A 72,089-nucleotide genomic window follows, 5' to 3' on the forward strand; every position below is an offset into this window, starting at 1 on the left:
TTGGGTAAGTTTTTTTATTAGAGATTATGAGTATGATTGCATTATTTTCTTTGAAATTGGTAAATTTATTTTAATATTGTGTGCCATGGTGAGTTTTTCTTTTCCATATCGTCTTATATCTTGGACATCCACACACAAAAACCCACATCATAACTCCTAAATGGAGGGGATCACAAATATTTTTTCTCATATTCGCACTCCCACTATTTTATTATTTGCAGCATACTTTTTATACATACACCAACAGTATTTTAAGAACCTGGGTCCATTATATTGGGCCAAATGTTTGCTATTTGCTACTCGCGTTTCGTATTAAAATCTCGGTTCATTCGGCTCGATACTTTTAATTATTTCAAACTCCCTCCTTTTAGATTTCCACCATGAGTTTTTTTAAAATCTGGGACAACATGTGCGCCAAGTGTTTCTGCTATTTGTCACCTGTTTTTTACTAATACAGTTACCAACGGTTTCTTAAAGTAAAATAATAAATAAATAAAATATAATTTTTGAACTATACTCAAATAAATTTTAGATATATGTATGACCACATGCGTCATCTGATATTTAATACGAGTCTTCGAAAATAATAATTGATCATATGCACCACCTAATACTCTTTTCAATAAAAAAATAAAAAAAATTAAAAAAATATGTTTTTCTCTTAAATAAAATTCACACAAATAATGTACAGTATTGATATAGTTTGTCCCTTTTTCGCTTACTATATGATCCGTAAAATAGTGTTAAGTTTAGTCGCTCGCACAGTATTATAAATTATACAAAACATAAAATCCTAAAAGATATAAAAAATTAAAGTATATCAACAAAAATAAATAGCTTTGAAGTATTAAAACTATGCAATCTCCTATGTTCTATTATAAATTAAGTATTAAAACTATGCAATCTCCTATGTTAACACATTTGTTTTCTTCATTTTAATTAAAAGTATCGTCTTAAGACGAGTATTGTACGGTGCTAACACCTTCTCTATTTTCTAATTCTTACTAGGGTTCAAACCCAGATCTAGGGTTCTTAGAAAAATAACTTCTTCTTCAACTAGCTTTTGTGAGGAGCACTTTCTTGGTTAGCACCGTGAAGACTCCTTTTCCAACCATTTATACTTTTGTTGCCTTCCATTCTTCATTTCAAATGGTGTAACACCTTCAATCATGGATCAACATCCATCAATAACTCTTCCCTCCCTATTTTTTTAACACTAGAAATCAACCTTCGAGGACTAGTTTTTCCAGAAAACGACTTAGAAACCTCTACCCTACTTAATGTTGTTCACGAGAATCCACCGTTTGCATGGCATTAACATCTACATTTTTTCAAGCATAGAGAATGGAAGATAATGGAACTCCTCCAACTCGGCAAAGATGCAAATCGTTGAGAAGCTAAAGATTGCTCTAAGTGGGCTTCCAAAGTATGTTCATGTATTTCCTCTCACATTGAGTACCAAAAAGCGCAATAATGTCCAGTGGGAATTTTCCTTAGGCTTCTCATCTATATGTGTTCAAAAATCTAAATCTAAGTAAAGTGTCACTAATCAAATGAACAATCCTAAAATAAACTCACATCACCTTAGGAATGGTAGCCCCAATTTTACAACCCTGAATATGTGTTGGTTGAGGAACCTTTATGGATTGTTCCACAATTCGTATTACTTATAAGATCAACTTCATCAATCCTTGAGACGACTGAAAGTGGGAAATTAAGAAGAACTTGCCACAATCCATGGGGGATCTCCAATGAGCAACATACTCCACCTATGGTGGTTCACTTTGACATTGATTACAACATGTCCATTGTGAATCTCGTTCAACCAATTGTGGTAGCTGATGATAATTTCATTTAGGCATAAAGGGTTTTACCCTTCGTCCAGACAATGATGTAGCTGGTGATAATGTTGAGCAAGCTACTTATTCCTCATACTCCTATCAATTGAACTCATCTTTGCCTCCTTGTGTACCAAGATTCAGATTGTTGGAATCCTTCCTACAATCTGATCATGGTGCACACTCCATTTTCCTGAAAGGCTTTCATAATGAATGCCAATATATGAGAATTGGACACATTCCATTTGGTGCTCTAGATAGTCTGACAAAGATTATTGTGGTAGCCCAGAAGGCTGACTTACTTCTCCCATGAATTCATGAGTTCATACATATTGGCATTTCCCTTATAAACCTCCCGTCTACCTAGAAGAAAACAACGACTTTAAAGAATGGAAGGATCATGTAGATATATTTGAGATTTAGATGAAGCTTAACATGTTGTTGTAAAAGTGCCACAAATGCTACAATGCTATTAAGTTGTATCAACAACGTGCCTAGAGCACCTTTTTTGCTTTTAGGTCAGTCTATTCAAGCATCACTAAGAATGCAAAGCTCCTCATTGCCTTTGACCATCCCCAAACATTTTTGCCTTATTTTTGTTGTTGCTTAAAAAAAGGAGAGTATATGAGAATTTGGGAATATTTTCTAAAGGAACAAAAAGGGAGACTACAAGTTAAAGGAGAGCTTCCAACAAAGAGAGATGCATAAGCTTAGTGGGGAGAGGTTTTCAAGCTAAGAGTTGGAAATTTTTACATTTTACATTAACAAACTATTTTATGAAATCTAATTTTATGATCCCAAATCATTTTCATCTTATTGTAATTTGTATTCATTTGTTTAATGATTATATCTTACTGATATGATCTGAATAATCAAAATTCAATAATTTAAGAAGTTTGACAACCTATAAAACTTATAAGTAAGTTGAAGTTAAAAAATATTTGTGAAAACTTGATCTTGTTGTCTCTTAATGAAAACCTCATGTTTGAACTTTTATATTTTAAGCACCATCAAAATGAGGCAGATTGTTAGATCAAAGTCCAACAACTCCATAGTTTTGATTAACTGCTTCTCATAACAAAGTACAAAGCTTGAAGATGCATTGTCTATAAGATGGTACATTACAAAAAACAATAGATCTTGCAAGACGCAAGTGCTTTGCATAACATATGATACAACACCTTGTACTTTCCACTTCATATGATAAGTTAAAACTTTAACAAATGATAAGCACATACAGTCTTCAAGATTATGTTGTATGTAACAAAAATAAAAGCCTATTACTATTTTTCAAGGAATGTATTCTTCTTTTGTCTGCCCTAATGATTCTCAAGTCATAAGTCTACATCAAGATCACTTGAGATACGAGCTAAAGTTGTTTTATTTTAAAAACCATTATGATATAAGTTTACATAAACTATTGTCCAAGTATATGCCTTAAATTTGCAGCATGGATAGCTACATAGAAAGGTAAATTCAAACTTGGACTCTCGTCCTAATCAATATGAGTTTATTCCAGCACTTGCAAATCTTTGTGCCTATCATACGAGCAAGATATTAAAAATGTGCATGCATGAAAATCCTGTGAGATGTTCTTTGATATTCTTAACATATACAAAATGCATAACCAGATGTTGAATTCATTATATCTTTAATAATATGTTAGAAGTTTTGAATATTAGTTGGTCATCTTTGTTGAACCAAGTGGTGTTCAAGCTTTGAAGAATCCAAACCCTTTGAAGGATGTTGAAGCCTTGGTTGTGCTTGCTGTTGTTGTGCTGCTTTAGTTAGGATATGGGGTAGATTGTGTATGTAATCCACCTCTTGATTGAATCCAAAGCATAGGCATTCTCAATCTTTTTTGAAAGAATTTTTTTTTAAACTAAGTTAAAAACAACCGATTGTTTTGTCGAAACAACCGATTGTTTATACTTTAGATGTTTTTAGAAAAGATTGAAAACTGTTTTTCAAATGGTTGAGCTGTTAAAACCAAAACAACTGATTGATTCGAGGAAACAACCGATTGTTTGTTTTGGTACCATAACAGAAAAACTGTTTTATCTTTGACTGAGCTTTAAATGATTTAACTGCTTACGCTCCAGTCTTTAAATGCTTTAACCAATCTTTAAATGCAATTAAAGAGTTTGTTAAGATTTGATAACAAATAACATCTTTGAAGAAATTCAGAAAAACAGATTTGAGTAAGAAGATTTTGAACAGAGTTTTTGAGTTTTTCAAAGAGCTGAGATTGCTTAGAGTTTGTGATTGATCAAAGTATGTGGAATAGGATTCTGCTTGTATTGATTTCAGATTATCTTCTGTAACAAGTGTAATCCTTGCACTCTATTGCACAAGTTTCGTTTGTGTGTTTGCTGAGATTTTTTGTGTGTTCTTGAGGGGATCAAGATCAGCAATCTTAGTGTTGGTGTGTTGCCAAGAGAAGTGTGTGTCTTGTGGGGATCAAGGTCACTTTCTTGGTGGTGGTGTAAGTGATCAAGGTGTGGTTGCTTAGTGGATTTCCTCAGTGGTTTCTGAGAAGACTGGATGTAGCTCTGGGTTTAGAGTGAACTAGTATAAACATCTGTGTGCAATCTCTGTATCCTTAATCTCTTTAAATTCAGTTTTGATATTTGTTTGCTGGTACAAACAACCGATTGTTTCTACGAAACAACCGATTGTTTTTCTAGTACTGCTGTTTTTGCTTGTTTTTTTGGCAAACTGGATTCCTTATCAACTGTTTCTTGAGAGAATTTCATTCTTGACTTAAAAGTTTGCGAAAACCCACCCCCTCTATTTTAAAGCCATCCATTCTAACAATTGGCATCAAGAGCTTGGTTCTTGAAAGTTATTAAAGTTGATCCTAAAACTGTTTTTAAAATGGCTGATAGACTACCTTTTGGGGAAGGTGCTTCAATTAACAGACCATCTCTGTTTTGTGGTTTGAACTACCAATTTTGGAAAGTAAGAATGAAAATCTTTATGGCATCACTTGACAAAGGAATTTGGGATGCAATTGAAAATGGTCCTTTTGTCCCAAAGTTTGAAAAAGATGGATCTGTCATTGAAAATCCATGGTCTCCATGGACTGATTCAGAAAGCAAAAAGGCCAAATTCGATTGGATTGCCAAAAATATAATAACCTCTGCTTTAAATTCTGATGAGCTTTTTAGGGTCTCTCAATGCAAATCATTAAAAGAAATGTGGGACACCTTGGAAGTCACTCATGAAGGGACAAATGAGGTAAAGAGAGCTAGGAAGCATACTCTAATCCAAGAGTATGAGATGTTCAGAATGCTTAAAGGTGAAACAATTGCTGAGGTGCAGAAAAGATTCACTCACATCATCAATCATCTCATGAGCCTTTACAAGACCTTTGAAAAGGAAGAGCTGAACATAAAGATCTTGAAATGTCTTGATAGAGCATGGCAACCAAAGGTAACTGCTATTTCCGAATCTAAAGATCTAACATCATTAAGTATGACTTCTTTGTTTGGTAAGCTTAGGGAACATGAGTTAGAGATGAATAGACTCAATGTTCAAGAAAGCGAAGACAAGCACACAAGGAGCATAGCCTTAAAAGCTTCCAAGCACTAAGGAAAACAAGAATCCAGTGATGATAGTGATGAGGAAAACCTTAGCTTGTTGTCAAGAAAGTTCAGCAAATTCTTGAAGAGAAACCACAACAAGGACAACAACAAAGATAGGTATGGAAACAAGAAATCCAATGATTTTAATTCCAATAACTATACTTGTTTTGGTTGTGGTGAGCAAGGTCATATAAAGGCAGATTGTCCAAACAAGAGCAAGGAGAAAAAGCCTAGCTACAAAGAAAAGAAAGGCAAGACAAAGAGAGCCTCCAGAGCTTGGGATGAAAATGAGGTATCATCATCAAACTCTTCTTTAAGTGAAGATGAGAAGGCAAACACCTGCTTGATTGCTGAAGATGATGATGAATCTTGCAGCTCAAGTGAGGTTAGTTCATGTGCTTCTTTAAATGAACAAAATTACAGTGAATTTCTTGAAGCTTTTCAAGAAACTCATGATGAAGCTAATCGATTGGTTATTTTAAACAACCGATTGGAAGAACTTAACAGCTGGTTGGAAAAGAGAGTGAAATCACTTGAAGATGAGATTGAAAAATCTAAAAATGATTTCAAAAATCTGGAAAATCATTTCAAAAATTCTTCTTGCAAGTGTGACACTCTCATTTGCGAAAATTGTGAAAATCTTGAGAAAAAGGTTCATTATCTTGTTGAAACTGTGGACAAGCTTTCAAAGGGGAAATCTAACTTTGAGAATGTCTTGGCATCTCAAAGCTGTGTTTTTGGAAAGGCTGGTTTAGGTTTCAATCCACAGAACCAACAAGATAAGTTTTCAAAAAAAATTTCAAGAAAGCCAGTAAAACAACCGATTGTTAAATCGAAACAACCGGTTGTTACATGCTTTTATTGCATGAAAAAGGGCCATTCGGTTAGATTCTACAAAATAAGAAAATTCTTTGTTCCTAGATGCTACATGAAATGGATTCCTAAAGGGTGTGAGGTTCCAAATGAGAAAAAGAAATCTATTGGACCCACATTTGTGAAGGTACCAAATCTTGTTGCTTGAACTCATGCTTGTGCAGAAATTCTAAAGAATTGTGAAGGACTAAGTCATGGGATCAAGTTCTTAAAAGAAAAAGACCATCACTGAAGCTGAATCAATGCTCTGCATCTGTCCAAAGGCCCTTAACAATGAAAAGAGGTTTCTTGATCAGAAAGCACATGGCTCATTGAAGAAATAACATAAGGATAAGACTTTCCTTTCTCTGTTCTTAATTTCTGTTTTAAAGTTCTTTCTCATGATTAAAAATCTTCTTTAAAATGCTTAATGTCATTTGCTTTGAACTCTTTCTGCTCATGGTTAAAATTCAAAATCAATTTTAACTGTTGTAGAAAAACAACCGATTGTTTCTTCGAAACAACCGATTGTTTTGAGTCTGACAACACTGTGAAGAAATCAATTTAATTTCAATTTTGAATTTCTATTCGTTGCAGATCTTTTTAAAGAGAGAATCCTTGGTCAAAGAACCTGTGTTGAAAGCTAATCACGTTCAGAGAGAAGTTACAACAGTCATAAAGGAATATATTCCAAAATCTTGGAAATTCAAGAGCCTTAATGACTAGTCAAAGATCACATGTGAAGACCATGTGATTTTTAGCTTTTTCTGACGTTTTCTGTGCAGGGCAGGGTCAAGTCCTCTCTCTCTGAAAATCTGGTACCCACTCATATCATTGAATGCTATTTGATTCTTTTACTGCTATAAAATCTGTTGCAGTTGATCTCTTCCTCAAGAACAACCAATTGCAACATCTCTTGCAAAATATGTGAAGTGAGCTTTTCTCTGTTTTCTTCTCTGCCATCATGGAATCAACTCCTCCCACCTCAAAGAGAGTCAAAACCAGAGGTGTAAGGTCTGGAGGAAGGCTAGAAGGCTGGTTTTCTGGAGACAATGATCTTATTGAGAGGTATAGGTATGAAACAAGTATCAAAAAGATAAACAACCCCAAGGTTGTGTGCTTTGATTGGCTGAAAAGTCAAAAGCTTGATAATGTAAGGAGGCTGCTCAAAGATCAATCTCTCAGAAAGTTCCTGGAGATGAAAGGAAACATCTACCCAGATTTGATAAGGGTGTTCTACACAAATCTCAAGTTTGAGGCAAACAATCTAGTTTCTCATGTAAAAGGTGTAGAAATGGAGATAACTCATGAAGTATGGACTGTTGTTGCTGGTCTCAAGTTCTCTGGTCTTAGAATCAACAAGGGAAACCTTGGAGTAGTGGAGGATTTCAACAAAATCCAATACTACAAGAGTTACTCGGAGAATCAACATGCTCAAGTTAGAACATGCTCGGTTGGAGGTCTAAAGCTTGATGAAAGGTTGCTAGCCCTCATTGTGACTTGGATTCTAACTCCAAGGGGGAGTAATCATTCAGTGCTTACTGAGGAAGATCTTGTGTATATCTTCTGCATCATGAAGAAGATCAAAATCAATTGGATCCACATCATCAAAGAGCACATGCAAAAGGCTATGAGGTTAAGTGACTATCACTATCCATATGCTGTTTTGGTATCTAAATTTCTAATCTTTTTTGAAGTGAACCTTGAAGATGAAACATCTGAGTTGGTCAAGTCAACTCAAGAGTTGAACAATGGATCACTTAGCAAAATGGGTTTTACCAAAGTAGGTGGCAAATGGATTAGCAAAGATGATGACCTTGGTGCCTCATCTAGTGTTGTTGCTGATCTTGAACAAGATGAACCTGCTGATATGGATGTTCAATATGAAGATCCACCTGAAGATTATCAAGATGTTGGACCTAGTGCTGGTGCTGGAAATCCAGAAGAAAGGATGCAAACCATGTCTCCTTTTGAGAGACTCATGGTAAATAGGCTTGATAGCTTTGCGGAGAATCAAAGAAATCTCCATGATCTCTGTGTCAGTAATTTTCAGAGGATTGACAACGAATTTGACAGCATGGATGCACGCTTCATGACTCTAGATGAACAGATCAAAGTTGTCCGGAACCAAATCTTTGATCTTCAGTTTGCTGATGATGATGAATGAAGAAAAACAACTGGTTGATGTATCGAAACAACCGATTGTTTTTTGTGGTTATATCCGGTTTTCAATTTTCTTTCTTTCTGTTGTTGCTGCTTTAATTCTAATGTAATCAAAACAATTATCTTGTTTTATCTCTTCTTTTTGTCTATTTGTGAAGACAAATAGGGGGAGATTTATGCTGTTTGTGGTTGATTTCAGTTTTTATGTTTTTCTGCAAAACAGTTTGCTATATTTTGAATGTTGTTTACTCTGATATTATGCTCTAAATTTCTGTATTTGTTTCTGTGCTAACCAAATATCATAAGTTTTATGCTTTGCTTAAAATTGTATCTTGCAGGAATTGCTTCAGATTCAATCAGGTACAACACAAGCATCAGGGATTTGTCTTCATCAAATAGGGGGAGATTGTTGAACCAAGTGGTGTTCAAACTTTGAAGAATCCAAACCCTTTGAAGGATGTTGAAGCCTTGGTTGTGCTTGCTGTTGCTGTGCTGCTTTAGTTAGGATCTGAGGTAGATTGTGTATGTAATCCACCTCTTGATTGAATCAAAAGCATAGGCATTCTCAATCTTTTTTGAAAGAAAAATGATTTTCAAACTAAGTTAAAAACAACCGATTGTTTTGTCGAAACAACCGTTTGTTTATACTTAGATGTTTTTGGAAAAGATTGAAAACTGTTTTTCAAATGGTTGAGTTGTTAAAACCAAAACAACTGATTGATTCGAGGAAACAACCGATTGTTTGTTTTGGTACCATAACAGAAAAACTGTTTTATCTTTGACTGAGCTTTAAATGATTTAACTGCTTACGCTCCAGTCTTTAAATGCTTTGACCAATCTTTAAATGCAATTAAAGAGTTTGTTAAGATTTGATAACAAACAACATCTTTGAAGAAATTCAGAAAAACAGATTTGAGTAAGAAGATTTTGAACAGAGTTTTTGAGTTTTTCAAAGAGCTGAGATTGCTTAGAGTTTGTGATTGATCAAAGTGTGTGGAATAGGATTCTGCTTGTATTGATTTCAGATTATCTTCTGTAACAAGTGTAATCCTTGTACTCTGTTGAACAAGTTTCGTTTGTGTGTTTGCTGAGATTTGCTGTGTGTTCTTGAGGGGATCAAGATCAGCAATCTTAGTGTTGGAGTGTTGGCCAAGAGAAGTGTGTGTCTTGAGGGGATCAAGGTCACTTTCTTGGTTGTGGTGTAAGTGATCAAGGTGTGGTTGCTTAGTGGATTTCCTCAGTGGTTTCTGAGAAGACTGGATGTAGCTCTGGGTTTAGAGTGAACCAGTATAAACATCTGTGTGGAATCTCTCTATCCTTAATCTCTTTAAATTCAGTTTTGATATTTGTTTGCTAGTATAAACAACCGATTGTTTCTGCGAAACAATCGATTATTTTTCTCGTACTGCTGTTTTTGCTTGTTGTTTTGGCAAACTGGATTCCTTATCAATTGTTTCTTGAGAGAATTTCATTCTTGACTTAAAATTTTGCGAAAACCCTCTTTAAACAATTCACCTCCCTCTAGTTTAAAGCCATCCATTCTAACAATCTTGAATGATATTTGATGATAATTTCGATATTAAATAATTTGTTCTTTTGATGTATACTTGATTATATTAATCTAAATTTTGTTATGTTTCAGTGTTTTAATCAATTTTATATAATTATAATTGATTATTAGATTCTTCATTATTGTTGGAATCTTTATTATTGTTTTAATAAATTATATAGAAAAATAATCGATTATTTGGGACTAGTTGTAGGTTGTATGCATTTGATTTTGTTTTGATGGAAGGTCCTTAGCCAAAGGACCAACAACTAGAGTCATGGCTAGAAGAATGAAAGAAAAATGAGACTCAATTGATCTCTATGAGACTCCACTTAGCCTATGTGTTTCGATTGTTGCTCTTTATTTGAAAGTGTTTCTCACTTGTTGAGAGGTCTTGGTCTTAGGAGGAGATTAAGACTGTTTTCGTGGAGAGGTGTTGAATACTTATGTTGATAAAGGCTCTTTAGTGGTTTGCTTAAGGGGACTTGACGAAGCCCTCTGATTGGTTGAACTAGTATAAAAATATGTGCATATTTCTCTTTATCCCTTACTTATTATAATATGTGATTGTTTGTGATTGAGATAAGCGAATTGAGTTTTGGCTCCATTCAATCCCCCTTTTTATAGCCAGATTTACCTACATTTATTGATTGATTGTCATCTTCATTTGATATTTTCATTAATGCACTATTGAATTCTTTTTATATTTGTGGTTGTATAAACATTGAAGATATATCTAGAGAAAAATTTAATCACATCCTCTACTTCGTCATCATTTACTTGTTCTTTAAAATAGTTTCCTTAACCAATTCAATAAGAACGTTTTACTTTATTTGTTTGAATTTGAATCTTCATTGTATTAGACGCTGGATTAGGAATGCCCTGATACGAGCTCTGTATACTTCTTTGCCATATGATTACTCTTGAATTTAATCCATTGCTTGTGCTTCCTTTAAGCAATGACTGGATGATACTTTAATGCTTGATTTGCACAATTCTTGTTCATCAGTCTTTATGATATCCTTACTCAAACACTGAGTATGGAAACTCTGGATACTGACTTATGTGTGTCTCGATATTCCTAAAACACAATTACAAACCTTTATTGAATCTCAACGATCAATACAATCTTTATATTAAAGCATGGATATTGCTGAAAACAATATCTTTGAATGTCTCTGAATTATCAAGTCTTTTCATTCCCATATATTAATTCATAAATACATTATCGAGACACTCCCAATTAACTTAATTAAAAATTTAAGCATAAGTAAATTTAATTTGGTTTGTATACAATTCGAAAAACTCTTTTAATATATAATCAATCATATACTCAATTTCTCAAAATCTTTCTTATAAAGATTTAATCTTGATTAATAATGCACAACTGTATTTGAAAATATTATATAAACATTTAAGAAAATATTTTCATTCATGAAGAATTTTAAAGTACATGATATTTCTCAATTATTTAAACCTTATTATTTGAGAATTTATACTGTAAATTCATTTTCAAAAAATTTCTAAGTTTGTATAAGTTTTAATCAGACTTAAATAACATTAAATATACTAAGGAATATTTTTGAAATTCATTGAGTATTAAAATCAATTATCATTTAACACATGAAAATCACTTAAACAATATCTTTTATATTTTTGAATTATCTAGTTCTTCTATTTCAGAATTTTAATAGTAAATACACTTTATAATAGTTTCCATATTAACAAAGATTTAAACGTTGAAGTATAATCATATTTTAAATGGATTTAATTCCATAAAATTTTTTTCGAAAACATTTTAATGCAGTGAATATGTGTGCTATGTTTTTCATAAACTTTATAGTCAAAATATTGTTTATTCAAAAACTTTCTATATCAAATGAATAAATTCGTTTGATTAAATATTTGATTTATATGAACTAATCATATAAAAAAAAAGTTTAGAAAACATTCAAGAATAATTATAAAATGTAAAATATTGAGTTTGGAAATTTTCTTGTTATTTGATCGTCCAACGCATTTCAGAAGTGTGATTGTCTGTCATGTTCAAACTGCATCATCATCTGATGCGTTCCATATTAATCATCGTTTGATGTATTGAATGTTGGACTATGTATAACACTTTTCCCAGCTTGTTCTTATGATGATGGTATTTGTCAAAGGCTTCTCTATTGAAGTGTGAGCTTTTTAGTGTTTGGCATCATCTAACACTTTTTTCTATTGACAACTTCTTTCACTTCATTGAACAACGTCTTAGCACTTTTGACATAGTCTACCACTTTCATTTTTCACTTTGGATCTTCTGCTACATTCACTATGAAAGTTATCGTCTAATATGTTGTAATGACAATGTCTGACATGTTTTGTGAATGCCTATTCAACCATATCATTTCTTTAGCTTACATGATCGTGTAATAGGTTCAATCACCCAAAATGTCTAATGAATCTGCACACTTAGTAGCTTTGTTAGATATCTTAACACATATTATAGTTTTTGTTATCATCAAAATATATAGACTCCCATATCATGAGATTGTCTAAAGGGTGCAAGATCATCTACCATTGACTATTAAACCATCTATTAACTTCATAGTGCCCTTACCATCGTCATAAACTTGAGTTTAGATCTACTTGTTGATGAAGGACCATCCAGAAGGACACATATTAGGTCTTTAACTAAAGCCATGGATAGAAGAATGGAAGAACAAGAAGAAGGAGTTCAAAACACACTATTTTTATGGAGAATTAATTTTTAACTTTTTCTTCCAAATTTCCTAGTCTTATAAATTTGTACAAAGTAGTATAGGATTTATTTTTGGCTTGTATTTCGGCCATTATCTTGGGTCATATTTTAGGCCAATTTTGCCAATTAGAGTAGGCTGTAAATAGAAAAAGAAAGAGTCTAACTAGAGTTACAGTTGGACCTCCTTGGACCCAATGCAACTCTAGACCATCTAAAAAGTTTTTTTAGGGTTAAAGTTTGCACCTTGGCTGGCCATAGCACTATAAATACAAGTGTTAGCCCCCTTGTAAATGAGATTTGAATTGATAAAGAAATGATACCCAAGTTGCTAGCTCCTTTGTCTTCAAAATCTCACTCTCAAGTTTGCACTTCTATTAGTGTTTTGCTTGAATCTTCTTAGGAGTTGGTCTAACCTCTTTCAAGCTTCATTATCATTCTCCATATACCAATACTTTACAGTTTCTTTCCCCCATTTGAGTCTTCTTTCATTTTCTTTTGGTAAAAACAGTTTATGTTGGTTTCATTTTTATTTTATAATCCATTTCTAGTTGTCTAAAGTCATGTTGTTTTCATATATGTTATAAAATCTTGTAGTCCTTTGTTTGATTTTTTGTTTCTTGTTTTTACAATGAATATCCATGTGGTTTTAGTTTTTTTGTCACTACAAGAAAATAACACTTTAGTCACCGAATTCAGCGACCGAAAATAAGTGGTCGCAATTTGCGACCGAAATAGCCACCGAATACCTGTAGTGTCTAATCTGCGACCGAAATAGCGACCAACTGAATTATTAATGATGTTAGTTAGTTTTGCGACCGAATCAGCGACCGAACATGAGAGTGACAAAATCAGCAGTCGCTAAAGTGGTGGTTGTTTTTAATAAATTAGGAAAAATATATCTGCGACCGAATTAGCCACCGATTATGTTTCTTTTTTAGCCACCGATTTTAGTTCGGTTGCTAATTATTATTGTTTATTTTCTGCCACCGAATTAGTCACCGAATATGTTTATTATTTAGCCACCGATTTTTCTTTGGTCACTAAATATAATTGTTTATTTTTGCCACCGAATCAGCCACCAAATTTGTTTACTTTTTAGCCACCGATTTGTTTGTGGTCGCTAAATATAAGTGTTTATTTTTTTTTACCAAATACATTTATTTTTTAGCCACTGAATTTGTTTTGGTCGCTAAATATAATTGTTTATTTTACTAATAATAATAATAATAATAATAATAATTTATTTTTATTTTAAAAAACTATACAAGGATCACAATTTCTTAAATTTAAATAGAATTAATTAAATATTATTTTTAAAATATCAGTTCAAATAAAAATTATAAATAAAATTACATAACAAAAATTTATTATTAATAAAATTAATTCTTTTAAAAAAAATAAATTACGCCACATAATTAAATTTAAATAAAACTATCTCTTCAAAAATAACTTTAATTTTATAAAAATAAATAAATTTTCAGAATTAAATTATAAATAATTTTTTAATTATTAATATTTTTTTATTAATAACACTTTTATCACTTGTTTCAATAAAAAAGTTGTTTATATAAAAATTATTAATAGAGATAGTTGTTTATTATAAATTCTTGAATATTATTATTATTATTTTAAGAAAATTTTTTTGCTATTTTTTTCTTCAAGCTTTAGAGAGTGGTGTTGACTTTAGGGTATTGAAAGTGGGTAACTTTTCATAAAACAAAGAACCATTGGAGAAGCAGGAGGAAGCTACAGGTGGTTGTGGTGCGAACGAAGGTGAAAGAGGAGGAGGAGGAAGCTGCAGGTGGAGGACGTCGCCGGAAACGGAGACGAACAGAGGTGCGAGCGGAGGTGAACGGAGGCGAACAGAGGCGCGAGCGGAGGTGCGAACGGAGGCGCGACCGGAGGCGCGAACGGAGGCGACCGGAGGCGCGACCGGAGTTGCGAGCAGAGACGTGAACAGAGACGCGAACGGAGGTCTGCTATATATGATTCATATTAACTTGTTGGATTTAATTGGTCAACTTGGTAATCGTGTAAACTGTGTCTGAGTTTAAAGCTAAGAGGAAGAACTCTTTAGTTTCGTGTCTCTGATTCCTTTCCAGTATGGATAGTACAGCATGAGGACAAAACACATTTATATAAAATTTTCAGAAAACAGTTTGATGCACTGGGTGAATTGAATTTTAGAAGGTATTCTTTTCACCAATTGTGGATATAGGGAGTTTGGTGTCAGGTATGTAAATGAAGTAAGGAGTGGAACGTGGTCAAAGGAATTTTGTAGGTGGACATGGAAGGCGTAGACGTCTAAGGTCGTTGCTAGTCCAGAGAAGATGAACAATGTCTAGACATTGCTTATTAGCAAACTATAATGTGGAAGGGAGACCCTGTGCTAGAATTGAGTTGTTAATATGGCTAAATAAGAGGTGGTGGTGGATGGGTGTGCGTAGCAGGGTAACTAAAAGGAAGTTAGCACAGGTGGAGGAGCTGCTAGAAAGCTTAAGGGGCATATTAATTGGGGTTAGAACCGGTGAATGAAGGAGCAGGGGGAGTACATGCTAATATATACTAAGGCAGCTGCGTTACTTCTTGGATAGCAACATAATATGCAGCTTTAGAGAGTCAGCCCGCAAGGTAAGCAGAGCAGTGAAGAGTGGAACTTGGATAAGCTTGTTCGGTTAGTGTGGGTAAAGAATTCGGTGGAGGGGGGAAATGAAGGCATGAAGCGGTTTGCAGATCGACATGTGGCATTCTCTATGCCTATATAAGCTGATGTTGTGTTGGAACATCTAAGAAAATGCACGTGGTCTCTGAATCATTATGTCTGAATGCGTATTGGTGTATATAATGCTATGTGCCCACAATCACTTAGTGTGCACTTAGTTTTGAATAGGCACCGAAGAATGAGAATGTGTAGACGTTATCTTTGTTCCATTGGTATAGTTGGGTCTGAGATTGCTGTGTAGGTGTAGGTGTTGGAGTTGGCCATTATGCAGGTTCTTTGATCTCACATTTTTTTGAGAATTTTTTATCATTGTTTCACTTTGTACTTAGATTGATGTTATCTTTTATATATATACTATCATATTATGTAATGTAGTGTCAACAATATGTAAGTTATTCTAAGAAATTAGCAGTAGTTTAGAGACTGCTATTAGGTGATAGTGTGTTATCTTTTGCTGAATGGTTTATTTTTTTGAATTATAAAGGAATCATAATCTGTAGTGTGTCTGATTCAGATTACATATCTGCTATTAAAGCTATAATCTCTGCAGACTCAGAGCTACAACAATTAAAATAGAATTTCTATGCACCTAGCATTATAATGGATAATAACATTATTTCCAATTTAATGTCGTTGCATTAGGTGTCATTTGCAGATTCTACTATTTTTATGGTTTCATCTGAGCTTGGATGCATCTCAGTATAATAAAGATGGTACATGAATGATGACACACATTTGAGTGATCTTTTGTTTTCAATACATTCTCAAATTTTATTTCAATATCGTTGGTGGTCCAGTCCAATATCGTTGGATGTATCCATTTGAGAGGTATAAAATTACTAATCACTATTATAATATTTGTTGTTTATTTATTTAATATTTAAAATTATGTACATCCATATTCTTTTTTAGGTTCTTACACTCCCTAAAAAAAAGTAAAAAATAAAGCGAGGGTGGAAGGCTCTATTTGTGAAGCTTACTTGGTGGAGGAAACATCTACATTTGCCTCATTTTATTATCCTGATCATGTTGAAACAAGAAGGACTAGGATCCCTCGTAATCTTGAAGTAGGCAAGGGTTCTTCACGTGCTCCTCCTATTTCAATTTTCAATTATCCAGGAAGAGAAATCAGAAAATGCATGACATATTATCTAAATCAGAAAGACTTTGATGTTGCCCAATTGTATGTTCTTCAAAACTGTGAAGAGGTTCAACCATACTTTGAGTAAGACAATGTTCACTCATTTGAAAAGAAAGTTAATTATGTTGCATGAGGTTTGAATAATCAATTTCTTTGTTGCAGTATTTATGTTGAATATTTAAGAGAGATTAGTCCTACTGCTTCAGAAGCTCAAATTGGCCAATACATTTCATCCTATTTTGCTACATGGTTCAAACAATATGTATGTTTTTAATTTGCCTTTTATACAAATTTTACTTTTAGATAGACATTGTGTAATTTATAATCTTTTGTTTAGGTTCTAAATCCAGAAAATAATATTGAAGATCCATTATTGGTTAACTTAGCATGGGGTCCTAAGAGAAAAGTTCAATCATGGTCTATCTATGTTATCAATGGATACAAATTTCACACTGTTCTTTGGAGTGAAGGCATGAATTCCACTAACTATGGTGTTTATGTACGAGGAACCAATGGTCAATCAGAGTCAGATTTTTATGGAATATTGTCTAATATTATTCAATTGGAGTATACTGGCTTTCCAATAATGAATGTAGTTCTCTTCCAGTGTGAATGGTTTGATAATACTCCTAATATAGGAACCAAAGTAGATAAGAACTATGGGATCGTTCAAGTAAAAGAATCACGGAGATATAATAAAGCATATGATCCATTCATATTTGCCCAACAGGCAGAGCAAGTTTATTACACCAAATATCCAGAGGGACACCAAGGTTGGTTGGGAGTAATTAAAACAAAAGCTCGTATTAGAATCATTGATAACACAGTAAGTGAAGTTGAGCATGACACTCCATACCAAGATGATGAGCTTCTACAACTTGAAGTAGTGCTACATGTTGATCCAGAATTCATTCATGATTCTCTTGCTGATGTTGATGGGGGGGGGAGGGGGGGGGGAGGGGGGGGGGAGAGAAGAAATAGATATACAATTACTAAATGAAACAAACATAGATGAACAATACGAGGAGGAATACATTTCAAGTGAGGATAACATTGAGAGTGATTTCAGTGACACAGATACCTCTTCGGTAATTCATGCATTAAAATTGATTGTATACCTTGTCCAAATTATGTTTAACATTAATTTTATTGTGGTTTCCCATAATTGTAGTGAATAACAGGGAAGATAACTGACATATTTGGTTGACATATTTGGTTGTAGAAAACACAATCAGGTTTGAGTCTTTTGATCATGATTACTTTATTTGTTTATTCAAAATTGATTGATCCACTTTGATTATTGTATTAATTACATCTCACATATGTAATATTCTTTACTTGCAGATGACACCAAGGGGTAGAGGTGGTGGTCGTAGACCACCTAATCGTGGTGGTCGAGGTGTTCGTGTTGATGATATATCTTTACCCAATACCAACATTCCCCCTTCGTTTGTTCTTCCAACAACTATGGAGTCTACACATCCTATTTATGAAGGAGCCGCCCCACTTCCTACACTTCACGGACAAGATATTGAACATCATGTAGGAGAATCAAATCCTACTACCTTTTCTACAGAGCCAACTATGAATCAACCTTCACCAATACAAGACTCTCTTACACCTGACAATGAGTCTGGCAATGTAGTTGATCAAAGACCCTGGCTTCATGCAGAAAGAGGAGAGTAAGTATATTTTAATCTAATTGTAATTCGTAAATATGATCTAATTTTCATATATTATTTTGACAATATGTTTTGAACATAGTTTTTCACCTGCAAATGGACCTTCCAATGTAATCTCACGAATCATCAAGCAAAAATATGATGAACCCAGTCCCACTTGCAAGAAGGTTCGTCTTGAGCTTAGAGATAGATGGTTTGGAGAGTTCAAGGTAATTTGAGTTATGATTACATTTAAAATGATATTTTATTTTTCTACAATGTTTTTCTTCTAATTTATTTTACATGCAGAAAGAGTATAGGTGGGATATGGAACAAGACCAACTCATTAGATCCATTTTTGATACAAAAGCCTCCCGTATCTTTAAAAATGCTATGAGTAAAGTTAGGCATGGTCAAGATAAGGGGACCTGGATTCCACAACTTGTTCGAGCAACCTTGGACCAGCATTGGAGTTCTACAGAATTCCAGAACAAGAGTATTATTGCCAAGGCGAATCGGGTTGTTGAGAAGGGAGCCTCAGCCTACTGTGGTGGTTCCATATCTACCGCAGCTCACTTTGAGAAAATGGTAATATTATTATATTTCTTCTCTTTCTATATTTAATTTAAATGCAATCTATTATATCTTTTTATTGAATTTATGTAGACTAAAGAGCTTGAACGACAACCAACTGCTTGGGAGGTTGTAGAGAGAACAGAAATTGAAGACTGGACAATGGGTCAATGACAAGACTCGCGACCTTTCGGTATGTTTAAAATTTGTTATAGTTTAATTTGTACTATATGTTTTCTTCGCAATAATCAATTTGACTTCATTTTCAGGAGAAATATAAGAAACGTCGAGAAGAAGCCCAACAACAGCAAATGCTTGAAAGCGCATCTTCGCAAAACTCTCATGTTGCCTCTATTGATGACAATGAAATATACATCGATGTTGTTGGAAGTGGAAATAAAAAAGGGAATGTTTATGGTCTTGGTGTATTGAGCAAAAGGTTTAATAGTTCAACAAGTCCTCACTCTGCTGCAAGTCAAGCTCCAGTAGTCCATCAAATAGAAGAAATGCGTGAGATTATTCAAAAGCTAAATGATGAACTTATGACAAAACGTGTCAAGGAGGGGACACTTGAAGAAAAGATGGAGGTATTGATGAAAACTCATGAAGAGCAAAGTGAACGCATGCGCAAACAAGATGAGAAGATGCAACTCATCCTACAACACATTCAAATGAATAATCCCGCATCAGGCTCTTTAGATCCTACTACCAGTGGACATCATAAAGGAGACCAGAGTAGAGATGTCAGTTCAGAAGAAGATTAGTTATATGTTGAATTATATCATAGATTTGACTCTTTTAACTAGTTTTCAACAGTTTTAGTTGTGTAGTATGATTTACCTTTAATTTGAGCACAACTTCTTCTTAAACTATGTATTTGAAGTTCATTACAATTTAGCTTGATTGAATTTTGAGTATCTCTATAAGCAGGTCTGAATTTTTTTATAAAATGGTCAAAATACCATTTTAAATAGGTATTAATAATACAAATAAAAATAGCCACCGAAATTGATTTGGTGGCTATTTAGCCACCGAAATCAAATCTGTCGCTGTAGAAGTCTCCATTTAGCCACCAAAATAGTCACCAAAAGATTTCTTTTTAGCGACCGAAAATGGTGGTCGCTATCACCTTCTAATTCAGCCACCGATTTAGCCACCGAAATTTGGGTAGCTAATTTGGGTTTTGAATTTTTGTGACCAAATTTTCTGCGACCGATTTGGTCACTGAAATTTCGGTTGCTAATTTGATTTTCGAATTTTGGAGACTAAATTTATCTGCGACAAATTTAGCAACCGAATTTTCGGTTGCTAATTTAGTTTCTAAATTTTGGTGACCAAATTCCCTGCGACCGATTTAGCCACCGAAATTTCGGTTGTAAATTAGCGACCACTTTATAATTCGGTCGCTAACGGCTTTGCGACCAGGGTTTTCGCTTCCATCTGTATTTGGTGACTGTTTCGATCGCAGATATGATTAGCGACCGATTATAGTGATTTTAGCGACCGAATTTGGTGATCGCTAAAAGTGATTTTTTTTTGTAGTGTGTGTGCCTTTTGTGTGCTCTTCTTTTTATGTTTTTGAGTCTCTTATCTTGTTTTTAGATCATTAACAAGTTCACTAGAGTTAGGTTTCTATTATCACTACAAGAAAATCATTAAATAGAAACAAATTTTAGAGACCAAAAATAATTAGTTGTTATGGTGACTAAATTAGAGACCATTTTAGAGACTAAAAAAATTATTGGTTTCTAAATTAATATCTAATTAGCTAACAAGGTTTTAACTACCAATTATTTAGATTCTAAATTTGGTAGCAAAAACATTGGTAGCTAATTAGAGACCGATTTAGAAACTATTTATCAATAATAGAAACTAATTTAGAAAACAATAATTTTGTAAGTATCTAAAATGGTCTCTAATTTAGTCACTGTAGCAACTAATTATTTTTTGCCTCTAAAATTGATTTCTATTTAATGATTTTCTTGTAGTGCATGTCTTGAGTTTTAATTCTTTTTTTTCAAATCTCTTAGGTTTCTTCTTTTCCAGTTTTTGTGAAATTTTGTCTTTATTGTGAGAACTTATTGTGGGTTAGTATTTTGGTAAAAAATCTGGAAAAAAAAATCACAGAACCCTATTGATATGTTGTTGGTATCCAGTTAAAACAAAATGTCCAAAAACAAAATATAAAAAAAAAGTTATATACATTAAAAGTTAGGACGTTTTCAGCCCAGAAAAAAACAATTTCAGTGTGGTGTTACTCTCAGTTTAAAATTTACTGCACCTTATTCCTTGGGCTTTTTTACCTAAAATTTTTACCACACCTTTCTTTATGTGTTGTGGAGTTGGGATAAAAATTTCAGATTCAAATTCATTTTAATATTTCACCAGTAAAGTTTTGAATCATCTCTGCTAGTGCTGAAAAACAGCTTCAATCTTTGAATACTGGTACTGCAGTGTTTGATTTATTTTTCTCATAATACACATCAATTTGACCTAAAATTTGTTTTTTATATCAAATATTGTGTTGATATTATCACATAAAAATTTCATACACAAAATCTTTCTGGATGAAGTTTCACAAATTTTGGAAGTTTCACAAATTTTGGAAGTTTCAATGTCTCTTTCATTCTAGAATTTTTCTTTTGAAATCTATTCTAGTGTTATTCTTAGGTTTCCTATTTCAGTGCTCACGGTTTGTGTTACCTTTAATTTTTTATTTGTGTCTTAAAATACTCCTTTCCGTTGTCAAATTAATCCATTTTAGTTTAGCAATTTTAATTGAGTTTTTTATTGATTTTTACTTGTTGGCCTCATAAGGTGAAATTCATATTGAGTGGAAGTTTGATTTTGAAGTTGTGAAGCTAATTTCTACTTGATGATCCATAGCTAAAGGCTAAAAATAGTGATTATTTAGAGAGGGCAACAATTGAAGACAAGAATCAAGTTCATATAAACAGAAGGAAGATTTGACAACTTGAAGAAAAGAAATTCATAAAAAAAGACTTTGTATCACGAAACCTTTTTAGTTCTTTTTGTGTCTTTAATTTTCTTGCTTTCTTTGTGTTTGGGAAAATGCTCTCAAAACAATCTCATTAAGACATTGTAATAATCAAATCCGTTCATTAGTAGGTGAAAGTATGTCAAGGTAGTGACTCACCTCTCTTTTGTGGAAGTGAACTTGGAGACAGTTTGACTTGTTGACCTTGATTGAAACTTCACCAAGTCTAAAACCTATTTGTGAAAATATTTTATCACTCATTTGAAATAATTTTTTTTTGTGAAAATCATTTCTTTTTTAGTTTCAAAATGAATGATCATTTACATGCATCAAGTGTACAGGGAAGTAATAGGGAACAAGAAGATGCCTATGGGTGGAGAGAGGAGAATAGAATTTTGAAAAAAGATAAAGATAGAAAATAGGATGATATAAAAAAAATGCTTCGCAAATTGGTTCTCAACCAAAATAAGGACAAAAGGTTTGAAGAAGAAAGACCTATTCATAGAATAAATATTTACCCACTATCAAAGAAAGGAATAGGTGTGTTTTGAGCCTAGAAGTTTTTATTATTCTACAAAGCCTAAAGTATGCATTCCCTACTTTGATGGAAACAAAAATGTTAAAGATTATTTAGAATGAGACAAAGCTAGGTCTTGGTGTGGCAACAAAGGCAACTTGATGGTAGAATTGGTACAACATCAAAAGTAGAGAATTAGAGTGATTTAAAGGCGTGTATGAGAATAAAATTTGTTTCGCCTTCATATGATAGAAAATGAAAGCTTAGAGAAGAAATGAAAGAGCTTGTTAGAATAGGAAGAAAATTTGTAGACAGAGAAAAAGAATACGCTAGAAGAGAAAAAGAGTTTAAAGAAAAATTACAAGTTCTTGACAGAAAAAAGAAGAGAAAGAAAAAAGAGAAAGAGAGGAGAACGAAAGGAAAGATAGAGGAAAGAAATAAAAGATAGATAAAGTGATGATAGAAAAGGAAAGAATAGAAAAGTCTCTTATGGAGTTGAAGCAGATATTGATAACATTTTTCCTTCTATAAACAAACATTGTGAGGAAGTTCTTAAATAAATATCTATGTCTGGAACTGAAGAAGATTGTTCCTCCACAGAAAAGACAAATGAATGTTTGATTGAAAAAGAAGAAGAGGAAATCCACAAAGAAGAAGAGTCTCTTATGGCACCCCCTGCAAGCATAATTGAGAAAGAATCCTTAAAAGGGGATTGTAATACTTTGAAATCTTCTTTTTCAATTATATAATGCTCATTCTTCTTCACAAAAATCTCAAAAACAACACTTTGTGATGTTGTTGCCTAGCTTGGGCAATAAACAACACAAAGTGAACAAAAATATTTTTTTAAAAGGTCTTATGTTTTTCTTTCAAAAAATTTATAAAAATAAATGACCTTATTTATGTTTTCTTTTCTTTTGTTTTGTTTTAATTTTATTTTAATAAAGAAAATTATCTCATATTTGTTTGATGTCTATTGTAGATTGACATTTGATCCAAAAGGAAAATAACAAATAAACAGAGGTTGTTGTCATTGAACATCATTCAGGATCTAAGGACAGATCCTTTTCAAGAGGGAGGGTCTAATGGAGGACCATCCGGAAGGATACATATTGGACCTTTAACTAAAGTCATGGATAGAAGAATGGAAGAAGAATAAGAAGGAGTTCAAAAACTGTATTTTGATGGAGAATTAATTTTTAACTTTTTCTTCCAAATTTCCTAGTCTTGTAAATTTGTACAAAGTAGTATAGGCTGTATTATGGGCTTGTATTTCGGCCATTATCTTGGGCCATGTTTTAGGCCAATTTTGACAATTAGAGTACGGTATAAATAGAAAAGGAAAGAGTCTAGCTAGAGTTACAATTGGGCCTCCTTGGACCCAATGCAACTCTAGACCATTGAAATTTTTTTTATTGTTAAAGTCAGCACCTTGATTGGCCATAACCCTATAAATACAAGTGTTAGTCCCCTTGTAAATGAGATTTGAATTGATAAAGAAATATTGCCCAAGTTGTTAGCTCCTTTGTCTTGAAATTCTCACTCTCAGGTTTTCATTTCTATTAGTGTTTTGCTTGAATCTTCTTAGGAGTTGTCATAACCTCTCTTAAGCTTCATTATCATTCTCCATACACCAATACTTTACAGTTTCTTTAACCCATTTTAGCCATCCAATCCCACCAAATTCTGCACCCCAAAATACAAAACAAAAGACTCATAGCAATGCAAGTTAGGATTGAATCACTTGTTCTTTGTTTCTTGGATATAACTTTAAAAAAAAGGGTACATTTGTTTATCCTCTAAAGATAAAACATATGTTTCACGAAAGGATTCAATTAGACAAAAGGTTTTGCTTTTGATTACAACGAAACTTTTAGTTTTTTTGTTAAGCCCACTACCATTCGTGTTGTTCTCACTTGTGCGGTTTCATCTAACTAGCCAATTCGACAAATTGACATTGATAATTCCTTTCTAAATGGTGATTTAGAGGAAATAATCTGCATGCAACAACCACCAGGTTTTGTTAAAGGTAACTCAAATCTTGTGTGTAAATTACATGAAGTTATATATGGTCTTAAGCAGACACCACGTTCCTAGTATCAAAAGTTGAGTTTTATTCTACATAATTTGGGTTTCACCTCAACTAAGAGTGATTTGTCTTTGTTTGTAAAGTTTGGTGACTCTTCTACTCTTTTTGTTCTTCTTTATATGGATGATATAATTATCACTAGTACATTGTCTAATGTTATTTGTTCTTTTATTTCACTACTACGTAACCTATTTGCTTTGAAAGATTTAAGGCCTCTACATTATTTTCATGGCATTGAAGCGTCTTGGGTGGTAGATGGTAATATTTATTTATCTCAATCCAAGTATATTAGGGACCTTCTTGGGCGCACAAATATACTAGATTCCAAACCTCAACCAAGTTCGATGATCTTTTTTTTTCGTCTAACTCAAGATGTGTCTACTGTTGTTCCTAATGTTACCGTCTATTGCTCAATTGTTGGAGCCTTACAATATATTTTGATTGACCTGAGATAGCTTATATTGTCAACAAGGTGTGTTAATACATGTCAAACATATTCTTTGGCATCTTCCTAGTTCTATTGATCACGATCTGCTTATTTGAAACTGTCATCGCATTCATATTCAAGGTTTAAATGATGCTTATCAGGATTCAAATCCTAATGATCACAAATCAACTACTAGGTTGCATTTTTTTGCTCAAATCTTGTCTCATGGTCTTCTGACAAGCAAAAGGTTGTTTCATGAAGCAATACTGAAGTGGAACACATAAGTATTGCTACTGCTCTTGTTGAAATAAAGTGGTTGTCTTCTCTTCTCACTGAACTTCATCTTCCTTTTTTGATTCCTAAAATCTACTCAAACAATCTCAACGTTGTCTTGCTTCTAATCTCATTCTCCATTCCAAAACAAAAACAAAACATTGAATTTGATCTACACTTTGTTCGTGATTCATCAAAAACACGTTCAACCTATTTATCTTCCTGCTCATTTTTAGATTGTTGATGTGTTTACTATTCTTATTTTTGGGTCTCCTTTCTTGTGAATCGTGTTAAACTTATGGTTGTTGTTAATCCAATCGTCAGTTTAAGAAAGGTTGTTAAAAATATTGTGTGTTAGATGGTCTTCTTTGTATTAGACGGTCTGGTAAGTGACCATCTATAAGGGTAGACGGTCAGGTCTATGACTTTCTACAAGATAGACAATTTGTATTTTGTCTATTTAAACGGTTTGGTCTATGATCATCTATAGGATAGACGATCTCTAATATTGCTATATAGATGGTTTGCTTCATCCCTATATACAATCTATTATTTTGTTTTATAATATTTTTAAGATCACTGATAAATTTTTCTTTTGTATCCTCTTTCACTTCTTTCCATAAAAGGTTATTATGACCGTTAATGAAGATGAATATTCCTTGTCTGATGTAGTGCATCAAATGGAGCGCACGAAATCGCAATGGAGAAAGGGAGGTTCTGATGAACCCTAATTGCAAATGAAAAAGAGACAATGACTTAAGCATAAAAGAGGGAAAAGCAGAGAAAAGAAAATACAAAAGAAATTCTTATTTACTTGTATATTAGAGAGTAAAATACATGGTGTATATATAAGAAAAAGATTAAGACCTTGCTGAAACAGAAAAGGAAAGTTGGGCCAAACAAACAAAGCCCAATAACTTAAAACAGAAAAACTAAATATGTTAACATCCCCCCTCAAGCTGGGGAGTAGATATTTGTCAGGCCCAGCTTGGATTTGAGAGTAGAGAACTGTGCGGAAGCAAGGGGCTTGGTGAATATGTCAGCAACTTGCATGGCAGAAGTAATGGCAACAGTTTGAGGAGACCAGAGTTAAGTTTTTCACGAACTAGGTGACAATCAATTTCGATGTGCTTGGTGCGTTCATGAAAGACTTGATTGGACGCTATTTGAAGGGCAGATTTGTTGTCACAGTATAGGGTTGCAGGCTGGGAGAGAGGAAGATGTAAATCCTGAAGGAGGTAAGACAATCATTGTAGCTCACATGTGGTGGTGGCAAGGGCTCTATACTCGGCTTCGAAGGAGTTGCGGGAGATAGTTGGTTGCTTCTTTGATTTCCATGATATTAGGGAGTCTCCTAAGTAGATGGAATATCCAGTGACAGATTTGCATGTGGTAGGACATGTTGCCCAGTTAGAGTCACTAAATCCACAGAGGTGAGCTAGTATGAGAAAAATATAGTCCTTCACCAGGGGTGCCCTTGAGGTAACGCAAAAGACGTGAGACAACTTGTTGATAATGAGTTGTGGGTGCATATATGAATTGGCTTAAATTGTGGACAGCAAAGGCGATGTCAGGTCGCGTGTTGGTTAAGTAGATTAGACGTCCAAGGAGTCTTCTGTATTGGGAAGTTGCATCAGCAGCAAGAGGGGAGCCTTGATCGGGAGAGAGACGGGAGGTATGAGTCATAGGAGTGGCCACAGGTGCAAAGTCAAGCATGCCAGTTTCATGAAGAAGATCAAGAGTATACTTGCGTTGACTTAAATAAAGACCAGAACTGTTGCGAGCAATTTCCAATCCCAAAAAGTAAGTGAGATGACCTAAATTTTTTATCTTGAAGTGAAGAAGGTGAAGGGATGTAGTAATTGTATTGATTTCCTCCATGTCATCACCAGTTAAGAGCAAATCATCAACATAAACAAGAATAACAGTGAGTTTATCGTTATTATATTTAAGAAAAAGAGAATGATCAGCAGCAGAAATATAGTAATTATTTGATAAAAGAAAAGTAGAAAGTTTGGCGTATCATTGGCGACCAACTTGACGAAGGCCATACAAAGACCGTTGAAGCTTGCAAACATGCTGGGGAGAAGGAAGAGAGAGGCCAGGTGGGGGGGTCATGTATACCTCTTCATGGAGATCACCATGAAGAAAGGCATTATTGACATCAAGTTGTTTTAAAATCCAATTTTTGGTAGTGGCAATAGCAAGAAGAAGGCGGAGGGTAGTGAGTTTAGCAACAGGTGCAAAAGTGTCTAAGAAATCAAGTCCTTCAAGTTGGGTGAACCCTTTGGCAACAACTCTAGCTTTGTGGCGCTCAACAGTGCCATCAGAATGGTATTTGATTTTATATACCCATTTACAACCAATAGTTTTCTTTCCTGGAGGGAGAGGGGTAAGTTGCCAAGTATTGTTAGCAGCAAGAGCTTGAAGCTCATCTTGCATGGCAAATTGCCAAGAAGCATGTTTGGAGGCTTCGTTATATGTCCGAGGTTCAGGATGAGAATTGATAGAGGAAATAACATTTCTAAAATTGGAAGATAAGGAATTGTAAGACAAGTAATTATGAATAGGATATCTACTACTTACAGGTGTGGAAATCCGCAAGATAGGCAGGTTGTCGGTGAGGACGAGTTGATCTTCTTGGAAATTGGGGTGAGGTGCTTCCTGGAGATGCAGGCGGTGATAATTCTGGTGGAGGTGCAATGTCGGATGCAGGAGTAGAGGCACTATTTGTTGGAAGATCAGAGGATAATGAGGCTGGTGGAGGGACAATATTGGGTGCAGGAGTAGAAGCACATGGCTCAACAGGAGGTGCAATATCAGAAAAAAAAAATCAAAAGCAGAATTATATGCATTAGAAATAGGGAGAGATAAAGTGTCAGGGTCCTTAGGCAAGCCACAGACCAATTTATATGGAAAGTGGTTTTCATGAAAGATTACATGTCTTGATATCTCTATGCTATGAAACTTTAAATTTAAGATAATATAACCTTTTGTATTTTGCGGGAAGCCAAGAAAAATACCTTTGATAGATCTATCATCTAATTTTTTTTCCTATGTGCAGTGATGGTACTAGCATAACAGAGACAACCAAACACTTTTAGAAAGGAAATGTCATATGGTTTTCCAAACAACTTTTCATGAGGAGTGATGTTATTAAGTAATGGAGTAGGAATAACATTTATTAAGAAAACAACATGATTTACAGCAAATTCCCAAAAAATAGGAGGAAGATTTGCTTGAAAAAGTGAAGCACGGGTTACATTTAGTATGTGTTGATGCTTACCTTCTACAATGCCATTTTGTTGTGGTGTTTCAACACAAGATTTTTTATGTATAATTCTCTTTGAAGCATAAAAATTTGACATAGCAAACTCAACACCATTGTCAATACGAATCGTTTTGATATTAGTTTTGAAATGATTTTGAATGAAAACAGTGAAGTTAATGATGTGCTGGCGCACTTCAGATTTGTTATGCAGCAGAATAACTCAAGTATAACGCGAGTAATCATCAACAATAGTCAAGAAATAACGAAAACCTTGCATAGAAATTATGGAACATGGTCCCCAAATATCAAAGTTTACAAGATCAAAAATAGCAGAGGTAACAGTATTACTTAAAGTGAAAGGAAGTTTTCTCTGTTTTGCATGACTAAAAGTATCACATACATGATGAGTATCAACAGTAATAAAAGAGTATTGTTTGCTTACGACATGTAATCTTTCAAGTGAAGGGTGTCCTAGTTTATAATGCCACAGTGTTCTGTCCGTGATATTACAATTAATAAAAGGAGCAAAACAATGTGGTTTAGAACGACTAGAAGCAGGCAAGGTAATGACAAGGTACAAGCCAGCGATGGCTTTAACTGTATCAATCCTCTCTTGGGTGAGATTGTCCTATATAATGCAGTGGGTTGAAGTGAAAGTCAAAGTGCATTTAAGTTGGTGTGTAAGTTTAGAAACAGATATTAAGTGTAATTGAAAATGAGGCACATATAACACATCAGACAAATAAAACTTATCAGAAAAACGTACTAAACCAAAGTATGTGGCATAAACAGTTTGTCCATTTGGAAGACTAATTAAGACAGGTTTAATTTTAGTATAAGTAGTAAAAACGTTCAAATTGTGACAAACATGATCCGTGGCACCAGAATCAATAATCCAAGATTCTTTTATAGCAGATATTGAAGAGAGAAACTTACCAGTTGAAGAATGCTCAGTATTGGAGATTTCATCCGCAGAGAAGGTGCCGACTTGATTAATTTGAGTGTGAGAGGCAAGATCCTCAAGGTTTTGCTGACGCAAAATGTTGGTAAGGAATTGACACTGCTGTGATGTAAGTTGAATCCTCTTTGCATCTTGTTCTTTAGGAAAAAGCTCAAAAAAAGTGTCAGTAGTAATCATATTATTGGCTTGGGATGTCCAATTGGTGAATTTGTAGCCAGGAGGGAACCCATGCTTTTTATAACAGGTGTCGACAGAGTGGTCAAGATGATTACAAAAAGTCCAGACTTTTCTAGTAGAAGAAAACTTTGAGGTTTTAACATTACCAGAAGGAAAACCCACTTTGCGAAAACAAATAGCCTCAGTATGACCATATTTACCACAAAAATTGCATGTAATAGTGTGACTACTATTAAGACTATGAAGACTAGGGTTTTTATTAAACATTGTCTAAGAGATTTTTAAACCCAATCAAGATTTTGAAAGAGAACAAAAAAGATAACCAAGAACAACAAAGGGGGAAATAAAGATCAGAGAGAAGCGCAGCAGAGCTCTTCATTCGAATAGCTCTGATACCATATTACCGTTAATGAAGATGAATATTCCTTGTCTGATGTGGTGCATCAAATAGAGCGCACGAAATCGCAATGGAGAAATGGAGGTTCTTATGAACCCTAATTGCAAATGAAAAAGAGACAATGACTTAAGCATAAAAGAGGGAAAAGCATAGAAAAGAAAATACAAAAGAAATTCTTATTTACTTGTATATTAGAGAGTAAAATACATGGTGTATATATAAGAAAAAAATTAAGACCTAGCTGAAACAGAAAAGAAAAGTTGGATCAAACAAACAAAGTACAATAACTTAAAACAGAAAAACTAAATATATTAAGAGTTATAATTTAGTATGCATGTAAACTTGACTCATGTTACCTTTCCGACAAGGTCATATGTTAAGTGAAAATCTACTATCAAAGTTGTCACATATAATTAGAAATGACAACCTAGTTAGCAAATAGATTAGGAAAACCAACTTTTATACCCGTTTATATTTGGCTTGAGGAAGTGTCATTTCAAGCACAATCTGATGTAGGTCAATTGTGTCTAACTCTTAATAATCAGACAAATTTCCTTTTAAAAAAAATGTGCTCGGTAGACCCTCTATATAATGGTGGTACACCTTAAAAATCACCCAAAAAAAAACTTTTAAAAAATATATAAAAAGTTATTACTCTTTTTTTTCTGTATACTTTCTGGAAATAATTTAAAATGAATTTATAATTTTTAATTTTAAGAAACTTACGAAATATGTAATATATTTTAAATTAATTTTAAAAAAACGAATAAATGATATTTAAAGAAAATCTACCATTCTGCGTCATTCATAGCTCACAAATCTTTCATGTTCTGTGGAGCTGGCATAACGACCACGACCACTCACTCATATGCATCTTCTTCCACTGTTCCACACACCAAAAAATAAAGAAAAATGAACGTGAAAATATCCATGCAATTATGTTGTATATATTTTTATAATTGTATATTTTCATATATGACCCTTTTCTAAGTCACATTCATATTAAAAGTTGTTTGTGTGATTTATAGCACCTTGTTTGGGATTCTCTTATCTCACCACGACTGGTTGCTATCAAACAGGTTTAAATAAGTGGTGCTGCTCCGTGAATTTAGTACTGATTATTCTTGTACTTTTAGCGCACAATGTTTAAAAACAAGATTTTCGGAAAATAAAATTTCTCAAGAATAATTTTTAATCTAATTTCTTACAAAAATAATCTCAAAAAGACTTTATAAATTAAATTTTCCAAATTAATATAAAAAAATTTACTGAAAAAATTATCTGTTACTTTTGTTAAATTATTTAGGATGGTAAGTACTCTTACTAAAAAGGGTCAAACTTTTTGAGATGAAAAAAGTGGTATTTCTATAAAGTTGAATTTTTATATCCCATGATTGATCGTAAATTGTTGATGAAATACGAAGGGAGATTCATTTGAAAAAAATTATCTGACGTTGAAGTTAATGAAAGTTAGAAAAATTATAAAATATGAGTATAGAGGTGAAAGAAAGAATTGAGTATGCACTCCGTCTATAATTTATATGTATTAATTGGTTATTGGGTATAAGTTGAAATATTCTAAAAGATGTTTAAAATAAAATAAAATTTGTCATTCAACCACACATATGCGCACACGCACACATACATATTTTCCCTAACATAAAGAATATATAATTACTCCTACCTTTCACGAGTATTTCATTATTATAACTCCTGACTATACAACATGTAAAGGTGTTGTTTAAAGATTATAAGGAAACCATTAATCAAAGAGGAAATGAAATTAAAGACTCCTCGTTAAGAGAACTTCATAAAGAGAATGATTTACAAACATAACACATACCTTTTTTGTCTCTAAGATTATCCACTTATCTAGGACTTAAAAACGTAAGAAGAAAAAGCACATGCAAAACTTATCGTAAATTTATGTAACATCATTAGTTGATTTTGTGTAATTAGGTTTTTATTTATAGACATATTGAATAAGATCATTGATGCATGCATGTATATATATTATATCTTTGTGTCAAAGTTGTAGTAAAGGTTCATAGTCTTTTAACTAGCATCATTCTTTGTAGCACTCATTATTGTTCTTAAAGCACCTTCATATTGAACACTCTTTCTTATAGTAACAATGATGGAAGAGGCCCAAGGACAAGCCCAAGTACAAGTCCAACAAAGAGAAGATTCAGGCCTACCACTAAAGCCATGGCTAAGAAGAATTAAGAAGATTGGAATACTGCTACTGATGGCAGAGAAACCTTCTTGTACATGTTTAAAATGTCATAATTCTAGTGTAGAGTGAGATTTATTTTTTTGTTAAAGTAGAATAGGAAATTTTACTTGTTATTTTTTTAGGTGAAATTTGGTACCTAAAAACCAATATTGGTTAAATTAGGGTTCTTTGAACACCTAAATTAACCAAGGTCGGTTATGACTAAGTCATGGAGAAGAGAGCACTTGTTCCATGTGCTTAAAAGCTTTCCATCACATGCTCCATGTGCTACGTCCCAAATTAGGCGCCAAATGCATCACATTTGAATTTAGCTTTCATTTCACTTGTATTTGACTTTTCCAATTTCGGCCCTCTAATCCTATATAAGGAGGTGCTTGGCTCATGAAATGACAAGATTATTCTAGAGAAAATTGCTGCCAAAATTGTGCCAATTTTGCTCCTTGTCTCCTACCTCTCTAGGATAGACATTTTAATCTTCATTTTTCACCTTTGCCAAGTGAGATGGCCTCACCACTCACTCTCCACACCTAGCATGCACCTTCAAGGAGTTCACAACTCTACGTGAGTTCCTTGCTCATTCTCATCCATGAGTGCTTCCGCCAATTCACCAAAGAAAAGCTAAACGAATGAAGGCACTCTTCCATCAAGTGGTATCATGAGCCTTGGTTCTCCTAGAGCTAAGTGTGTCTTCTTCTTTTCATTTTAATTTTGTGTTGTTCTTCATGATTTCATGTTGTTAATCTTGTATCCTTGAATGTCTTGCTGTTTTTGCATTTTAATTTTGATTTAGATGCTGTTTGGATAAATCCAATCGGTGCAATGTGTTCAAATTGTTCTTGAGCTTCTAATTTCAATTTTGTGTAGGATTCCTTTGAGTTTTGGTGTTGCTATTTTATTTTTGCTAGATTTGAGCCTTTCTTGTAATTTTAATCGGTTCATATTGTTTGTGTTTGAGTCATTTTGATTTTTGAATCCATAGATGTTTTGTCAAGTCATGTGCATCCTAAATTGTCATCACTTCTATGTAGTACTTTTCTTGATAATTTTGGTTCATTGATTTTCATTTTGAGTCCAGATTTATAATTTTGTATTTGATCCTTTGGTGCATTTTAATTTTTAGATTTGAGTTCATATACATCAATTCTATTGTGTTTTTGAAGTTTCTTAAAATTGTTTTTAATTCCAAAATTAGACTTCCTCTGTTTTTGTTGAATCTGTGATGGCTGTTTTTGTTTATAGAATTTAATTCTATTTATGAAAAATTGTGGAATTCTAGATCTGAACATATTGAGGTGTTAAGAAAAAGTGAAAAAAAAAGTGAAGCAAAATTCAAAATAGAATCTAAATAGAATCTAAATTCAAAAAAATTGGTTTCTAAATTAGTATCTAATTAGCTATCAAGGTTTTTGCTACCAAATTTAGAATTTAAATAATTGGTAGTTAAAACCTTGGTAGCTAATTATATACCAATTTAAAAATTATTTAACAATAATAGAAACTAATTTTTTTTTAGTTTTTAAAATGGTCTCTAATTTAATCACTATAGCAACTAATTATTTTTTGTCTCTAAAATTGATTTTTATCTCATGATTTTCTTGTAGTGTATAGGTCCCATAATAAATCTTTTTACTGTTAAATAAAATTTAAATATAGTTTTTTTAACAAGGTTTTGTAAATTTACCTCTCCAAGCAATTAAAAAACTCATCGACCAAGTGCAAACTGAAAAAAAATTGACATGGACATGGCAAATATATTTTATAAGATAGATATGTTTGTGCACATGAAAATCCACTCTTATTCTGACCATTGATTAATGAATTATTAATTAATAATGCAAATGATAGTTGCAAGTTGCACCACCGAATACACAAGATTGGACTAGGACCCAGAAAGTGCATAATTTTTGAAGTTGCAATCATATAATTTGTAGTTATATCCGAGATTAGAGGAGTTTGATGAACAAACTTTATACTGTTTTATAAGGTCATAATCTTTCATTCTGTCATTTTCTATGCTCATGGATACATAATGATTTCTCCAAATACTTTTTTGCTAAAGTCACTCTTGAATAGTGGTTAGGTTATAGATTTGTTTTTCACTTAATTCTAACTTTCCTATATTTTATAAAACGATTTTGATTCTTAATTATTCTCTATAATTTTATTTTATTTTATTTTAATTGTCCACCGTTTTGATTTTAAATTTCTTACACGACTTTGATCCTTGATTTGTTAATCATCCATAATTTTATTTAATTTTTAATTTTAAAATTATATTAAATCACTATTGAATTATATTTAATAATAAGTCTCTGTGTAAAAGAGTTACGCATATTATGTTTTCCTTCAATCTGCTTCTTAAAATTTAAATGAAAATTAAACAGAATATGAATGATTAAAAGGATAATTATAAATTAGCAACTAAAATTCAGGAAAAAGATTAAAGAAAATAATTAAGAATTTTATAAAATATAAGGATTAGAATTAAACTATTTTTTTATAAAGAAAAATATTGTAATATTCTTCTAAACCTTTCAACACGCCTTGCATTTTAATTTAAATATTGTTATTTGTATATAACAAAATTACATATATCTTTTTTTATATAATAAATGATAAGTTTTTATTAGACTTCATATAATAATATGTTAAAGACAAAAGTTTAACACCCTATATTACTTAAACCAACAAAGTATGTAGTTGTTTTGATAAGACAAAGACCAAATCATGTCATCATATCGTTTGTCAAAGATAAGAATTTTTTTATCACAACAACATTTGAAGAATGAAGAATAGATCAAAGAACATTGAGCATACATTTCACTTCATCTGATAAGCATTGATGAATGTCAAACAAAAGGAACATCACAAAAATCAACCATAATGTCTAATAAAGAAGTGAAAGAGCATAAGATAATAAGCTCAATACATACCTCAAGCTAACATAAGATCAAAGAATATTCATGAAGCTTTAGTCTATTTACAAAGATTGCCACCTACATTTATTCTCAAGAAAGGTCGCACTAAACATCAACATTCAAATATCTCTTAGTATATGAGCTAAAACTGTAAAGATCGGCATTTCTCCTGACACAACTATTTTCAAATTTTGGCCCAACTACTTGTCATGTACAGTGTGCACTTTTATCATGCAATGCTATAAAAGACTTTACCATCGAGGGAAAGATATATCGTCAGTCATCCAAGAGATTGCATAAAGATGAAGGTCATTTAAAGATGCATGAGGTGCTTTCAATGATCAAATTAAAGCCATCAAAAGCAAGGAAGGCATGAAAGAAGAACTGAAGCTGCTAAACGGATATAAATGACTTCTTAATAGCTACCTTCTTCTAGCAACTATATAAAGTATACCATTAGGAAGAAGAATACAAAAGCAGAGGATGCATTGTGTCAAAATGTTGTCAAGATGATAAGCAAACCTCAAAAGCTTCATAAAAGAATCTCAAATCTTAGAGTATGAGCATTTTTGAAATGTATGGACTCCTAAGAGCTTAGAAGAGAACACAAAAAAAGGTCTCTTTAGTCACCTAGGAGAATGAATAGAAGACCATCTGGAAGGACACACATTGGGCCATTAACAAGGGCCATGGCTAGAAGATTGGAGGAAGAAGAGGAGACTTAAAAGACTCTCCTTTTATGGAGAATAAAAAATTGATTGTTCTTCTATATTTCTCTAGCCTTATAAATATTTGCAAAGTAGTGTAGGTTTATTTGGGCTTGCTTTTTTGGTTATTTTTTATGAGCCATATATTGAACCTAGTAGAGTATGATGTAAAAGAAAAGAGAGTCTAGTTAGAGGTACAATTGAGCCTCCTTGGTTCCAATGCAACCCTAGACTCTCTAGGGTTCACCAAGGAGTGGCTAGGGAAAATAAGATTACATGGAGTGTCTAGGTGAAGCTTGAACGTCTAAAGCCTTGCATGGAAATCATGAAGAGCCCACCTAAGCATAGACAATGATGGTTGAAGGTCCACATGTCCTCTCCTCAATAGAGAGGATTTTTCTCCAATGAAGACATGTCACTTGTCAACCTTTAATTTGAGAGGATTTGCTCTAATGAGAATAAGCAATTTATCATAATGTGAGTAGAGATTTTTTAGGGTAAATATATAAATAAGTGTGTTAGGCCTCTTGTAAATTCAACTTGATTTGAGTAAAAAATTATACGAAAATGCAATTTGAAATTCTCTCAAGTTCAACCTATGTTAGCATTCTATATGGTATTTAACCTAGAACTCTTCTAGAATTGGCCTCACCTCTTATCGTCCTTCACTTCCATAGTTCATTTCAACATTCCTCACACAAATTCAGACTTCACTCATTTTCCAAATAAGCTCCAACAATATGCAACACAACATCAAGAAAGGCTACAAAGTAGAATTGCATCCGTGAACTTTCATCATGTACTATTCATCAAAAGATGTAACTCCTCCCTAGAATTCAAACAAATCTAAAGTAGAGGAGAAAGCTCAACCTTGTTTCGATCAAAAGATAGAAACACTCTTCATTAGTCAAACTAAATGATCAAACGATCATTCAAACCTTTAACCTTTCATGTGTTAGCCAGGAGTGGCTATAGAGTAAAGAATACTTAAGTTCAGCTAGAACTGGCTTGAGTAAAGAGTACTCCTTGATGGGTAAGGCAGAAGTGGTTGTGATCTAGAAGAATACTCGTATAGCTAGGAATGACTAAGTGCAAAAAATACTTAGGATTATTTAGAGTTGAGATCTTGGATGATCTGCCTAAACTATTTGTTAAGCTTTTAGACGGTTTGTTGAAACATTAGATGGTCTGATGACTAGAATATCATATATGGAGTTTATATTCTTATGTTTTGATGATAAAAAAAATCAGTAAAAAAGTTAAATCAGGTCCACATAACATGCATTGCATTTGTTGAAACCCTAAACAGTTTAAAACCCTATAGACGATTTGATGAAACAATAAACCATATATGACCCACTACACGGTCTGATGACTAGAAGATCATATGTGGAGTTTATATTTTGATGATATAAAAAACAACCTGAATGATTTATTTGATTTTAAAAATGATTTATGCAGTTGCAATATAAAATAGACCCTTTAAACATCTACTACTTTGTTTATGCTAGATGGTCTAATGAACGTGTTGAACGAACAACCTATTTATTATAATAATTAAACAAAATCTTTTAATTACATAATTCTTCTAAAAGCTCGTTCAATCAAAGAGGTATTATATCTAAAAACAAAACAAAAAATCAATCTACATAGAAAGACTTTATTTGTCCTTGTTTTTCCTATATCTCTCAAATCTATCTTTTCTTAAACAAATTTTCTAAAATTAAATCTTGTGAATATATTCTTAATGTATTGAGAATATCTCTCAATCTTTTTTTAGTAGAATAATTTGATTAAATTGAAAATCTTAAATACTTTATTTTGGTATCACGCATTACGTAGAATAAAATAATTTTTTCATTATGTTTTGATTTGTTTTTAGTAACCCATATTACAAATACTTTCAAATTAGTTTCTTAAACATATTCGAAGCAAAAACAAATTGAAAGACATCAAATCTAAGTTTTTTTTAGTGAGTGTCTAGCATGAGAAAGATCCAAATATGTAGATATTGCAAAATGTAGAATTTACCAATTCAAATAACAAAGAAACATACATTATCCATACTATTTCTTTAAAATTAAAATAGAAAAAAATAGTTGCATAATAAAAACATAATTTCTATTTTAATGTAAAAAGTCTTGTTTTAAAAGTACAAGTTGTTATTTTTGAAGTTGTATTTCTTCCAGTATAATTTTTAGAAAAAATTGTCTATGTTGATAAACTCAAAAAACAACACATCAATTTTATGAAAATCTGTGATATTAGCTATTGTTGCTATTTTTATTAGTTGTTTAAAAAATGGTTTTGAAAAAGCTACTTGACTTTGAAAGGTACGAATAGATGGAATTATATTGGAATATATAATATAAATTAGGTTAGAAAATAGTTGGAGATGAGACGTTAGTGTGTGTGATGTGCGAGGCCATGTGCTACAATGCGGCGGTTATTTAAAAATGTCGAGTAGTTTAGGTACACACATTAATGTCAAAGCCTCTGTCTCGATTCTCTCCCATCATCTTCCCATTCCCATCACACCGATAACAACTTTCCTATTCTCCTTTTGTTGTACCCATCTAAAAATAATCAATGAGAAAAAAAAACATTAAATAAATATTTTATTCCCTCATATTTTTCTTTTAAGTTTTATTAAACCTGTCTTTATATATTTATTAAATTATACACTTTATTATTATATTTTAAAAATGGAATGATAAATATTTAAAATTGAAATTTTAATGATAGCATTTTTAAAGTTAGAAACGTTTAGTGATATAATATGCATATTCAAGTCTAAAGTCACGTTACCTTTAAAAGAATCCAAAAATGTAAACATATAAAAATATTTACACAGCGTTTGTAATAGCTTAAAGCTTTATCTGTGTAGAACTTTTATCAAAAACTTATAAGTGAATAATAATCATACTTCTTTTATATTCAAGCACTTAAATAGAAAATAAAAGGTTAATAATGTTGAAGGTTGACTAATTCAAAAGTCAAAAGTGAGAATAAATTAGTGGTTAGTTTGTTGTGGGTACCACTATAAATAGAGTTTGTGTGTATACGTGCAAATGTGTGCATATAACAGAAAGTGTATTTTTTCTCCCAGTTTTGTATTCTTCTGCTTCAGTTTGTTTAGCAGTCATTTTTCATTTCTTTTCTCCAACAAACTGGTATCGTTCAGATTCAAGGGCGTTCTTGTGGGTTGATCTACAATGGGACACACCAGCGCAACCTTACAGTCGAACCTTCTTGTTCTTGATGGCAAGAACTGGAATCGATGGAGTATCCAGATGAAAGCCATTTTCGGCTTTCAAGAAATCACGGAGATTGTTGAAAATGGCTACCCAGAACTTGCTACAGATGCAACAGAAGCGCAGAGGGTGGCACACAAGGAAAACAAAAAGAAAGACTGCAAAGCCATGTGTCTTCTTCATCAGAGTGTCGACGATGCACACTTTGAGAAGATTGCAGAAGCAAAGACGTCACAGAAGGCATGGCAGATTCTGGAGAAATGTCATCAAGGAGCAGATCAATTGAAGAAGGTGCGTCTCCAAACTATGAGACGCCAGTATGAGTTGATGCAAATGGAGTCAAATGAAAAAATTGCTCAATTCTTTAATCGAATCCTCACTCTCACCAATGCTATGAAGGCATGTGGTGAAACGATGACTGATCAAGCGATTGTTGAGAAGGTATTACGGTCCCTAACCCCTAACTTTGACCACATTGTTGTGGCCATTGAAGAATCCAGGAAACTTGAAGAACTGAAGGTTGAAGATCTTCAAGGCTCCCTCGAGGCACATGAGCAGAGGCTCATTGAAAGGTCCACTGAGAAACCTGTAGAACAGGTTCTGCTAGCCCAGACTTTGAGGAAAGGAGGCTACGATGGCAGGGGTGGATTTAGAAACCGAGGAAAGGGGAAAGATTACAGAGGAAAGGGCAGAAGTTCTCATCAAGAACAAGAAAAGTCTGATCAAGATCAAACAGAAATCTCCTCAAGGAGGGGAGGATCCAATTGGAAAGGAGGTAAGAAGAAAATAGATAGAAAGAGAATCAAATGTTTCAATTGCAATAAAATTGGACATTTTTCTTCTGAATGTCAAGCTCCCCCAAGTCAGTATGATCATCGCAGGAAACAGCATGATGAAGCTCATATGGCAAAAGAAGATATGAAAGATAACAGGGATGAAAGTCCTGTTCTGCTAATGGCGACAACGGTGCAGGAAGATTTGTGCTCGTTCGTTTCGGACCCGTCCGTTTTGTCTACGTCTGTAATGTTGCAGACGACAAATACTCAAGAAATTTGCAGTGAGGAAGTTTGGTATGCAGACTCTGGCTGTTCTAATCACATGACAGGCCATAGAGATTGGCTCATAAACTTTGATTCAAGTAAGAAAAGAAAAGTAAAGTTTGCTGATGATAGAATGATTCAAGCCGAAGGCATTGGAGATGTGATAATCAAGAGGAAGGATGGTGGGAATGCGTTGCTGTATGATGTGCTCTTTGTGCCTACCATGAGTAGCAATCTAATCAGTTTGGGACAGCTATTGGAGAAAGGTTTCTCAATAGCCATGAAGCACGGATTCTTGGAAGTCCTTGATGCTGAAGAAAAGAAAATCATGAAGGCACCACTTGCATCAAACAGAACTTTCCAGGTACACCTTAATGCTGTTGAAGCTCAATGCCTTAACTCCGAAATTCTATCTGATGATACTTGGTTGTGGCACATGAGGCTTGGTCATCTTAACTTCAAAGATCTTAGCCTCATGAAGTCCAAAGAAATGGTTCTTGGGCTTCCGTCTGTACACGTGCCTAAGAAAGTTTGTGATAGTTGCTTAATCAGTAAACAACCCAGATCATCATTCAGCAAGTATATTGCATCAAGAGCCAATAGTTTACTGCATGTGGTATATTCGGATGTGTGTGGTCCACTTGAGGTTCCGTCCTTAGGAGGGAACAAGTATTTTGTAACATTTGTAGATGATTTCAGCAGAAAATTGTGGCTTTATCTTATTAAGGCTAAAAATGAGGTGTTTCCCATTTTCAAATCCTTCAAGTGCTTAGTTGAGAAGCAGTCTGAAAAATCCATCAAAATATTGAGAACAGATGGTGGTGGTGAATTTACTTCCAGAGAATTTGATAGTTTTTGCATGGAAAATGGGATTGTGCATGAGATAACAGCACCTTATACTCCTCAACATAATGGGGTGGCTGAGAGAAGAAACAGAACTATCCTAAACATGGTTAGGAGTATGCTGAAGAGTAAAAATCTGTCACACGAATTTTGGGGAGAAGCTGCAGCAACTGCAGTTTATGTGTTGAATCATTGTCCTACAAAGAGGCTGGAATTTAAGGTTCCAGAAGAGGTATGGACAGGGAAGAAGCCTTCAATCAGACACTTCAGAGTTTTTGGTTCCCTATGCTATAGGCATATTCCAGATCAAAAGAGAAGGAAGTTGGATGATAAAAGTGAACAAATGATCTTCGTTGGTTACAACTCCACTGGATCCTACAAGCTCTTCAATCCTAAGACACGGCAAGTAGTATTCAGCAGAGACGTGCATTTCATTGAGTCAAGCCTGTATCCGTCCGATCATAACCCAATGTTGCACGCGTCTGATCGTGAGAGATCGCATGCATCCGGAAGTGGAAGCACGTACCCGTCTGTTCATGACATTATGTCTCTGTCCGATGCACCAGAGTCAGAGTCAAGGAGTTTGTTACCGTCCGATAGAGACGAACCCAGCACTGAGTCTCAAGGTGCAAATTCACCTGAGAGATGTATTCAAACAAGACCCACCAGATCCAGAACTCTACCAGCAAGACTCAGAGATTGCGAAATTACATTTGATGATGCTGCCACTAACGAAGGAGAATTACTCCAGCACATTGCACTTCTTGCAAATGCAGAACCTGTCAGTATTGATGAAGCTTTAAAAAGCAAAATATGGAAGGAGGCTATGCATGAAGAATTGAAGTCGATAAAGAAGAATGAAACTTGGGAGTTGGTGAAACTTCCAGCTAATAAGATGCCTATCGATGTAAAATGGGTATTCAAAACTAAGTTGAATCCAGATGGAACTATTGCCAAATACAAGGCAAGACTAGTGGCAAGAGGATTTATGCAAACAGAAGGGATTGATTTCTCTGAAGTGTTTGCACCAGTCGCAAGATTGGAAACTGTTAGACTGGTTGTTGCTATTGCTACTTTGAAAAACTGGAATATGTGGCAGCTGGATGTTAAATCAGCATTCCTAAATGGACCTCTTGAAGAAGAAGTCTATGTTACTCAACCTCCAGGTTTTGTTATAGAAGGAAGTGAAGACAAGGTCTACAGACTGAGAAAAGCTTTGTATGGCTTAAGGCAAGCACCAAGAGCTTGGAATAAAAGGATTAATACTTTCCTTTCAAGTTCAGGCTTCAAGAAATGTAATGTAGAGCATGGTGTGTACATTAAAGCAATGGGTGGTGGAGGTATTCTATTCATTTGCCTTTATGTAGACGACTTGCTCATAACTGGCAGTAATACAGGAGATATTGAAGCTGTGAAGCAGTGCTTGAAGTCTGAATTTGAGATGACTGATTTAGGAAGGTTGTCATACTTCCTTGGCATTGAGTTCAAACAAGTTGATGGTGGACTGTTTATGCACCAAAAGAAATACATTCATGATGTATTAAAGAAATTCAATATGCTGGAATGCAATACTGCAGAGACGCCTGCAGAAGCAAATCTGAAACTTGATAATGGTGAACAGGAATCAGCAGTGGATGGTACTTTGTTTAGACAGATGATTGGCTGTTTGAGGTTTATTTGTCATACAAGGCCAGAGATTTCATACAGCGTTGGCTTGGTAAGTCAATTTATGAGTAATCCGAAGAAGTCGCATTTCATGGCAGCTAAACGTATTGTGAGATATTTGTGCGGCACACTTGATTTTGGAGTGCTTTACTCAAATCATTCAGAGAAAGTTGGGTTACAACTTGTAGCCTATTCTGACTCTGATTGGTGTGGGGATTTATTGGAGAGAAAGAGCACTATGGGTTATGTGTTTTTACTCTCTGGCTCTCCAATCTCATGGTGTTCCAAGAAGCAGGCTGTTATAGCCTTATCAACCTGTGAAGCAGAGTATATTGCTGCATGTCATGCTGCGTGCCAAGCTTTGTGGTTAGAATCGTTACTGGAAGAACTTAAGGTTGGCTTTAATGGCTATGTTGACTTGTTGATAGATAACAAATCTGCTATCAATTTAGCTAAGAATCCGGTTGCACATGGAAGGAGCAAGCACATAGAAACGAAGTATCACTTTCTGAGAGATCAAGTTGGAAAAGGGAAGATCAGACTGAAGCATTGCAAAACAGATTTACAAATTGCGGATATAATGACTAAGTCATTAAGAGCTGATAGATTCAGAGAACTTAGAAGACTACTGAATGTTGTTTGTCTTTAAATGTTTTTTGTAGATTTTGAATTAGGGGAGAGTGTTGAAGGTTGACTAATTCAAAAGTCAAAAGTGAGAATAAATTAGTGGTTAGTTTGTTGTGGGTACCACTATAAATAGAGTTTGTGTGTATACGTGCAAATGTGTGCATATAACAGAAAGTGTATTTTTTCTCCCAGTTTTGTATTCTTCTGCTTCAGTTTGTTTAGCAGTAATTTTTCATTTCTTTTCTCCAACAAATAAAAGATTTAATAAACTATGAGATAAAGCCAAAGATTTTTATTAAATGTGTTTTATGCTGGACTAAAATTTAACTCAATCTAAAACTTTATGAACAACGGATATAAGAATCAATTATTCTTATACTATAATAGGTTTTATGTGTAAAAAAAATTCTTTAGTTTACATAACTTTAGATTGTGAGTGAAGTAAGAGAATTTTCATTATATCATTTATTTTTTTATTTGATACTTGAATGTATACAAATTCAATACTGTTATTAAGTATGTGACCATACTAAAGTGAAATTTCAAACAAAGTTATCATTTATATCTACATATATTTATGTATACATATATTTATGTATACACATATTATCACCAATAACATACAAACCAAAATATAACTGCATTTAGTTTATTTAAAAATTGGATAAAACAATAAATTAAACCTTGAAATTGTTGCTTGAGAGAAATAATATCACTTGAAAAAAAAAATATATCTTATTGAAATCTCCATGCTCAAACTATATAATGTTGTTGGAGTAAAAAATCATATCTCTTAAGTTTTATGTTAATGTTCGAAATTATTTTTTTTTGTCTCTTACCTTAAGCTTTAACGTACCATTTGAGAAAGAAGAGTTATCGTTCAAGTATTTAATTGTCTCTCGAATAATAGTTTTTTACACTCTAAGAGTAAAGTCTTTGTTTGAACGATAATTTAACGTGTCAAAATCACAATTTATACCATGAACACCAAAACAAATCTATAAAATCTATTTATCAATTCTACTATCTTAACAATTAACAATTTCAACATATTGATTTACGATCTTCTATAACCCAAACTAAATTCAATCTCTAAACTTTTCTCCTGCAAATTCATCTTTATTCACAAGTTCAAAAGTTTGAAAGCTTAAAAAGTTCATTTTATTCCCTTGGATTCACAAGTCAAAAGGCAAAAAAACTCAATTGCACCATTATGAACGAGATTCTACTAAATCCCTTACCTCAACATAAGTTTTTTCTATTTGTCTAGCACTTGTGAGAGAATCCACACCAACCAATCATCAACCTAACCTCCTTATTCAAAATAAAGACAAATACAACTTGTTACAGAGTTTTAACCTAAATGCCAATTCTAGCATCAAATAATTTCTCATATTAAGATCAAAACTAAATAATATACCATAAACATTTAAATTTCCAACTAAAAAATCCAGACAACACAAAAGGTAATCCACCATGTATAAACCAATAATTTAATTATATGCATCAATTCAACATCATAACCCACAATTACATCTTTTCCTCTCAACTATCTATTAGGATCTATTTAAAATATATATATTTTAAACTTAAATTTGCAATGCAAAGGTCCAATTTATTGGAAAGTAGAGTAAATTAACCCCCCTTTACTTGGAATTTACTTGAAATCCAGGGAAAAGATCAAGGAACTAGTACTTCAAAAATCTAAACAATTACAAACATTCTAAATTTAAAACAGCCAAACACACAAATTACAAGAAATATGAAAGTTAATTGAGAAAGCCAAAGTTTATACAGTAAGAGAAGAGCTAGAGGGAGAAAATTAACTCACATTCATTCTCTTTTTAAGAAACCAAAACAATTAAGAGAAAAGGAAAAATGAGAAGAAAAGAAATTAGATTCATGTCTATGATTTTTTGTGCCCCTAATTTGATAGCTAATTATTGAAAAAATAAAATGTTTATTTTTTAATTTGAGATAGTAAATTATTAGACTAAAATATAAACAAAAAAATTCATAAACGTGCGAAAATTCAATAATAAAATATACCATTAATGCTAAAATCTTTTATACCTGATTAAAAAATTATATTGTTATGATTTTTTAAGAAATGTATTATGAAAGCCAATAGACTTGTACAGTTTTTTTGCATTTTTTATACAGTTATAAATTTTAGTACATTAATTTGTATTACTTAAAAAATCCTACATTAACATAATATTTTCTTTATTTAGTGGGACATATGCCAATAAAAGAGTTTTTTAATAACAAGATCTATAAAAAAATCCATTGAACTTAAATATAAGTGTAGATGACGAATTTATTTTCACAACAACGACAAAATGTTACAACACAATAAAGTATTCTTTCCAAATCTCTTATATATTTCTTTTTCTTAAGTCTCTTTCATTTCTTTTTTTTAGTTTTCTTTCATTTTCTTTGCCCTATTGCCAATTACAGTTCTGCTTCCATTATTTAACTTAATGCAGCCATTTTGAAGTCCATTACTGAGCTTATTCAATTTTGAACTTAACATTATAAATGAATTTTTAATTTTATTTAATGAATATTAACTAAACAAACATCATTTTAATAATAATAATAATAACAATAATAATCGCAAGTACTATTTAATTAACCCCGTCACATTCAAATTCAAGGAAGTTGATATGCATAGATACAACCATATATCTTCAAGCCGCGTTAATGTGGGCCCCACAAATCGTTCAACACAGCACACTCAGGACAACAATCATTCATTCTCAACCATCAATTGTATTTTCTACTATTTTTACTTATGAATACAAAATATAATCCTACATATCTATTATAAATTATTTCAACTAAATCTATAGTTATAAGGTTTAATAGACATGCATTTATTAGTATAAATTACACTATTGTTAATTAATTAAAAAATATATTTGATATTAATTTTAAGATAATTATTATAAAAATTAGCTAATTAATTATACATAATGACAAGTTTTATATTAAATGCAAGTACCAATGCTTTTACAATGTTAATATATATTATTTTTATAATTATATACTACTGTAACTTCTTTTATACTACAAAAAAAAAATATTAATATAAATATTAAAAGTTTAACTGCTATGCATTAAAAAAATATTATATATTTAATAAGTTTGTTAATTTATATTATTATAAATATTAAAAGTTGAATAGACATGCACTTACCAATGTACATAAATGGGTTGAATTTTATAATAATTTTCTTAAACGTTTATATTAATATTAATTTGTAATTAAATGACATTGTAAATTATTTTGTCTTTATTATCAATAGTTTCTAATGTATTTTTTTATTTTATTTCTTATGTATGATAACTTTTAATTTAATTATTGTATATGTAACACATTCTTAAATTGATCTATATATACCTAAAAAAGAATCCATAACACTTCTTCTTCATACATATTAGCATCTTTAATATTTCCATCTAAGAACCAATTTGGTAATTTACTACACATACAAAACCATATTATATGTTTGAAATATTTTTTATAAATTAAAAATAATTATAAAATTTATGAAAAGTCAATAATTTTCATATATACAATTTACAACTAAATAACTATAAAAATATTTACACTCTGATTAAAAAACAATTTAATATAAATGTACTTGTTTGTAAATACTTTTAATATGAATTATAAACTATTTAACACAAATACATGTGCATTAATTTAAGATAATTAATAAATCTAAAACGGGCAATATTAATTTATCCATGCTATTATCAGTAACAAAATATATAATAAATTTATCCATGAGTTACTATAAATGTCATTAGTTCTTACTGTACAAAGGAGGTTTACCCAGTGAGAATGAATTAAACAAAGCATAACTTAGCTATTTAAAAAAACAATGGCTAAGTTCTGTGCTGTTTATGTAGTTTTGTTTTTTGCTTAAATTATTCATTTCTTCTCAAAGATTCCGATTTCAAAAATCACAACACCACAAAATCCTGAAGAAACAGCTGGTTTTATGGGGAGGTGTAGGAGTAGTAGTAACAGTTTGAAGTTTCGTACACCCCTTTTCTTCTCTGCTGTGGGGTCCTCTTTTTTCCTCAGTAAGTGACAGCCTAATCACCAGCCTGGAAAAGGGTGTTAGCAACCACACTAAAAAGCTCAACTTGATGAGTTTATGGTAATGGGGTGCTTCTTACTTCATTTCATTTTCATGTGTGTACTGTAATCTGAAAAGGGTCTCTCTCAAATGTTCTAAACCATGTTCCTTTTTGCACCAGCTTATTCACATTAAGGTAAGTCTTGTTACCATTGTTTGTTTTTAACCTTTGCTTAATCTACTTACGTCAGAATACTATAGATTTAATTCTAGTGTAGGTTGTGGTAGTGGAGGTAAGGTTTCTGACTTTCTGTTGTGTTTGTGACGTGGAAACCTTCGTACTTTGTCTCTTGCTGTAGTGGAGATGTCTTGTTCTGTGCATTGCTCCTAATAGATCCATGGTTGTTGCAGGTTTTGTTGTGGGATTTTAGATTTTCATTTTTGGGGTTCCTTTGGATCTGGATTTTGAAAGAACCCGTTTAGGTGATTTGGCTATCCATCGGGCAGTTTATGGACTGTTGAAGAAGCTACAATGGTGAAGATGGAACTCATGAGATGGGTTCCCTGGGTCTTGGTTGTTGTTTTGCTAGTTTTGGTTAATGGGTCATTTTCCTTATACACTCCTCCTGATAGCTATCTAATTGCATGTGGTTCTTCTCAAAACATCACCTTTCAAGGTCGCACTTTTGTTCCCGATTCACAGCATTCTTCACTTGTAATGAAAACTGGGAATTCTTTTGTTGCTAGCACCAATTCGACTGCCCCTTTTCCTATTTACCAATCGGCTCGGGTTTTCACCGAGAAAGCTTCTTATAAGTTTGAGATTCAGCAAGAAGGTAGGCACTGGGTTAGGCTATACTTTTCCCCTATTCCAAACTCCAGCCACAACTTGACTTCAGCTTCTTTAACAGTGGTTACTGATGATTTTGTACTCTTGAGCAACTTCACCTTTAGGAAATACAACGATTCCTATATGTTCAAGGAGTATGCAGTCAATGTTACCTCTGATATGTTGCTTGTCACCTTCATTCCTTCTAATGGTTCGGTAGCCTTTGTGAATGGAATTGAAGTTGTGTCAATGCCGAATGAGTTGTTTGTTGATCAGGCACTCGCAGTTAACCCGCCAGCACCATTCAATGGACTTTCTGAACTTGCCTTTGAAACTGTTTATCGCTTGAATATGGGGGGTCCTTTGATTACTTCTGAAAATGACACCCTGGGTAGGAGTTGGGTGAATGACAGGAAGTACCTTCATGTGAACAGCTCTGTCCTTAATGTGTCCGTGAATCCTTCGAGCATTAAGTATCCGGTGGCTGTTAGACCTGAGACGGCCCCAAATTGGGTCTATGCCACTGCTGAAGCAATGGGAGATGCTAATGTAAATGATCCCAATTTCAACATTACTTGGGTCTTCAATGTGGATCCAAATTTCTCCTATTTCATCCGGGCACACTTTTGTGATATTATGAGCAAGTCACTTAACACTTTAGTGTTCAATATGTTCATAAATTCTAACATAGCTCTTCAGAGCCTTGATCTCTCTACCATGACTAATGACTTGGCTGTGCCTTACTACAAGGACTTTGTAGCCAATGCCTCAGCAGGCACTAACACTTTGACTGTGAGTGTTGGTCCAGATCAAGTGGCAGACTTTCCAAATGCCACTATGAATGGGTTGGAGATAATGAAGATCAGCAATTCATTGAAGAGCTTGGATGGGCTTTATTCAGTTGACAGTCTTCTTCCAAGTTCACATTCAAAGAAAAGCATGGTAGGAGTAATTGTTGGTTCTGCTGTTGGGGCCCTAGCTGCTGTAGCAATAGCTGGTTTGTGTTATGGCTGCTTGGTGAGACGCAAATCAAAGGCACCCGCTCAACAGGGCCATTCATGGCTGCCTCTGCCCCTTTATGGAAACTCTCTTACCATGACGAAAAATTCAACACTTTCACAGAAGAGTGGAACCGCAAGCTGCATTTCTTTAGCTTCATCAAATCTTGGACGATTCTTCAATTTCCAGGAAATCCTAGATGCTACAAACAAATTTGATGAGAAGCTACTTCTCGGTGTTGGTGGTTTTGGAAGGGTTTACAAAGGAACGCTTGAAGATGGGACAAATGTAGCTGTCAAAAGGGGTAACCCAAGATCTGAGCAAGGCCTTGCAGAATTCCGGACAGAAATTGAAATGTTATCCAAGCTTCGCCATCGCCATCTTGTGTCCCTCATTGGTTATTGTGATGAGAGGTCAGAAATGATTCTTGTCTATGAATACATGGCTAACGGACCCCTCCGGAGTCATTTGTATGGAACAGACCTGCCACCTCTCTCATGGAAGCAGCGGCTTGAGATCTGCATTGGAGCAGCAAGAGGCCTTCATTATCTCCACACCGGAGCAGCTCAAAGCATAATTCACCGAGATGTAAAGACAACAAATATCCTCTTGGATGAGAACTTTGTTGCCAAAGTTGCTGATTTTGGCCTCTCCAAGACTGGTCCAGCTCTTGATCAGACCCATGTGAGCACTGCTGTTAAGGGTAGTTTTGGTTATCTTGATCCTGAATACTTCAGAAGGCAACAGCTTACTGAAAAATCAGATGTGTATTCATTTGGGGTAGTGTTGATGGAAGTGTTATGCACAAGGCCAGCCTTGAACCCTGTCCTTCCAAGGGAGCAGGTCAACATAGCTGAATGGGCAATGGCCTGGCAGAAAAAGGGTATGCTTGATCAAATCATGGATCAAAATCTTGTTGGCAAGGTGAATCCTGCATCCCTTAAGAAGTTTGGGGAGACAGCCGAGAAGTGCTTGGCCGAGCATGGTGTGGACCGGCCGTCTATGGGAGATGTTTTGTGGAATCTTGAATATGCATTGCAGCTTCAAGAGACATCATCAGCCCTCATGGAGCCTGAAGATAACAGCACAAACCACATAACCGGAATTCAGTTGACACCCCTAGACCATTTTGATAACAGTGTGAGTATGGTTGATGGGGGCAACTCTTGCACAGATGATGATGCAGAAGATGCTGCTACAAGTGCAGTGTTCTCCCAATTGGTAAATCCTCGCGGAAGATAAGCTCTTGTGTATCCACAATTCTGGCCAAAGGCCTTCAAAGTAAGTGGCTATTCTGGCTTGATTGGTGAATGAAGGTTGTTTCTTATTTAGTTACTGCTTTTGTAATCGATTTTTTCCCACCCGAAATCAATTTACTTTGTAGTATACTTGAATGATAGTGAGGGGTGCCATTAAGCTGGTCAGTTATTGCATGCAAGGTACCCCATAAAAATTCTGTTGTACTAAATATAAACCAATTAGGAGTTCTGCTCCTCAAGTTGTTCTTACACCTTACCATATATGAAGGTTATAAGTTCTTTCTTCAGGACATGAATACTGCATAATGGTCAGTTGAATTCCTTTCCTTCCAACTTTTCAGGAAACTATTTAGATGCTATTCACCCTTTACATATGGCTTCCAAAGTGAAGTTTAAAAAGTTTCATGACTTCATGAAATTAGTAGATAGTTGAAGTTTTTTTTAAGTGTAACTTAATCTTAACAAAGTGAACTTCATTAAGAAGTTGATTTTAGACTCAATTCAATCTTATAAAATTGACTCATAAGGAAAAATTTATACTTATAAAATATTCTTATTTTTAGGTTTTCAATAGATTTTAATGGAAATATACAAAAAGAAAAGAAAAAAAGTGATGTAAAATAAATAAAATAACTGCTAAAGAAATTTTTACTATTTTATCCCTTACTTGATGATAGATGCTGAGATATATTTGAATGTTGCAATTTGTCTCAATATTATTTCAATTTTATATGGCCAATGTATTTAAGCAATGATTTTTAGCAATTGTATGTTACAAAGAATCAACCATTATCGATTAGCTTTCCAATTCTACCAATGAATGTTTGGTATTTGAAATTAGAATATAAAGAATCTCAGCTTATGGACTTTGATTTCAAATATTTGCTTGGAATAATTGCATGAAGAATATAGGAGGAGTATATAACGGATAAGGCTTGGAAATAATCAATTATGTCATGAAAGATAATAATAGATGCAATCCATTTAATTATCTGACAATTCACACATGAATATTAAACTATACTAATTTACTTTCTACTTTCTTATGCAATGAGGTATACATAAATTTAAATAAAATTATATCCATGTAATTTAATTAAAATTGATTTTAGTTTTTGTTATTTCTTAAACTTTTAATAATCCTTGATAACTTTTCCTACTTTAAGAAAATACCAAATAAACTGTATGAAAAATAAATTGTTTAGGTAATAAATAAAAGTAACATAATAAAGATTAAGTGTGTTATAATTATACCTATTCAATTTTATATCAGTTTAATCTTCACCCCTCATTTATCATTTGGAATTTTTTTTTATCATAATTCATTTTTTGTAACTGTTATGTGGATTTTTTTTATGTGATTTGCAATTAATTATTTGATTATATTAAAATTTAAATCATTTTTAATTTTATAAAAAAAAGTTCAAAATTAATAGTTTTTTAATTTTAATTCGTATTTATTCTTTTTAATTAAAGCAGGGATATTTTGATAAATCACAATATTAGTCTATTAGTTTTTTTTTTTCTGTCAAATTGAATATAGTATAAACTTTTCCTTATGTCTTTTTACTTTCATTATCTTTCTCTTAATTTAGATAATCTTATTTTTCACTTTTTTTTTTCTATTCACTTCTTTTATTCTCTTTTTAATCCAATTAAACAAGTGATGAGTGGTATATAGTTGTGAAAAATTTCACATTTTATATGTTCTAGTAAGTCCAATTTAGTACCACGTTATTTAAACCAAGGTAGTTTAAATAACATTTCTCCTTTAATCCACCGAGGTGCTTTTTAAGGACAAAATCGTGACGGAGCTCAAAAACTTCAAGGCGAACAATACCTCGAATGCGGTGATTGATCTTCACAATACTATCTCAACGGATTTGAGGTCAGATCCTTCTTACTCTTTTGTGTTTTGAATAGCATGGTAATATTGGATGTTTCTCCTTGACGACTGCCTCCTCTAGGGTTTCTATCACCTTTTATTCTCCCAATTGACGTCTAGGGTTGTGCCTCATAGGCTTGGGCTAAGTGACGTCTCACCTGGGCATGATTGGACTCGCCTAGGCGAGTTAGACGAAAACATGCCCAACGTCACTAGAGTGGCGAGATCCTCTGGGAGCTTCTGGCTTGGGTGAGTGCTAGTATGTTCCAACTTTTCCTTTTTAGTTTTGTTTATTCTCCTTTTCCCTTTTCATTTCCATTATCCCTAGAATCCTGAAATTAACAAAAACTTGGGAATAAATCATTCTTATTCAAATTAAAATCACAAAATATGTAAAAAAAGGTTTAAATTCATAAATTAAGGGTTATTTTATAGTTATTTTTATCAATTAATATTCGTAAGTGTCCGTATTTTAATATGAAATATTACTGAAATCTAGCACTTATCACAAGGTTTTTCCCACCTCTCTGAAGGAAGGAGCACTCAGTTGGTTCACTCAACTTCCAGTTGATTTAGTGGATAGTTTCAAAACTTTGTCAGCCAAATTTGGTACCCAATTCACAACCAGCCGATAGCATCACACAACATCTATAGGTCTTGTCAATATAAGACAAGAGAAGGGCGAACCACTATGGGCGTTCATGGAAAGATTTAGCAAATTGTCCCTAAGCATTAGAAATATCATCCTAGAGGTAGCCATGCATCATTTAATCTCGACACTTCGACCCGGTCAATTCTCCGATAGTCTAATTAAAAAAATCAGCAAAAAACTTAGATGAATTGATGAACTGGGCTGCCAAATTCATGCAAACTTGAAGAGTTGTGTGATTATCACAAGAATGCTTGAACAGATGCAGGAGGAGATAAAGGAAAAGGAAAAGAATGGGCTGACACATATGTGCCCGGCCTGTCCGATAAATTTAGAGAAAACCGAGGCCCTTATTTTCATACTTATATGCCCTTAAATGTTGAACGGTGGATGAAGCGTTAAATGTTGACTTAATTCAGACACTCAAAAAGCTATAAAGTTTGAAGGACGCAAATATGTCCAAACAATGTCGCTACTATCGTAACTTTGGTCATACAATCGAAGAATGTCAGGCATTAAAGGACAAAATTGAAGAACTCTTCCAAACCACTCATTTACATAGATTCATCCAAATGACGAGCAGGAGTTTTGATACGTGCCTAATTTCAGTAATATTTCATATTAAAAAGATAGGCACTTATGAGTATTAATTGCTAAAATATATTTAAAATAATCCCTAATTTATGAATTTATACCTTTTTACATTTTTTAATAAGAGCATTTTATTTTCAAATTTGGTGTTAATTTCAGGTTTTTAGGAGAAAATGGAGATTTGGACTAAAGAGGAATGATATAAGCTAAGAAGAGAAAACTGGAAGGTCAGAAACGCACAAAAAAGCACAAAAAGTCCAACTCAACATTAGGAATTCTCGCTCAAGCGAGCTCATTTCTGCTTGAGCTTGAGCGAGAATACTCCAGGGCATTTTTGAAAATCAATGCCTTTCTCGCTTAAGCAAGAAAACTTGATGACTTTTTATGGCAAGTGCACCACGTTGTCAGAAGTAATAATTTGTCCCTAAGGACGAATATCGATCCCACAAGGAACAATTGAATATTCAAGTAAAAGATTTGCTAAATACAAAAACAAAATAATAAAAGTTGGTTTGAGGATTGTTATGATGGCAAGATTAACAAGTAAACAATTCAAAGAGTTGTTGCTTCAATTGGAAAAATAGGGATTTGGTTTCATATTTCTCACTCTTATGTATTCTGATTAGCATGTTAACATTATGTTCTTTGATTGAAATTGATGCCTGTAGAAAAGTCATTTATATCAATTCATCACATATAAAATTATTAAAAATGTTTCATAAATATCGATTCCTCGCATATTTATAAAAACAACTTATAATCATGCTCATACGTTAATAGCAATTAACATTTCAAGTCTATTCTTAACACTCAAAGTATTTTGTTTAGGTCAGAACCCTAAAAATACTTCCTAGTCAGATTTAAGATTCTCAAACATGTCACAACTATTTAGAAGCAAAACAACAATACCAATAATCAATAATAATATAATATTATACTATATTTAAATATCACCTCAATACATAGTTTGAACATATTACTCTCAAATCCACAGGGTAGAATTAGCCACACATCTTCTAACACCTTTTATTCTCCCAATTGATTACAAGTCACTCAATGGTGTTTTCCTCTCAATCTTGCGCATTAGGATTGAGCCTCCAACCCCCTATTTAACCTAATTTACTAGGGTTAGGTGACTTCCTGCGTCACGCTAATGGGCTTAATGATAAAACATAAAAATGACTCAATTTGTCTAACACATTCTCGCTCAAGTGAGAATATCTTGCCTAAGCGAGAAAGGCGTTGATTTTCGAAAATGCCCCTAGAGCATTCTTGCTCAAGCGAGAATGAGCTCGTTTGAGCGAGAATTTCTACTGCTGAGTTGGACTTTTTGTGCGTTTCTAACCTTCCAACTTTCTCTTTTTAGCTTATATCATTCCTCTTTAGTCCAAATCTCCATTCTTCCCTAAAAACCTTAAATTAACACTAAATTTGGGAATAAAATGCTCTTATTCAAATAAAGATCATAAAAAATGTAAAAAGTTATAAATTCATAAATTAGGGATTATTTTTTTATATATTTTAGCAATTAATACTCATAAGTGCCTATATTTTAATATGAAATATTACTGAAATTAGGCATTTATCACTCTCCCCAACTTAGAATTTTGCTTGTCCTCAAGCAAAGTAAATGAATATATTTGAATTTAAAAATCAAAATAACTTAATTTACTAAACATTAGATTAAATTAGAAACTTACGATGCTTCCAAATCCAAATATAGAAACATATAGGCACAATCAACTTCCAGGATCAAATAAAAAAAATGACAATTCATCAAGGAATTTCTTCTCATATGCTCATAAGTAAGTGTTTCTCTCTATTTTCACCGAATCATAACAAATCACAATTGCTTTTCATTTCATATTCCTATCGCAAACATATTAGAAACATAAATCTCGAGCTCTTTTCCAGAGTTGTAATGAGGTTAGACTTCCAAAAAGTATTGTTTTTAAGATAACAAAATGCACATCTTAAAGAAGAAGAACGTACCTACAATTCAATTATAGAGAACATATATGTTATCTAATCACCATTTTCTTTTGAATTCACACTTTTCCTCATTTTCCTTTTTCTTTTATTCATGATTTTCAACATGAATTTTTCTTTTTTTTTTTCTCTTTGAGAATATATATATATATATATATATATATATTTCTTTTTTTTTCATCAATAGGAATAGATTCTTCCTATTTGCAATTTTTTGAGCTTTCAAAATTTAGAACCAATCATTCCCTTTTCTATATTTATTGCATCTACGTTCTCCTTCCTTAAACATGATAAAGGGTAGGAAAATATATCATCAAATGTTAGGGTGCAATAATAAAAAAGTTCTTGGCCCAAAGGGGATATATATAAAAAAATAGAATTCTAATAAGATAAAGGTTGACTATTTGACCCCGGGTTCCTAATTAACACAAATGCCTCAATCATCTTCATGCTCTTTTTATGATGTAACAAAAATAAAAGTTAAGCAACCACAACTGTCAATTCATCAATAAAACTCTCAAAACTGTTTAAGGTTCACACACTCACTTGGTTTAACTGGTCTCGTTCCTTTTTCTTTTGTCTATGAAAATAATCGATCACATCACTCAAAGGATGATCGACATCCTTCAAAACAACAACGACAGAGTGAAAGCACCACGCGGGGCGAGCGCTCAAGAAAAGGCACTTGTGAGGTAATAAACACGATTGCTGGAGGATTTTCATGTTGAGGATGTTCGAGCTCCGCTCACAAGAAACATCTAAGGGTTATTCAGTTAGTCCACTTAACAACAGTTAGAGACTGGCCGAGGATTCCACCAATACTTTTCACAGATGATGATTTCACCGTTATTGATCCGACCTAAGACGACCCTATGGTCATAACAGTTGAAATCGACAAGCTTGCCATCACCAAAGTCTTCGTAGACCAAGGCAGCTCCGTTAATATTCTATACTGGAAAACCTTCAAGAAAATGAGGATTCCAAAGTCAGAAATCCAGCCATATGATGACGAAATAGTAGGTTTTTCTGGTGAACGAGTGGACACACGTGAATATATTGATTTATATACCACATTTGGCAAAGGAAAATACTCTACAGAAACATTAGGGTCAGATATCTTCTTGCCAATGCCAATACTTCCTACAACATTTTGCTTGGGCGATCGTCCATAAATCGCCTAAGGACAATAGTATCAACTCCACATCTCACCATGAAGTTTTCATCTGCTTCAGGCGACATTGTTATCAATCATGTTGACCAAAAGGTAGCACGAGAGTGTTATGTTGCAAGTATGAAAGTCAAACCAACCAATCGACCCCGTGATGACTTTTTACGGCAAGTGCACCGCGTTTGTCAGAAGTAATAATTGTCCCTAAGGACGGATATCGATCCCACAAGGAATAGTGAATTATCGAGTACAATATTCGCTAAATATAACAACAGAACAATAAAAAGAGTTTGAAGTGATGATGTTGGCACTGATCAATAAGAAAACAAACAAAGAATTAGTTGCTTCAATTGGAAAAATAGGAATTAGGTTTCATCTCTTCCACTCTCATGTATTTTGATTAGCATGTTAATATTAAGTTCTTTGATTGAAATTGATGCCCGTAGAAAATTCATTTATATCGATCTCTCGCATATAAAATTCTTAAGAATGTTTCCTAAATATTGATCTCTCGCATACTTATAAAACAACTTAGAAATCTCACTCAGATGTTAATGGCAATTAACATTTCAAGTCTATCTCTAGCACTCAAATATGCTAAGTATTGATGTTTAGGTTTGAACCCTAAAAATACCTCTCGGTCAGATTTAAAATTCTCAATTTGTCAATGGAAAGTTAAAAGTAAAACAACAATACCAATAATCAATCAAGAACTGAATATTAATATATAAAACATCACCTCAATACACAAGAGTTTGAGCACATTACTCCCAATCTCAAAGGGTAGAATTAGCCACGCATACTTCTAGCACCTTCCATTCTCCCAATTGGGTTACAATTCACTCTATGGTGTTTTTCTCTCAATATGGCACACTAGGGTTGAGCCTCTAGCCCTCTATTTATCCTAGTTTTCTAGGGTTAGGTTGCTTCCCGTGTCGCGCTTACGGAAATGCTGATTTATTTGCTTGGACGACTTCTTATATAGTTGTCAAATCTGATTAATTTCTACAACATATCAAGGATTTCATAGAAGTCTTCAAAGCTCTCAGAAATCATGGTATGCGCCTTAACCCTGACAAGTGTGTGTTCGGGGTGGAAGGTAGAAAATTCCTAGACTTCATGCTCACCCATCGTGGCATTGAAGCAAATCCAGAAAAGTGTATGACTATCACTGAAATAAGAAGCCCTGAGAATACAAAAGAAATTCAAAAGCTTATTGGCAGGTTAATGACGTTATCCAGATTTGTAGCAAAATTACTAAAAAAGACTAACCCCATCGTCCAACTTTTGCGGAAAACGGCAAAATTCAAATGGACACCTGAGGTTGAAGAAATCTTTCTCCACTTAAAAGCATTCTTGGCAACTCCTCCGGTCATAAAAATATTGGACGCCCAACAACCAATTATTGTATATCTGGAAGTATCAGAAGAAGCAGTCAATGTGACATTAGTACAAGTAGTTGAAAAAGAAGAGCGACCAATTTATTTCATTAGCCAAGTCTTACACGACGTAGGTGTCCGTTATCAGATGATTGAAAAGGTAGTCCTGACACTTATTATTACTGCAAGAAGGATACAAATGTATTTTCAAAATCATCACATTGTAGTCAAGGCCGACTATCCTATTATGAAGATCTTAGCTAAAGCCGACCTGGCCGGACAAATGATTGGATGGGCGATTGAATTATCTAAATTTCCACATTGAATATCAACCAAGGGAAGCAATCAAATCCCAGAACCTAGCTGACTTTATGGCTGAACTCATCCCTAAACCAATCGAGGATGAAGATCTTCAATGGATCTTACATGTGGATGGTTCGTCCAATAATAAGTCATGTGGAACAGGGGTAGTCCTTGAAGGCCCGGGCGATATCCTCCTTGAACAATCATTGAAGTTTTACTTCAAAAATACAAACAATCAGAAAAAATATGAAGCCGTATTGGTCAGGTTTACTTTAGCATATGACGTGGAAGGCCAACAATTAATTTGTAGAAGCGACTCTTAGCTAGTAGTCGAAAAGGTTAAAGGAGAATTTGAAGTAAAAGAATCTTTACTCCAAAAGTATTATCACCTTGTTCTGAATCTGATGTCAAAGTTTAAGACATTTCAAATTGCGGTGAGGGTTAAAGGAAGGTTTTACGAAATGGGACTGAGAAGGGAAGGATTACGGTGAGGGTGAGAGGGTTTACGAAATGGGATTAAGAAGGTTTAGAAGAACGTGAAGACTGAAAGAGGATTAGGGTGAGAGTGAAAGTTTAGAGGTTGAGTGAAAGAGGTACATTTTCAAGAAGGTATATTTTCGAAGAGGGAAAACGAAAACTTTGGGAAAGATTAAGGCTATGGAGGGAACGAAAAGCGGGAGAAAATTTATTTTGAAGGCTAATGTGGCGGTTCTAAATGCCACATTTTGAAGGAACATTATGGTGCTTACGAAAATGTCGTATTATATAGTAAATTGTGGCGGTTTTTAATAACCGCCATATTATAACCGCCACCACATACACATTTTTTTGTAGTGTGAACACATACGACGTGAGCATAATGCCAGAGTCGACATGCTTTCAAGGTTGGTCACTACTAAAAAGAAACGGTTCCATCGTTCGATCATGTATGTAGTTCTTAAGAATCCTAGTGCCAGCATAGATGAGTGCATTGCCATTGTTGAAAAAGAAACGGTGATGACACCTATGAAAAACTTCCTAGAAAATGGTGAATGTGGAACACAAGAGGAGAAAACAATGAGGCAACAAACTGCTCGATTTGTCCTTATTGGTTCTAATCTCTACCGTTGAGGGTACACTCGGTTGTTTTTAAAATGTATCTCAACAGAGCAAGCCGACTATGTCATGCGCGAGATACATGAGGGTGTATGTGGTAGTCACTCGGGAGCATGAACTATGGCTGCTAAAGTACTTAGGACAAGATACTACTAACCGACCATCTGAGGTGACTGCACTGAGTTTGTGCGCAAATGTTTAAAGTGCCAAGAGTATGACACCCTATCTCATCAGAGACCGAAAACCTACATTACATCCTCTCTCCACGATCTTTTGCAAAATGGGGAATGGATATCATTGGACTTTTCAGTCCAGGTAAAGGTCAATGTAAATTCCTCTAAGTTGGAATTGACTATTTCACAAAGTGGATAGATGTCGAACCTTTGACGGTCATGACAACACGAAATGTTTAAAATTTCGTATTGGAAAATATATTATGTTGTTTTGGCATACCACATATTATCATCACGGACAACGGTCAACAGTTATCGACCGTGGACTCACAAAGTTTTATGAAAAGCTCAACATCAAACACATCACCAGTTCATTCGAACACCCCCAAATCAATGGACAGGTCAAAGCTACTCATAAAGTAATTCTTAACAAATTAAAAAAACGACTCGGCCCAACAAAAGGCAAATGGAGCGAAGAACTCATTGAAGTTTTACGGGCTTATCGCTACACACCTCAGACTACTACTCAGGAAACTCCATACATTCCAACGTACGACACTGAGGCTATGATCCCAATAGAAGTCGGGGAACCCACTCTATGACATCAACTATTCGACATTAACATCAACCAGGAGAGCTTATTGGTCGGACTCGACTTAATTAACAAATTTAGAGATAATAGTGTAATAACAGAAAAAGCTTGCAAGATCCGAGCGGCTAGAAGATACAATTCAAAGGTGGCACCTCGAAGCTTTCAAAAAGGAGATTTGGTTTGGCGAATGCATAATGAGGTTAGGAAAAATGAAAGGAAGTTTTCAAGCAACTGGGAAGGACAATTCCGGGTTAAAGACATTATGGTCGACAGAGCATATTATTTAGAACATCCGTTAGAAAAAATTGTACCGAGAACATGGAATGTCATGCATCTCAAAATTTATTACAGCTGGCATATTGAATATTATACTATTTCCGCACTCGGTTAAGGAGAATTTTCGACCGATAAAATTTTAACGAGACACTTTAAAATTACATGTTTTTTTAGTTTTGGCGAAAGCGCTACATTACCCATATGGAAGTGGTCACGTAAACCTAATCGATTAAGACAATTCGCTTAATAATTAGCAGTCCTTGCTGACTACACAATTAAAAGCACCAAAATGGTCAAGGGCAAAATTCCTTAAAGACGCTTATCCCAGCATACCCCTATAAACCTAGTTGGTCAAGGCCTTACTGACCGCATGTGTGACATTGTTGATGTGGTCAGGAATATTGCCTTGAAAGTGGTTATCCCACCCTACTCTCATAACCTATGTGTTCTCGAACTAGGTAGGGGACTGGGAGAACTATTGTCTTCAGATGTCACTCGGTCGGTCGTGTCTCACGTTCCTCCTTGTCTTCCTCGCCGAACGGCTCCTCAGACTGGTGGGGTACCTGCAGATGACACTCCAACGCTCAAGTCAGTGGGGTATCGTATTCGGCTGGTTAGAATACTGTAGATAATGACGTACCTTCTTCCTTGGAATACGTGATATTTATATTACCTTGATGGGCCCTTGCTGTTGGGCCGGATTAGGGGGTTGTTTAGCGATTAGGGTTGGATTAGGTCGTTTTCTAACCATGGGTTAACCTTTGCTAATTGGGTCAACCTTTGACTTGAGCACCTTATGTCGGTCGGCCACATATGACACGTGGTCGACCTCGTACCTTAAAGTAGGGTCTTGACGCATGGGTTGACCGAGTCCATAGACCGGTCGATCATCCCGGTACAGTTGCCTCCCAGGCTCGAGAGATGGTACAGCCGAAGAGTCTGAAGAATGGGCCTCGGGCGGATTGTGTAATGATGGGTGAAGTGATGTTTTGGGGGCGCCTGAGCGATTGACGTGACGCGCATTTATGAGGGGTTTTTCTGGGCGCCAAATGATGCGAACCGTTGGATCAAGCGAATCCAACGGTTGAGGTTTTTGCGACGTTTGGAATTCCGAGGTCCTTCCGGGCTATAAATAGGGGCTGGGAACAGTAGTGTTTCACGCGTTATCTTTGTTTGAGCTCCGACTCTTTGAATCAATCCGACCGATCTCAGTTGCCTTCTTCGTTCGTCCAAAGGTTAGTCATGTCTGCTCTTTCCGAGTCTCCCCCTGCTTGTTCGTCGTCGTCTTCTTCGTCTTCTTCTTCCTCTTCTTCTTCCTCTTCTTCTTCTTCTTCTTCTTCCGGCCAAGCCGCCCCGGTCGGGGATGTGGGGAGTGTCCATTCTCCGGGGTTGGTAAGGGAAGATGCTGGTAATGCGTCGGACCGTTCGGCCCCCTTTGAGGGGCTGCGACCCCATATGGGGCCGGCTTGGGTTGATCCCCGGGTGTGTGAGGTGTCGTCCTCCTTTTATACCGATACCTCCGTTGCCGAGTTTTTGGACGAGGTTCCCGTTTTGAAGGCTTCGGCTGAGGAATCCTTGTTGGCATTTGGTCCTTGTTCTTTGGAGGATCTTGTGTACAGGGAGCGGTCATCTACCGAGCCTCCCTTTTTCTTCATGTATGGTTGTCTTTTTGCGGACCTGCATGTGTCCCTTCCCTTTGATGCCTTTACGGCCGGGGTTCTGAAGGAGCTCAACGTGGCTCCGACCCAGCTTCACCCCAACTCGTGGGCGTCTATGCAAGCGTTCCGCATCGTTTGCCGGACGTTTGGGTTGCGCCCTCTTCCTTCTTGCTTTCTTCATTTTTATTCGTCGTACCCGGCTAAGCTTGCCAGTTGGCAATCGCTGGTCAGCCGGGCGGGTAGCGTGTTGTTCAAGCCCTTCACGACCTCTTATAAGAACTTTAAAGAGAAGTTCTTTAAAGTGTACCTGGAGCCGGCTGGGACACGTTACTTTTTTGACGAGGTCGGTCAGTCTTGTTTCCCGCTGTTTTGGTCGAGGAGTCCAACGAAGATAACGGATTGGCCGAGGCCAGCATATCTGAGCGAGCATGAGCGGCTCATTTTTTCTTTGTTTGATAGCCTCCCCAGGAAGCTTCCCGCCCGGCCGCTCATGTCGCTGTACAATGCGACCGATCGCGCGGAGGCTTTCGAGGGTATGCTTTTTTCACGCATAGTTTGTTTTGTTTGTTGTACTTATGCTGACCGGCCCCTTGTTGTTTGATTTTCAGAAATCGCGAAGAGAGAAATTCCTCAGGCCGTCGGGATGCTACATTCGTTCAAAAACAAGTTGAACGAGAAGAGGGGGGCCACCAACGCCAAGCCCCGTGCAGAGGAGGGTGCCCGGGCGAGGCCCTCGAAGAAACGCGGCTGCGAGAGCGGCAACATCGCCCGCACCGTGCGGGAGGCGGGACAAATGCCGACGCCTCCTCCTAGCCGGTCTGCTAGGAATACTTCCCCACCCACCGACGACTTCAACCGCCCGATCCCAACGGCGGTGGCGATGCCCGTGTCGACCTCTGGGGGGTCGGCGTTGGCCTTGCTGGGGGGCGACCGATCCTTCAGCCGGGCTGTCTCCTTTCGGTTGCCCCCTGCTGGCCTTGAGGGGGAAATCAAATCGATCCCCGAGGGCGATCTTCTCAATGGCGGCATTGAGATGATATGCCGGGGACTGGTGCTGGCCAGGCAAGGGGCGGACGCTTGGAGGGACCGAGTAGAGGAACTTTCCCGCCTCGAGCATGAGCTGCAAGAGGCGGGCCAAAACCTGAAGCAGGCCGTGGAGGCCAACACAACTTGTGAGAAACAGTTGTGTGCGCAAGCTGCCGAACTGGAGCTGCGTCAGAATCGGCTGGCCGAGCTGGAGAAGGCCGATGCTGAGAAAGTCGCGGAGGTTGCTCGTCTCCGTAAGGCGTTGGAAGCGGACGACCATCGGGTCGCTTTGATGGGAGAGGAGGTCGCTGCCGAGCGCGAAGGGAAAAAGGCGGCCGAGGCCGAGGTTTTGAAGACCATGGAAGATACCATGGTTCTTATTAACCAGAGCTTCGACCTTACCGTCCGCCAGGCCGTGGTACTCTATGGTGGTCCTCCTCCTTCCGGTCAATTTGACCAAGACATGGAGGTCGTCGACGGGCGTTTGGTCCCTGCGGAGGCCGGCCAGCCCGCTGATGAAGCCGATCCCGCCGGTGCCGTTTTGAATATTGTAGACTAGGCGGTCAGCTTTTATTTTGATCCCTTGGGGCCAGGGTGTGGCCCCCACCTCTTTCGTTTAATAGAATGGTTTTTCCTTCAATTGTTTTTATGCTATTTCCGGACGAACGGGCCTTTACGATCCGAGTGGGTTGGAATAATTAATCTTAAACCGTGGTAAAATTAACTGAGTAAGAAGAACAAAGTAATCGGTCGGTAGATGAAATCAACTGAGTGACTCGTGATAATTAAAATCAATCAAGTGATTGTAACGGACTTCGATCAGTCGGTCGTTCTTTAGCGAATTCGATTTAGACGAATTTTATTGTGTCTAGGTGAACCTGGGTTCTTAACGAACGTTATGTGTGCATCGGGAGGGTATGCCGGTTGTGGCTATGTTCTGGCCGAGATAGGTACGGGTTTCGGGAGGGTATGCCGGTTAAGGCTACATCCTGACCGAACCGTGTGGGTTGCCGGTGGGTATGCCGGTAAAGGCTACGTTCTGGCCGTGCCGTGTGGGTTACGGGAGGGTATGCCGGTTAAGGCTACGTCCTGGCCGTGCCGTGTGGGTTACGGGAGGGTATGCCGGTTAAGGCTACATCCTGGCCGAACCGTGTGTGTCATTCGTTATATATACCATGTATGAAACGCCTCCTTAAAACCTCTCCGACCGATGGATCGGTCGGGCGAGGAAAGAGTGCGTGTATTTTATTCATGCTTAGCTGAAATAAAACTTTAGGTGCGTGGCATTCCACGTCCTAGGTACAATTTTTCCCGATAGATGCTCCAAGTGATAAGCCCCCCCTCTCCTACTTCTCGGATTTGGAATGATCCTTCCCAGTTTGATGAGAACTTGTCGTCCGACTTCCTAGCGTTGCTGCGCATTCTCCAGACGAGGTCGCCTTGTTGAAAGCTTCTGGGCTGGACCTTTGAGTTGTACCTTCTTGACGCTCGGAGCTTACATGCCGCCTCTCGTATCTTGTTTTTATCTCTAAGCTCGTTCAAGAGGTCGAGGCCGACCGCCAGACTTTCCTTGTTGAGGGATACGTCAAAGAGTTGGCGTCGAATGGATGACTCCCCGACCTCTACCGGTATCATGGCCTCGGTGTCGTATGTGAGGTTGTAGGGGGTTTCTTGTGTGGTGGATTGCGGGGTGCAACGGTATGCCCACAAGACCTCGGGCAGCTCCTCCGTCCATCTTCCCTTTGCAGTGCCGAGCCTCTTCCTTAGTTCGTTCAATAAGACCTTGTTGGCTGCTTCGGCTTGTCCGTTCGTCTGTGGGTGCTCGACGGAGCTTGTGAGGGATTTGATGCCGAGGTCGTTGTAGAAAGTCATAAGGCCTTGGTCGATGAACTGCCGGCCGTTATTGGAGACTATCGAGTGTGGTATGCCGAATCGGCACACTATGTTCTTCCACACGAAATTTTGGACGTTTCGGGCAGTGATGGTGGCTAGTGGTTCGGCCTCTATCCCCTTGGTGAAGTAGTCTACCGCGACTAGCAAGTGCTTTGTTTGGCCTTTGCCTGGTGAGAACGGGCCGATGATGTCCATCCCCCACATGGCGAACGACCAGGGTGATGTCATGCTGTGCAGTTCTTCTGGTTTTCGGTGGTGGAGGGGGCCAAACTCTTGGCATTTTTGGCATTTCTTGACATAGTCAGCGCTATCTCCATGAACGGTCGGCCAGTAGTACCCCGCACGGATTATCTTGGCCGCCATCGTTCGGGCCCCGGAGTGGCTCCCGCACGCTCCCTCGTGGATTTCTTGCAGCACGTATTGGGATTGTTCTTTGGTGAGGCACTTTAGGAGTGGTGTTGAGTACCCCCTACGGTATAGGTCTTGGCCGATCATGGTGTATCGTGCGCACTGTCGTCTGATGCTCTTTTCTTCCCCCGGTTGGCATGTTCCGTGTTCCAAGTACTGGGTGATCGGGGTCATCCATGTGTGGGTCTCGGTGACTGTCATGCATTCGGCGTCACCTACGCTCGGCTGTGCTAGTCGCACTTGGACGACCGATCGGTGATGGCTTTGTTTTTTAGAGGATGCCAGGCGTGAGAGTGCATCGGCACGCTCGTTTTCCTGCCGTGGTATGTGCTCGACCATGACCGTGTCGAACTTGGCTATGACGTTGCGGACCGTGTGATAATATCGCTGGAGGAGGGGCTCATTGACCTCAAATTCTCCTTTGATTTGGCCAACGACCAGTTGGGAGTCACTCTTGCATGTGACCTCCCGCGCGCCTAGGTCGTTTGCTAAGTTGAGGCCAGCCAGTATGGCCTCGTACTCTGCTTGGTTGTTCGTTGCTTTGAAGGAGAACTGGAGGGCTTGCTCAATCAGTAAGTCCCCAGGCCCCTCGAGGACGACCCCGGTGCCACAAGCCGTTTTGTTGGATGAGCCGTCCACGTAGAGGACCCACTTGGCCGAGGTTTCTGGATTTCTGGGGAGCTCGGCGGCGAAATCTGCCAAGCATTGGGATTTAATGGTACCTCTCGGTTCGTACCTGATGTCAAACTCTGAAAGCTCGACCGACCACCCTATCATCCGTCCTGCAAGGTCGGGTTTAGATAAAATTTTGTATATAGGATAGTTGGTCCTTACCCTGATTTCGTGGTTTTGGAAGTATGGGCGCATCCTCCTCGCGGTCAGCACCAGGGCTAGTGCCACTTTCTCTATCATTTGGTACCTGGTCTCGGCTGCGTGGAGCGTCCGGCTGACAAAGTATACTGGGTGTTCTTCGTGGTCCACTTCTTGGATAAGGGCGGCGCTGACCGCTTCCTCTGATACGGCCAGGTAGACTACGATGGGTAGGTTCAGACGAGGCTTTTTGATAAAGGCCGACGATGACAGGAACTTTGAGCTGGCCGAAGATTTGTTCGCATTCCTCGTTCCAACTGAATTTCGAAGTTTTGCGGAGCATTGTGGCTATCGGCCTGATCCGCTCGGCGAGGCAGGGGACGAATCTGGAAAGTGCTGTTAGCCGGCCGAGTAGCTGCTGAATTTCTTTCAAGTTTTTCGGGCTTCTCATTTTCGTTATGACCTTGCATTTGTCAGGGTTCGCTTCGATCCCTCTGTGGGTCAGCATAAAGCCGAGGAATTTGCCACCTTCTACGCCGAACGCACACTTCTCAGGGTTGAGGCGCATGTTGACCCTTCTCAGAGCGTCGAAAACTTCTTGTAGGCCTTTTATGTGTTGGCCGCACGAGTCGGATTTCACCACGATGTCGTCTACGTACACCTCCACGCTTCTGCCGATCATCCCTTTGAAGATCTTGTCCATGAGCCTCTGGTAGGTGGCTCCGGCGTTCTTTAGGTCGAACGACATTACCTTGTAGAAGTAGTTGGCGTCGTCCGTCGTAAAAGCCGTTTTGCCTCTATCGCTATGGTGCATGCTGATCTGGTTGTATCCGGAGTAGGCGTCTAAGAAGCTCAGTATTTTGTGACCGAACGCTCCGTCCACCAGCCGGTCGATGTTGGGAAGGGGGTATGAGTCTTTGGGGCACGCCTTGTTGAGGTCTTTATAATCTACACACATCCGCCATTTGCCGCTTGACTTTTTGACCATAACCACGTTGGCCAGCAAAGTGGAGTATCGTGCTTCGGCGATAAAGTCGGCTTTTAGGAGCTTCTCGGCCTCGCTTCTGGCCGCCAGCCGCTTGTCCTCTCCGTAGTTTCTTTTCTTTTGTGCTACCGGGCGCGCTTCTTTATACACTGAAAGGCGATGGGTGATGATGTCCGGATGGACGCCCGGTACGTCGGTCGTTGTCCAGGCAAAGAGATCTACGTTCCTCTTGAGGGTTCGATGAACGCAATCCGCATCGGCGGCGGCCATTGCTGTGCCGATGCTCGTGTATCGGTCATCCCCATCGAGTTCGGCCTGGCGCAGCTCGTCCTTGGCTTCGAGTCTTGGCTCGATTTCTCTTGGATCCAGATCTGCCATGGTGATGGCTTTCTTTGGTTGCGGTGAGTACCGGTGGGGGCTTCTTCCACGGTCGGCGATCTTTCGTCTGGGTGAGCGGCTGTTGTTGGACCTCTGTTGTGTAGGTTCAACTCGTAGGCTTTCGGCGTAGCATTCTCGGGCGACCTTTTGATCTACGTGGATCGTCAAGATGTCGCCTGAGAGGGAAGGGAATTTCATTGCTAAGTGGGGCGTGGAGACGATCACTCCGAGCTTGTTGAGGGACGACCTGCCGAGGAGGATGTTGTAGGACGTGTTGACGTTTATGACCAAGTATCTGATCTTGAGGGTTTTGCTAGCCCCTTCAAGGCCGAATGTTGTGTATAGCTCTATGTAACCCTTCGTTCCTACGCGTTCCCCAGAAAAACCGATAACGTGGTCGTTGTAGGGCATCATTTCCTCCTCCGGGATTCTCATGGCTTTGAAGGTCTTCCAGTATAATATGTCGACCGAACTTCCTTGGTCCACGAGGGTCTTCTTGATCATAAAGTTGTCGATATCGACCGATATCACCATTGGGTCGTCCTGTGTTGGGTCTATCCCCTTGAAATCTTCATCTGTGAACGTAATCGGTGGCATCCTCGGCCGGGCGGAGACGAGGTTTACTTGGTGGACGGCGCGTAAGTGCTTCTTGCGTGCGCTGTTGGAACTGCCTCCGCCAGCGAACCCTCCGGCTATGGTGTTAATTACCTCTCGGCCCCTACGAGTGTCGGCTTGTGGGGGGTCGTCCCTTCGTCCCCGTCGGTCTCCGCGCCTATCACCCTCTCGTGGACCTGGGGGGGTTCGATCTCTTCTCCTAGGCGTTTGCTCTTTGCATGGGGAGCGACGCGCTTCCCGGGTCCCACGCACAAAGCGTCTGAGGTGTCCGGCCTGAATGAGCTCTTCTATTTTGTCTTTCAGAGCTTGGCATTCTTCGGTGGAGTGGTCGGTATTCTTGTGGTACCGGCACCTTTTGCTGCGGTCGGCATTTTCTGGGCTCAAGGCCCTTCGAGGCGGTGGTATCAGCTCGGCGCTCAGGGCCTCTTGCAAAATTTTGCTCCTATTCGCGTTCAGAGGCGTGTAGCGGGAGAAGCGGGGTCCTCGGTTGTCCCTTTTTTGGTCTCGGCCAGTTCGTGACCTTCCTTGCCGTTCCCTGTCCTCCTTCTTTTCTCCGCTTGCCTCGGCCCGGGCGTTGTTCCTGAATTCGCGAAGTTCCTCTAGCTGCATGAATTTCGCCGCTCGGCGTCTAAGGTCATCGAGGTTGGTAGCAGGCTGCATACACAGGCTATCAGCAAACGGACCGGGTCTAAGGGCGGTCAGCATGTGGTGCATAGCCACCTCGGGACTGAGGTTGCGAATGCTCATAGCGGTTTTGCTGAACCGATCGATGAACGTTCTGAGGGACTCTCCCTTCTCTTGGCGAATGCCGACCAGGGCTATGGATGTTAGATGGAGGCGGCGGCTTGTTGCGAACTGGACATCGAATTTCACTATCAGGGTCTCGAAACAATCTATCGAGTTTGCAGGGAGTTTGGTGAACCAGCTCAGAGCGCCTCCCTTTAGGGAGGTGGGGAAGACTCGGCAAAAGACCGCGTCGTCCGTGGTGTACAGGCTCATATGTGTTCTGTACGCGTTCACGTGCTCATTGGGGTCGGTCGTTCCATCGTACCGATACCTGTTGAAGCCTTTCCATTTGTCCGGCAGGGGGGTATCCATGACGCGGTCAGTAAAGGGATGACGCCGATCTGGGCCCGCCGTGGCGGTAGTGTTGGCTGTTTTGCTAGGATGGGACTCCCCGTCCATTTCCAGAGTGAAGTCGTTTTTCGTATCCTTCTCGGCCTGGAGGCCGGCACCGGTGGCGTAGGACTTGCCGGCCTGGTTGGTCACGGCGAGGGACGGTACCCCCTCGACCAGCCTCTTCATTCGTTTGTTTTCTTCCTGGAGGCTTTTGATTTCTTCCTCGTTCTTCTTAGCGGCCTCCTCGTGTGCCTTCTTCATCTCTGCTAACTCCTTCTGGAGGGCTATCATCATTGCCGTTTGGTCTGCCTCGGTCATGCTTGCCATGCTACAGGTTGATACCATCTACTGCTGTGGTTGCTTCTGGCTCTCCTCGGGCCCCACGGTGGGCGCCAATTGTTCTCGAACTAGGTTGGGGACTGGGAGAACTATTGTCTTCAGATGTCACTCGGTCGGTCGTGTCTCACGTTCCTCCTTGTCTTCCTCGCCGAACGGCTCCTTAGACTGGTGGGGTACCTGCAGATGGCACTCCAACGCTCAAGTCAGTGGGGTATCATATTCGGCTGGTTAGAATACTGTAGATAATGACGTACCTTCTTCCTTGGAATGCGTGATATTTATATTACCTTGATGGGCCCTTGCTGTTGGGCCGGATTAGGGGGTTGTTTAGCGATTAGGGTTGGATTAGGTCGTTTTCTAACCATGGGTTAACCTTTGCTAATTGGGTCAACCTTTGACTTGAGCACCTTATGTCGATCGGCCACATATGACACGTGGTCGACCTCGTACCTTAAAGTAGGATCTTGACACATGGGTTGACCGAGTCCATAGACCGGTCGGAATATTGCCTTGAAAGTGGTTATCCCACCCTACTCTCATAACTTATGAATATCAGCTAACGTAGTTCACTTAACAATTAGCAACCCTAATCAGCTAACGTAGTTCACTTAACAATTAGCAACCCTAATCAAATGACTGCATAATGTGATTAATAAGAACTTACGACTAGTTCATCAAACATTCAATTGAACTTAAAAGCCTAACCGCACAACTTGTTTGAAGAATATTGTTAATTTTTTTCAAGATGTGAATCAAGTCTAAAGCTTGAATGACATTCCAAAACCCTAATCTTAAATGATTATTTGACTATAAGTTATTTAAAGAGAATCACCAAGATTGTTTCAACATTCATCCCGTCAGTATTTCGATCATTTCAACTTTATTCAAGTATTATCCGAGCATTCGAGTTTGACCACTGTAATTCGGTCGACAATACAAAATAAAAATTCATACACATTAAAAAAAATATTGCATAAGTTAAATAAAATTAGTTAAATTGTTTAAAGTTCTCAAAGGTGAATTCAAATATCTATAAAGGGTCAAACAACTATTCCAGAGAGTATTCGACCTCCTCATTTGCCTTGGTTACACCGCCACCTTCATCTTGGCCTTTCTCTTCTTCATCTCTCTCGACTGGGACCAACTCACCATTGATGACGTCTTTTGTATAATCGTAGCGTTCGTCATCAATAGGGGTTCCATGGAAGAAAGCAGCTTGTCGTATCCCTTGGGTTGAATCTGTCATTTCCAATTCGGAGGAGGAATGACTGATAATATGCTAATTCTTCAGCAATAGCTTTATGTTTCACCATTGCCTCCTCCTCGGTCTTCACCCGCTTGACGTCTTTGTTTAACAACTCAGCCTCTTTGGTCTTCAGCTTGACTTCCAAAGTAGAAATTTTACCTTTCCCGTGGTTTTGGGAATCATAAATTCTTTCCCTTAGCCCTCAATTAGGTGTCTATTCCGGTACGTCTTATATAATTTCACATATCATTTAGGATTCGAGATCAATGTCAATTTAAATACATCTTCGTCCTTTAATTCACTAAGACGCCTTTTAAGAACAAAACCGTGACGAAACTCAAAATTTTCAGAATAGACAATATCTCAAACACGGTGATTGATCTTAGCGAGTCTATCACATGCCGGAACAATATGCAAAGGACAAACTATTCTTTTTCTTGATAATTTGAATTTATTTTTATAAATTTTAAAAAAACCTTTAATTATTTTATTTCTTTTTTATTTTTCTTCAACTTATTTTTTGTAATTTCTTTCCTATTTTCTTTTTCACGCGCTTACTTTTCATCTCTTTATACTTTTCATCTCTTTATTTTTTTTCCCTTTCCCATCAAGAAAAATCTGAGTGAAATTGGGAGAATGAATTTTTTTCATATTGAATGTCATGCGAAAATTTTGTATTTATTTATTTCCTTTTCAAATGCATATAAATTTTAATATGGTTTCACCTATTTAATTTCTAAGAGAGATAAACGATGATGCGAAAATTTAATGATGGGTAAAATGAGAAATTTCTTCTATACAACTTTAGTGATTTATTTTAATTTTAAATGAAATTATGTCATAAAAAGTACATTTATTTGTGTAGATGGATTATTTTTCCTAGTATGGTTGAAGATCACATTAGCTACTAAAATATAATCAAACTAACTCATACAAATAAGACAAAAATCTTAATTCATATACCAACTTTTAGAATTTGGTTCAGGTGTTTAATAACCCTATTTATAAGATGTACCATATATACAAAGGGAACGAATTTTATTGACATTTATTAAGTAAGTTGTGTTTTAGTAAATCCTTTCTCCGAGCAATTAAATATTTC

The 72,089-nt window shown here is 36.1% G+C and overlaps 3 protein-coding genes and 1 non-coding gene across 4 annotated transcripts; 3 read left to right on the top strand and 1 right to left on the bottom strand.

The window, feature by feature from the left end:
* The first annotated feature begins 16,593 nt into the window (after positions 1–16,593).
* Positions 16,594–17,595, top strand: LOC137807809 (uncharacterized). The gene is made up of 3 exons (XM_068608619.2): positions 16,594–16,679; positions 16,758–16,857; positions 16,933–17,595. Exons 1-3 carry the CDS (start codon positions 16,594–16,596, stop codon positions 17,593–17,595), a joined length of 849 nt encoding a protein of 282 aa, XP_068464720.2.
* On the top strand, positions 17,580–19,593 carry LOC137807815 (uncharacterized). Its single transcript, XR_016517734.1, has 7 exons — positions 17,580–17,683; positions 17,767–17,830; positions 17,940–18,277; positions 18,360–18,486; positions 18,566–18,844; positions 18,923–19,022; positions 19,099–19,593. It is a non-coding gene; the product is annotated as an uncharacterized LOC137807815 (transcript).
* A 27,505-nt stretch (positions 19,594–47,098) lies between these two features.
* Positions 47,099–50,697, top strand: LOC137817872 (receptor-like protein kinase THESEUS 1). The gene is made up of 2 exons (XM_068621099.2): positions 47,099–47,519; positions 47,735–50,697. The coding sequence occupies exon 2, from the start codon at positions 47,856–47,858 to the stop codon at positions 50,391–50,393; it is 2,538 nt and encodes an 845-aa protein (XP_068477200.1). The 5' UTR covers positions 47,099–47,519; positions 47,735–47,855; the 3' UTR covers positions 50,394–50,697.
* A 15,594-nt stretch (positions 50,698–66,291) lies between these two features.
* Positions 66,292–69,729, bottom strand: LOC137807839 (uncharacterized). Its single transcript, XM_068608664.2, has one exon. It carries the CDS (start codon positions 69,727–69,729, stop codon positions 66,292–66,294), a length of 3,438 nt encoding a protein of 1,145 aa, XP_068464765.2.
* Positions 69,730–72,089: the final 2,360 nt, after the last annotated feature.

Source organism: Phaseolus vulgaris, chromosome 11 (assembly GCF_051622355.1).
Source record: "Phaseolus vulgaris cultivar YP4 chromosome 11, ASM5162235v1, whole genome shotgun sequence".
NCBI lineage: Eukaryota > Viridiplantae > Streptophyta > Magnoliopsida > Fabales > Fabaceae > Phaseolus > Phaseolus vulgaris.

Bases quoted from the DNA above. Each gene is read 5' to 3' on its own strand.
- LOC137807809 (XM_068608619.2), top strand. From the start codon at position 16,594: ATGACATATTATCTAAATCAGAAAGACTTTGATGTTGCCCAATTGTAT. The intron at 16,680-16,757 runs GTAAGACAATGT...TCTTTGTTGCAG, and splicing joins GAGGTTCAACCATACTTTGA to TATTTATGTTGAATATTTAA. The intron at 16,858-16,932 runs GTATGTTTTTAA...TCTTTTGTTTAG, and splicing joins CTACATGGTTCAAACAATAT to GTTCTAAATCCAGAAAATAA.
- LOC137817872 (XM_068621099.2), top strand. From the start codon at position 47,856: ATGGTGAAGATGGAACTCATGAGATGGGTTCCCTGGGTCTTGGTTGTT.
- LOC137807839 (XM_068608664.2), bottom strand. From the start codon at position 69,729: ATGGCAAGCATGACCGAGGCAGACCAAACGGCAATGATGATAGCCCTC.